Source organism: Rosa chinensis, chromosome 2, assembly GCF_002994745.2.
Source record: "Rosa chinensis cultivar Old Blush chromosome 2, RchiOBHm-V2, whole genome shotgun sequence".
Classification (NCBI taxonomy): Eukaryota; Viridiplantae; Streptophyta; class Magnoliopsida; order Rosales; family Rosaceae; genus Rosa; species Rosa chinensis.
The window spans coordinates 46,727,710-46,799,798 of record NC_037089.1 but is presented as its reverse complement, the minus strand read 5'-3'; the positions used below and the strand labels follow the sequence as shown (position 1 = coordinate 46,799,798).

At 36.4% G+C, this 72,089-nt stretch overlaps 1 protein-coding gene and 4 long non-coding RNA genes across 8 annotated transcripts; 3 read left to right on the top strand and 2 right to left on the bottom strand.

Annotated features, from left to right (window-relative positions):
* The first annotated feature begins 23,779 nt into the window (after positions 1 to 23,779).
* Positions 23,780 to 30,586, top strand: LOC112188904 (T-complex protein 1 subunit theta). Its single transcript, XM_024328133.2, has 13 exons — positions 23,780 to 24,024; positions 24,112 to 24,374; positions 24,464 to 24,610; positions 24,851 to 25,012; positions 25,347 to 25,424; positions 27,135 to 27,268; positions 27,457 to 27,529; positions 27,604 to 27,681; positions 27,773 to 27,895; positions 28,051 to 28,145; positions 28,767 to 28,976; positions 29,571 to 29,628; positions 30,136 to 30,586. The coding sequence occupies exons 1-13, from the start codon at positions 23,889 to 23,891 to the stop codon at positions 30,202 to 30,204; spliced, it is 1,626 nt and encodes a 541-aa protein (XP_024183901.1). The 5' UTR covers positions 23,780 to 23,888; the 3' UTR covers positions 30,205 to 30,586.
* Positions 30,587 to 31,035: 449 nt separating this feature from the next.
* LOC112184145 lies at positions 31,036 to 32,761 on the bottom strand. Its single transcript, XR_002930019.1, has 3 exons — positions 32,569 to 32,761; positions 31,203 to 31,282; positions 31,036 to 31,110 (listed from the first exon to the last, which is right to left on the bottom strand). It is a non-coding gene; the product is annotated as an uncharacterized LOC112184145 (long non-coding RNA).
* Positions 32,762 to 42,605: 9,844 nt separating this feature from the next.
* On the top strand, positions 42,606 to 54,014 carry LOC112190285. 3 transcript variants are annotated; one of them, XR_005807475.1, is made up of 12 exons: positions 42,606 to 42,706; positions 43,362 to 43,461; positions 44,187 to 44,396; positions 45,067 to 45,124; positions 45,579 to 45,825; positions 45,931 to 45,994; positions 46,073 to 46,228; positions 49,407 to 49,533; positions 51,820 to 51,882; positions 52,535 to 52,698; positions 52,863 to 52,962; positions 53,691 to 54,014. It is a non-coding gene; the product is annotated as an uncharacterized LOC112190285 (long non-coding RNA). The 3 variants fall into 3 exon arrangements; XR_005807474.1 differs by having other exon boundaries at positions 45,579 to 45,803; positions 52,863 to 54,014; XR_002932336.2 differs by having other exon boundaries at positions 52,863 to 54,014.
* Positions 54,015 to 54,179: 165 nt separating this feature from the next.
* Positions 54,180 to 56,620, top strand: LOC121051715. The gene is made up of 2 exons (XR_005806612.1): positions 54,180 to 55,375; positions 55,870 to 56,620. It is a non-coding gene; the product is annotated as an uncharacterized LOC121051715 (long non-coding RNA).
* Positions 56,393 to 58,654, bottom strand: LOC112185381. Of its 2 annotated transcripts, XR_005806611.1 has the most exons (5): positions 58,005 to 58,654; positions 57,857 to 57,930; positions 57,445 to 57,518; positions 57,307 to 57,335; positions 56,393 to 56,759 (listed from the first exon to the last, which is right to left on the bottom strand). It is a non-coding gene; the product is annotated as an uncharacterized LOC112185381 (long non-coding RNA). The 2 variants fall into 2 exon arrangements; XR_002930230.2 differs by having other exon boundaries at positions 56,412 to 56,759; positions 57,445 to 57,930.
* Positions 58,655 to 72,089: the final 13,435 nt, after the last annotated feature.

Genomic DNA, 72,089 nt, shown 5'->3' with positions numbered 1-72,089 from the left:
TCAACTTCATTCTTAATCTCGACGACATCCTTTTTCTGCCTAAGCTTTGTGAACTTATTCATGCTTGCAGCATAGCTGTCCTCTTCAATCAAACTTGCATTTGCAGCATCAAACTTTGGTTGAGTTGCAGAAAAAGATGCTTGTGCTGCCTCCGAATCATTTTCTGCATACTCAATGAAGAGATGCAAAAACATGCTCTTCACTTTAGTCACCATCACATCCACCATGAACTTGTCTTGTTGCAATTTTGGAAAAAAATATTCCAAGTACAGCAGCTTGTACCTACATAACAGAAAATAATGTAAAACAATACTGCAAACTAATACTTGTCAAGCAAAATAGAAAATAAATTTGTGATCCTCAAAGCAGCAGTATTTTAATATGAAATAGTCAGTTCAAGTGTAGCAATACCAAAAGTCCAACACAGCAATAAAAAAGGAAAAAGAAAAAAGAAAAAACAGAACCTTGGATCCAATACAACAGCTATCAAAAGGATCTTGTTCAGCTCCTCAAGCCTCCCCCAATATTTGTCGAACTTCTTCTTCATTGAATTCCCAATGCTCATAGGCAATGGATCATCCCCTTGTAAAAACAAAAATCATGCAATTAGTTACATAGTTTTATAAAACTGAAATTTGACAACTATAAAAACAGAAAATTTGACAACAAAACATAAAACAAGGAAGTATTTCACCTTTAATACACTTGTCCAACTCTCCTATGATGGTGCACATCCAAAGCAAAGGCTGGTTTGCGGTAACAACTTGTGTCCCACTAAACTTGAGTGTTGCATAGTAAAATATTTTCAAAAACCTGACCAACCTTGCAGCCTTATCCCAATCAAGACCAATTGGAGGTCCATCTCTTTTCTTCCCACCAACCCTCTCATTGAAATAGGATTCAAACTGTGAATCCTCATCCTCCAACCTTAGAAAAGCTTTCCGGTACTTTATAGCTATGTCTAGCATGAAATAAGTCGAGTTCCATCTACTGCACACATCTAAAGGCACTATCCCACCCTTGTGGTCAACTTTTTCTTAAGCTGCACACTTTCGGAACTTTTCTAATCTAGCTGGACTTGACCTAATGTACTTCACGCAGTTCCGAATCGCATCAATTGAGGAATCTTGCTCCTCCATTCCATCCTTAACAATTAAGTTAAGTATGTGGCAACAACACCTCATATGTAAAAACTACCCCCTCAAGACTAGCTCTTTCCAATTTCCTATCTTGTCTTTCATGTAATCTAAAGCCACTTGATTAGGTGAAGCAATATCGATGACAATACAGAAAACTTTCTCTATTCCCCACCAAATTAAACAAGTCTCAAAGAGCTGCCCTATTGTCTTGCCCCTATGGTTTGGTATCACACAAAAATTAAGGATTCTTTTGTGCAGAACCCATTCATCATCAATAAAGTGAGATGTGAGAACCATATAGTTGATATTTTGGACCGAAGTCCAAGTATCAGTGGTTAGGGACACTCTCTGACCATAAGTGGCTAAAATATTTTTAATCCTAGTCTTCTCCGATTGATAAAGATCCCAGATATCTCTAGCAATTGACCTACGGGACAACAGCTTAAACTGTGGCTGACAACTCTTCATGAAATCAATGAATCCCTGCCTTTCAACAAAGCTAAAGGGCAGTTCATCCCTAATTACCATCCTAGCACAAGCTAGCATTGCCACATCATTATCAAAACATCTTGCAACTAACTTCCCCCCATTATCTACCGAATCAAACACTAAATTTTTCTATTTTTTAGCGGGAATGTAAATGGGACACTTCTTACACTGATATAGCATATGATTTTTCATCGAACTCGTGCCATTGAACTTTGTGTGGCATAAGTAAGTCTGCGGACAGTAGTTGCATTTGGCATTTGGCTTTGCCATCTTCGAATCATCAGGATTCATCAGCTGCGTGAAGTGCTCCCATACCACGATTTTGTTCTTCCTTTTCGTAGTAGACTGAACCTGAGCCACATCTGAAGAAGGGGTTGCAGCTCCAGCAGGAGGTGGAAGTGCAAAGGGAGGTCGAACCGTGGCACTAGATGCGGGGGTATCAGCAGCAGTAGTGCCAATGCTGCTCCCAGTGACCTCAGTCCCGATGACTGGCTCATCCATTATCTGCATCAACAGTTTTAAAAAAAAAAAAAAACACTTAGAATGTCAATTCCAAATCAAAGTCACAAAACAAAGAAGGCTAAACAGAGAAGCACACATATATGTGTGTTTTTACTCATAACTCGTCATAAGAATACAAGGATGTCAAGCTGCATACTTTTACCTATACATTCAAACTTTTATTTTTCCCACAAATCCCATCTCCGAAGTAGATCTGACCCACCCCGAACAACCAAAGAAACCTAACAAATCACAACCTGATCCATCCCATTCCCAAAAATAACCAAAAAAAATTCCAGAAAAAGAAACAAAAGGCCAAGAACACAAACAAATCAATAGAAAATGATGAACGGAAAGTGAGCGAGGCGAAACACACAGATATGATCAAATCTTCTATATCGCAGGTTTTGTAGTAGTAATAGAATCCATATACAAGAAAACACACAGATAAGTGTTCGAAAATCAAAACACAAAATTAAAGTGAAAACTGAAAAGAGAGCCAACCCGATCTGCTGATCTGGAAGAAAGGGAGAGTAGAAGGCGAGAGCAGACGAGAGAGAGGGAGAGTTGAGGGCAAGTCGGCAATAGACAGAGGCGGTCGAGGTTGATCGATCTGCAGATCTGCTGAGTGTGGCGGACGAAGTAGGAGTAAGAGTGAGAGAGAGGCGCTGAGGGCGTTGAAAAGAGTCAATGACTCAAATGAGGCTGAATAAGTCGATACATGGTCTTAGGGTTTTCTAAAGGTGTGATCGGGTGTGAGTTGGTCTATACAAGTGCTGTGTTCCACCAATAATCTTAATACATATATAAAAAAATATTTAAAAAAAAAATAATTATTTAAAATTTGGTTCGGTCCGGTTTTAACCGGTCGGTTCAAGAAATAAAACCGAATCCGACCCGGTTCACATCCAGTTTGGTCCGGTTCTGCAGATTTTCGGTCACAATGTAATCGATTCAGTTACCGACCAGGAAAAACAGGTCCGGTTCAGCCGATTTTCTGCCTCAATTCGGTTTTTTGTCCACCCATAGGCATGGTTGCAAATAAACATATATAAAAATAAGGGCAAACTCGTAATTTCAACACCAATATTAGGGACATTTGGCTGCAAATAAACAGAAAAATAGGCATAAAATCATAATTTCCAGCACCAGCAGCGGGGGCAAAAAAGTCAAAATACTGTTCCTACAAACAGTAACCTTTAGGGCTTTTATATAGAAAATTTATCGTACATGCTCTTCTTATTGTACAACTTTGTACATAAAAAATTACTTAGTTATTTACACTACCCAAAATGTCATTATTATTGTATGCAGTAGAGTGACTGAACTCTTTTTATCTTTCATCTTTTTTGACAAATCATCTCTTAATTAAGTTTTTTTCTTCTTTTTTTTTTCCGATAAGGAAAGAAAATTACAAAGAAAGCCCCTGAAAACAACCACCCCCAAAAAGATCAAACTAGAAGGTGGCGCTAGAGGACAGAGGCAACTGAGAATCCCAAACAAAATTATAAGAGTTGTCCGAGTATTAAATTATCATATTCCATGAGGCCTTGTTTGAAAGCAAGGAGTACTTCACTTTCGCTCAGTAGGCACCTAATTGATGAGTTGAATCCAAGAGATGAGCATTTGTAGTAGCAGCCAAAACAACACACTTGATATTGCATCAACAAATCGGAGCAATCTTAAGCCTTCTTCAATCGATCTTTGGTAATATTGTGCAATATGGAGCTCGAACTATGATTGTTAGTATTATCGATGTGAATTAGCTACCCAAGCTATGCCTTTATACACCAACCATACATCATACTTTATAGTGTTACTGTGTTGTAGCTACACCAAGTATATATTAGAACATGGATGAGAAATTTCCTGGAAATTTCGTATTTGTAGACAACTTAATTCAATGGAGTTTTTATCAATTCAATACACTCTACTACAAAACTAGCTATCAGACTCCATTCAGAATAGTGTGTTTTGACTTTAAGGCCACTTATAATTGGTGAGTAAATGCAATTAGTTACTAATTCTTTGATAGTGTCTTTTGCTAGCATAACACTTACCCAAGAAGGCTCCAATGTAATTTTGGTGAGTGCAAAACAGGTTCCACCAATTGGGAAGCAATTGTATAAGCATTATGGCCACATTTGTTTGGGGGGATTGTGTTACCCCGGCTTAATTTCTTTAGAGTCCTCCACTCTTCAAGCCAGGTTATGCTATAGAGTGCCTTGACCCATGTTTGGTGCCAGCGGGATTAAATATAGAACCAACCTTCAAAACCTTCAACACCAGCAAAGCTCCAAAACCAGCAAAGCTTCAACACCACTAACTTGCAAAACCAGCAAAGCTCTGAACGGTGACCTGATCAGAACTCCGCCATCAGGCCACCTTCGGCCGGTGCACCCCTGTTGGGTTCGATCCGTCTTCTGGCCGCTGACGTGACTCTAGCCTCAGCTGGTTTGATTGGTGGGTGTGGAGAGAGAATCGCACTGCTGAGGGCTCAATTTTGGGATCCTTTCTAAGGTTTTCCATCACCCAGTCTGTGCGGGGGCTGTGTTTGGTTGGGTGGCTAGTAACAGCGCCGCCATGGGGGTGTGGGAATGAAGTAATAGATGGGTTGAGGTTGAATTGCAGGTTGAGAATGATGAGAGATCTACGAACGGAAGGGAAGAGTAGATCGAGTGAGAGTGGCTTCCACAATCCCATGGTTTTTGGTGGGTTTGTGGTAGACGGTGTCAGGTGGTTTTTGGGACTGTGAAGTCTCATTAAAAAGAGTCATCTTGCTGCCAAACATGGAATAATTGGGATTGGACTAGATAAGAATGTCAAATCCAGTCCAATCCCGTGTAACAAACACCACCTATAAGTATTATTGGTTACTGCAAAAATGGGTCCCACTTCCAAAACACAAAATTGCTAAAATTATGAGTCATTGGACCGCAATTAACAAAAAAAAATATGTGTAGATTATATCTAATGTCGGACATCAATTTTCGAGTGTTGGCAGATTAGACTAGGTGATTGATTTTACCTTAGAAAGCGACATTATTCTTACTTAGTTAGTTGGCTTACTGTTTCAACGAGCGACCATTTGGACTTTAATGAGTTTAGGTGTGACTTAGATAGGTTATCCAGTCTATTTCTGAATTTTCTTATATAGGTTCTATTAGACTCTAGTCTGTATTCATGACTTTGATTTCTAATAATATCAAATCCTATTAAAAAAAATAGGACATCAATTTTGGATTGGAAAGGAATTAACTCAAAAATTAATAATTGACAATTATTCTAATCAAGAAAGAATCCATCATTACTGAGGCACTTGACTCCAGTAGTTCCAGGAAACATTTACGTAATTCATTACAGTGATGATAGGAGCATTTTAATGCGACGTTTTACTTGCTTTTCCCTGCATTTCTTGCGTTATTTCCTTATTAAAACCCTGTTTAGGAAAGTTTTCATTCTTTGATTGGGAAAGTTCCTATTTGTAGAAAGTTTCTATTTTTATAGTTTCTATTTATCATTTTTAGTAAGTTTCCATTTTCGGTAGTTTCTATTTTTCAGTTTAGGAAAGTTTCTATTTTTCTTATTAGTTTCTATTTTCAGGACCTCCGAGCTAAATATGGAAATGAACTCATAAATAGAAAGAGGAGCTTGCGAACACCAAGGGGAGCAAAGATGAAGGTACATTGGAGTAGAAAAATGGAAATGTACTAAAAGATCAATTTTACACATATTCCTACTCCGGCTAGGAGAAACCAAGCCAAGCAAAGAAGAAGGAGCGGCCGCCTGACCAAATGAACTTCAAATGAGCTGAAACCTTCCAGATCCATTCTAGACACCCAAAGGATCATTTCTTATGAAGAGTGCCAGAGAAAAATATGAGTGGAAGGCCTTCAAACAATCAGCCCAATTCTCTACAGAAGCAAAACCGGAAAACTGGACCTGTAAGAGGTCCAGCAGCATTTCCGGCCCAACCACATGGCAAGAAATTCTGAAATTTTACCACAGTAATCTACACTCATGGTGGATAATTTCATATGAAGAAGTCGAAGGCATATAATGAAGTCTTGTTGGAGAAATAATTGAAGGAATAAAGGGGCAGAAACTGACTTGAAAACAGCTCAACACCACATATTCATGTTTCCCACCCACATGAAGAAAGCATTTCTTTTTCCTTGGATACATTTTTTCTACTCTAAAAGATCATCATCACTTCCACATTTCTTCACCTTCATGCTTTGCTTTCATCATTACCTCATCTTTTACATATTTTACAAACCACTCTCATACTCCACTTTCATTATTTTTCTTCATCTCATCATTTCACTCTTCTTTTTCCTCCCTATTTAAACACCTTCTCCTCTCACTCTCAATCACCAATTCCTTCACCCATTCCATCTTCTTTGTCTCTCCATTTCCTTTCCATTTTCCCAGACATTCCTTCATCCATTTCATCTTCTTGTCTCACCATTTCCTCTCCATTTTCCTTAGTCACACATTCCTTCATCCATTCCATCTTCTTTGTCTCTCCATTTCCTTTCCATTTTTCTCTTCATTCTCTAGTTCTTAGTTTTGCATTTTCAAGTAAAGAGAAGAAGAAGAAGCCGTGAGGACATAGCCTCCATCGTCCACCTTGAAGACTTGCTTCCAAGATTCAAGATTCCAACGTTCAAGCTCTCCATCTCCATCTCCCCTCACGGTGTAATTCTATCTTTTTCCTTGTAATTTCTTTTGGTTTTCTTTGTTTGGATTTGTAGAACTATGAATTCTAGTTAACAAATAATGTTAAGGGCAAAGTTTAAAGCCCGTTTATATGTTTTGAGATAAAGTTGTGATTTCTATATGTTGATTTTTATGTTGCTTATGTGGGTTTGTTTAATTAAATTTGCATGATAGAAAACTTTTGTATTTTAATCTTATGTGGTTGCAAACACTTAGGGTTTTGATATAATTGGTGCTAGGTTTAAGAACATGAAATCGACTTTTCGTTTTGTGTAAACTTGAATCAAAGTAGTAAAGGTTTTGTGCAAAGACCGAATTTAATTAAAGAGGATTGCAATTAGGTGGACTTTTCCATACTAAGTTGTACACTTGAGTTGATAGCCTTTCTCTATGTCTAATGCGTTGAACATGTCATGATTGACTAGCTTTCTAGGGCTTGATTGCATGTTTGATAGGATTAATCTAGGTGCTTTCGCTTAGGTTAATTAGCATTGAAAAGTAAAAAATGGGAATTCATTTGCTTTCGAATGTTTCACATGATCAACTCCTCTCTCATGACATTTAAAATCAACTATAGGAATTGTAATTGGATTTCTTGCATATGGATGTGGTTTTGATCTTTGTTCTCTCACTCCATTTGTATTTTTATGTTTTTGCATTTTAATTATTTTGTTAACTTAGTTTTATTTTCGAAAAAACCAAAAACAAAATCCCCCATTTTTCGTAAATAATGTTTATACTTGTGAATATCTTTGTGAATATTATACTTTGTTTTAATTTTAATTGTTTAATTGTTTGACAATGACAGGTGTACCCTCAATCCCCGGAATAGAACGATCCCTACTTACTTATACTACTAACGATATTTCAGGGTTAAATTATGCGCTTGCTTTGAGCGCATCAAGTGACAATTGCAACAACACCAGCAAGAACATCCAAAAAGAAGAGCCTAGATATCCATAAAGTTGAACTTAGATTAAGTACTATAAATCGATTCATATTTAGTATACAAATCAGATATAAGTTAAACTTGGACTAAGTACTACTAATCTTGTACTTCTCAGCCAGCTGATCCCAAAGCATAATAGTTCTATCAAGAGAACCAAAGATATAGTATTCCTTGTGAGAACACAAGCTAAGTGAGACATCCCTAGAAACAATATAAAAGGATATTTCATCAGTTACATAGATACATTAAATAGCACAAGCCCATTTGAGTAAAACATGCCAAATCATTTTAGAAACCAAATCATGGTCATTGAAATAGCGCAAGTCCTTCTTGTCATGCAATGAGAGAAGCCTTAGTGATTCTATACATTGGCCATCATATATTGAATTCTAAATTCTTTAGAAACCCACACATGACAAAGACAGCAATTGGAAATTGAAGTGAACAAAAAAGTAGAGTTTTTATCACCACTAGGGTCAAAATGATACCTAACTTTCAAAAGTGATCAAAATGATACCTAAATTTTTAAAAACAAATCAACTTGATACCTAACTTTTAAAAGTGATCAAAATGATACTTAAAGTTTTAAAAACAAATCAACTTGATACCTCATTTTATTTTTTGAAACTTTCTTGTTAAAATTGATCACGTATTGTGTGATGTTTTGTGGGGTTATAATAATATTTTACATAAAAACTGTTTTTCAATTATTTTTTATTTTCCTTTGTTAATTCTGTTCTTCTTCTATCTCTACCTCTCTCTTTCTCTCTCTTCCCATTTTTCTTTGTTTCAATAGAAGTTGAGAAACATCCCAACTTTATTTGTTTCTATGATCGATGGTAGAACTAAACTTGAATGGAAGGTTTTTTAAATTCTATATAAGAAGAAGATTGGGTTATAGATGGTTGATGGCCCTCTGACCACAAATCACTCCAATTTTTTGGCTTTATTTTGGATTTAATTTAACAAAGAAGTTACAAAAAATAAACTAGGTATCAAGTTAATTTGTTTTTAAAATTTTAGGTATCATTTTGATCACTTTTGAAAGTTGGGTATCAAGTTGATTTGTTTTTAACAATTTAGGTATCATTTTGATCACTTTTGAAAGTTTTGTATCATTTTGTCCGGTGCAAGAAAGTTTTGACTCTAGTGGTGATAAAAACTCAAAAAAATATAACAAAGTTTTTAATTTAGTCATCAAATCAAGAATAGATAACGCTATGAAGAATGACATAGATAAGTGGAAAATACCATCCCAACACAATATCAAGCTGTAAAAAATGAACAAACAATAAAACTAGAGTAGTCTTATATTGTCTTGAACCAAATCCTGCCCACCATAGACAAGCACCCAAACCAACAATTAGTAAAAGCACTATTAAGGACTGCTTGAGGAAAAAAAATTCAATTTCATTGGAAACATAAAGCAAATGATAATATTACAAGCAAATAGAAACACAATTGGATAAGAGAGTACCCAAATGAAAACAATTTCATCCAAAAGAATGTTGGATCATAATTCATATACATATTTGTGCCATAAACCATGGAAATTACTTGTTCTAAAGTCCAATTTAATGTTGACTAATCCAATTCCATTATTCCCCTAATCTTATACTTTTGCTTAACCTTTTTGTTTATTTATATATATTTATTTTCCTTATCATGCTAGGAAATGATGGAGAAAAGTGGAAATGAACTAAAAAGTCAACCTTAGCACATTTTTCTACTCCGACTAGGAGAAAGCGAGCTAGACAAGAAAGGATGGGTAGCAGCCTGATCAAACGAACTCTAAATGAGTTGAAACTTTCTAGATCCATTCTAGACATCCGAAGGATAATTTCTTATGAAGAGTTCAAGAGCTATTTCAGAGTGTAAGGTCTTCAAAATATCGGTCCAAATTTCTGACTAAAAGACGAAAACCCGGTAACACCTGACCTGTACGGATTCCGATAGCATTTATGCCAAACCACGGTGAACTAAGCTCTGAAATTTTACCAGGATTATCTACACTTATCAAGGAACATTTGGTATGAAGAAGTTGAAGGATAATTCTGATGTCTCAATGGATATTAAATTGATGAAAGCTTCAGGAGCAGAAAATAAAGTCAAAACATGACAGTTTGGCTTAGAATCTTCTTTTGACAGATTTTTTGTGCATTTTTGGAAGGTCTATGATGCTGAAACTATCAAGGAGAGCCCTAGAAGAATCCTACAAGATTATTACAAGATTAGTCCATCATATTATCCTTTGGATAATAGGCATCCCTATGCACCTTCTCTCTTTTGGTTGCCAAATTGACTTTGGTGACCCAAAACCATCCTAACACTCTTCATTTTTATGTTTCCCATGCAAAATAAAAAGAGCAACTGCTCCTCTCTTCTTCTAAGTCATATTTTTATACTCTACACTCTCATAACTCATCATTACTTACCTCTTTTTACTTCATCTCTTCCATACCTCTTTTCCCTTGTTTTTAGGATCTATTACCACTCTCATACTCTACCTCCATGCTTCTTATAATGCTTGAGATGCTCTCTTTTGCTTTCATTCATCATTTTACTCCTCTCTCTCTTCTCTATATAAGCATCCCTTCATTACACTTTTAAGGCACCACCCATACCACTCCATAACATCTTTTTCTCTATATATTTGCTACACAATCTACTATCATCTCCTTCACAAAACCTCCATCAATTCATAACCTCCATTACCACCACCACAACCTTCATCATCTTTTCAATCTACTCATTCCATTTCATAGACAAAAAGCTTCACCACTCCACTATTTCACTACTTGATCATCTCTACGTCTCATATTCTATCATCAACATTTGAAGAAGAAGGAGATGAGTCTAGTATTACTTGAGGAATCATCATCACCATTACCATTTTCACCATGTCAATGCTTTTATGAGTTCATCTACACCATCCTCAAGTTGATTATCACTAGTCCTATCTTTATCCCTACTTTTTAGTTTGATATTCATAAACATGTTGAAGCTTATGTATTTGATTATGAGTGAGTAGTTAATTTGTTGGGGCTAGGGTTGAAAGCCCTAGCCAAACTTGTAATGAATTGATGTTTGAGTTTTATTTGATGCATTTTCCATGATCATCTTCATCACATGCTAATTCAAGAAGTGAATGCTTGTATTTGAATCTAGCTAATTTGAATACTTTGCATTTGTCATTACATGAACAATGTTTAGAGAGTAGTTAGCTTTGAACATTAATAGCATGATAGCACACTAGGTGTGTATGTGAGGGTAATGAGTTAAAATCACCTCGACCTAGGATTGGTTTGTTTGCTTGATTATCTAAACTCAAACCTTTATGCATCTAGGAGTAAGGAATTGATACTTATCCGGTAATATAACTTGTTCTTGGGTAGTTAGTTTCACACTTATCTTGTGGAAATTGATAAAATCAAAGAAGTTTAGGCCCTAGTAGTTTTATCCAGATGCAAAGAGGGTACTTGAGATTGTTTGACATATAATTTAAACATCAATGCATGCAAGGGAGGCTATGGTGAACAACCTAAAGCTCTAACTTCCATCCAATCTATCATATCTCGTTTAACATAGCCTAGTTTACATTTCAAGTTTTTATTGTGTGTTAATTTGATTCAAAACCATTTCCAAAGCGAAAAAAATCAAACCACAAACCATCCTGCATATATTCACCATGAACTTTGGTTCATTTGTGAGCCCTTGTGTATGACTTGTACATTTGCATATTCATCTAGCATCCTTTAGGTTTTCCTTAGCTAGAGTGGGTTTTCCAATCCCTTGGGTGTGATATCCCCTGCTCATAATTTCCTACACTATAACTTGGCCCTTATACTTGAGGGTGGCTATTTAGCTAACAAATAACCACCTGCCTAGTGAATGAAAGAAAAAAAATAGCAAACTAAATTACCCAGAACACTACAGTGACTCTAATCACCTTTCCCACCACAATCAAACTCAAACCATGGATAATTTACAAACCATGGATAATTACAAAATAAAGAAACCCCTAGAAAACTCACTAGCTCTATTAACACGAAACTTGAAGCTTGATTGATTGAGTTCTCCAAACCCTCATCAAGTCTAAACAAATATCAAAATTGAAACCCTAAATTCTAATAAGGTTGGAAATTTAAGAAGAATATCTTCAATAATTAAGACTAAAAGAAAATCAACAATAACCAGGAAATTGCCTTCAGTGAAAAGAGAACTGTTGTTTGGTCGGAGGTGAAGGATTGCCAAAGACAGAGGGGAGGGAGGGAAAGCATATATTATTCATTTCTTCACTCTTTGCAATTGCTATATCACTCTTCATCAACATTGAACAACCATGTGTAACTTCTGCAACTATCCTCCTAATTAACCCATAGATATTTTTGAAAAACAACAATATCGCTTAAGTTCGATTTGAATGAATTGATTTAAAAGAACTTAACTTTCGATTTGAATGAATTGATTTAAAACAACTTAACTTTGACAATGTAGTGAGACTTTAATTAAAACTCACAAGCGCACGAATCGTCATTAGTATAGTGTGCAAGTACTGCGGATTGAGGCCCAAGACAAGGCGGCGGAGTTCCGGAGTTGCTTTGGTCGATTTTGGTGGTGATTTGGCTCGAAACCACCCGAGTTTTGAAGCTCTCCTCTTGCTAATTCCAACCATACCAGCCTTGCAATTCAATTCAAAATGTGGTGATCATAATCTCGATTTGAAGTTTCTAGTTTTCAGTTGCGATCTAGGCAGATCTAGGCCAAATTTGCCCTAGTCTCGGGTATAAAAGTTGTTCCTCTTGACTTGATCTTCATTCATGATGGTTGGATCTTGCTGGAATTGAAGTTGATATGGCGAACGTAGGGCTCACGTGCATCCGCTTGTGGGTGCGCGTGGCGGTGGGTCTAGCTTCTGTTGGAGCTACTTCTTTTTCTGTTATCATCTACTCATCAGTACGAGAATTTTTGATATATGGGTTGTAGCATATTTCTATCATTCAAGACATGTTAGGTTTATTGTTATTTCAGTTCATTCGATTTTCGATCAGTGAGGATTTGAACTTTTAATCATCTTATCATTTTGACAAATTGACCGTAGGAGTGTTCCGGAGACTTTGGTTAGTCTCATTGACATAGTCTTCGATTTTTCATTTGGGTGTTTCGAACTTTAAACGTTTTCGTGTTTTGTTGTACTAATTTGTGATCTTGTTGCTTAGGTGCGTGACAAGATCATTTTTAGTGGAGTTTTTTGGTATTGTGCTTAGTCTCGTTTGGTGTAAGACGACGCAGCGGGATTAAGATGTGAGTAAATCTCATGATGTTCATTTACGAAATGAGTTATTTGGTACGTGCAAAAGCAATCGCCAATTTAAACCCTGAAAATGTCGAGCGTTAGTATAGGATAAGCAGGGATCGTTCAAAACCGGGGATTGAGGGTGCTAACATGTGAGAAACAAATTAAAATAAAGAATATACAAGTATACGAAAATTATAAGTATAAATAAACGTGTCGAAATTTACAAGAAAATACAAATACAAGTTAGAATCAGATTAGAAATCCTACTTCTACTAGAATACATTTTACAAGTCATAGTCAAATTAGAAATCCATATACAATAAGAATTACTAGTTATATAAGGATTAGGAAGTCAAATACAAGTAGGAAACAAATTAGAAGCAAAGTCAAACTATGACTCCTAAGTCAAAACTAACTCTAACTACTTTCCCTAAAAATTAGGAACCTATCCCTAAAAAATAGGAGCATATAACAAATACATAACAAACTCCTAAAAAACACTAAAACTAAAACAAACACATATTTACTATTCATGGAGACACTATTCACGAATTTAAAACATTTTTTTATATTTATTTTATTATTTAACTAGGTTAACATGCTACCTAAAAATCTAAGTTAATTTTATTTATTTACACAAACAAGAAAACATAAAGATGGGGGGTTTTTAAAGATTGAAAACATAAATTTTCAGAAAATAATAAAGAACAAAATCGTTTTTATTTACATAGGTGGGAAAAGAAAACTTTTGGAAAACAATTTATCAAGAACAATTCAAGAACAACATATTCATGCATCCCTTAATCTTGTTAATTACCATGGAAAGATATCAACCCAAGAAACAAAGTTACAAGCGCCCAATGTCCCTTATATGACTTCCCTTTACACAATTGATCGACGAAGCGCCAAATCAACATATTCCAAACGCAAGTATCACACAATCGAAGCGACTCATAATCTCATGCGTTCAAATCATTAAGAGCAAGTGAAAGTTTAGTCAATAAACATGCAAATTCAAGTACTCAAAGCAAGTCTTTTCATTACATGCATAATCTGATCTCGACCTTTGTCCAAAGCCTTTACTACCATATTGAATTAGGGTCACGAAGCGTTAACCTAATTACTAGCTCCAATTACATGCAATCATTCTATGTTTGCAACCAAATAACAAGAACATATAAAAGTTCTCCATAAAACAAAACCAGATTATCATTCCATATTTCGGCAATTAATCAAGATCAAACACACATAAACACATCAATCATTGAACAAATCATCCAAATCGCATCCAAAAATCAGAAAGTTAACTCATGGTTTCGGTTTTACACAAAGAAAAACAAAAACAGAATTTATATTGAACAAGTTACAAAACCGTAAGGAATTCATGATGAGGATGGTAAGAACAACCCTTAGACACGTCCCAAGGTTCCAAAGCAGCTCCAAGGTGGTGGCACAAGGTGAAGATCACGGCAAAGATGGAGGATGGCACGGCAAGAACTTGCAATATGCGAAAACCTGAAACTCAAGAGCAACCGGTGAGAAACGAAATTGTGGAGAATAAAGTTGTTTTCCCCTGGACGTCTAATACACAAGGTATATATAGGAGGACGTCCCAAGGCTCTCCCAATCCGTTTCTACTTGGTTTCTCTTAGTTCGTGTTGATTTAGGACTTCTTTGGCTCAAAACAGATTTCCGGCAGGATTGACCTCATCCCACTAAAACGGCCATACCTTCCTCTAGAAAATATATATTGATGAACCGTAAAAATCTATGGAAACTAGACATCCGTAGCTTTCCAACCATATAAAGAACATAATTTTCTGAGCTCTGAGTGAGTTTTGACAATTCGTTGAAGTTGACTGATCTGCACAGGCAGATTTCCGAATCTGTAATGGATTTGACTTTTGAGGCACAAGTTGAGTCCAATTCGGTTTTCCTTCACATCACATGCCTCTCACATGTCTTCCACGCCTATTCTGAAGTAGAAATACCAAGAACTCCCTAGAACCTTCAAGAATCTCACCGCAATTCCAATCCTTACTTAACAAGAAGTCCAAATTCCATATTGCTTTGTAATTCGAATCTCTTGTTGCTTCCTCTTCCATGTGCACGGCATATGACCTTCTTGAGACTTCTAGATACTTCTTGCACGTTCCATGGTCTTCTCCTAGCTTCCATAGGTCTCCTAGTACGAGTAGAACTCCATATGCAAGTAGGTTTCCTAGTTGAATACGAACTTCGTTTCTGCGATTCTTCTACACTCTTCCGGAACCTTCTTGAGTAATCCTTATCCAACAGGGACTCCTTGTCACACTAGGATTCCTTATCTGAGTAGGATTGGGTTTCGTTGTCCAAGTAGAACTTCTAATTTCCGCGACTTAAGAGTTTAAATCCAAGTCAGCTTCTGATTCCTACTCCAACTAGGATTCCTTTTCCTAGTCAAACTGGGAGAACTTCCATTTCTTCATTTCTTTTCATTTCTGCGCCACTTATGCCTCCTTAGCCATTTTTGGACCTTGAGACTCCATTTTCACCTGAAAAACACTAACTAAGTTAAATTGATCAAGATAAAGGCAATAACTTAGCAAAATATAGGGTTTAATCATTATAAACGTCGCATTTTCTGCTCCTATCATTATTTTATCGTCTTAGAGTTATTTATTTAACTGCGAACTATAGTGGGTATTAGTGGCATTCCTGAGTGAATGACTACGTGTGTGTGTGTGTGTGTCTATATATATTACATGAAATATATATATTGGTGGAATTATTGTGATGCAAGCTATATCAGTGAAGTTGTTCATTTAATTTTTTTAAGATGTTTCAAACCAAGATTTAAAAGATTAAACTAAAGATGTTTTTAAAATTAAAACTATAAAACATAAGCTAAGAACATCTTCAATAGCGTAGCTAAAGCAAAGATAAATATAATTTTTGGTAAAATAGGTAGCTATATATAGCTATGAATTTTGAATAGTTATATTTCTATCTCCTATTTTCTTTTCCTTTTATCCAGATGACAATTTGTGATTTGATAAAATCAAATAATTAGTATTACTGGAGCAAAATTGTTAAACTTATAGCTTAACTTAAAATATAACTTACGTTGTGAAGATGCTCAAAAGAAATTTTACACCATAAGTTGAATTAGTAAAAAATACATTGCAGGCAACTATCACAACTCTTAACTTCTAGAAATATCGACATATCCAATGATCAAGTTGGACATTAGAATGGACGTGGGCAAAAAAAGAATTTATATTGTCTATATTAGGAGGGAAAACTACTGACCAAGGGGACTCCTCAAGGTTCATAGGCCTAATTCCACATTGTTGCAAAAAGGATCCATAAGTTGTGGACTTACTTCCTGAAGTTTCTTATGACAAGTAGAGGAGTTCTCCACCTAGTATTATACCACATTCTTAGACCTTGAAAATGTGGAATTGGATACATAAGATTTATCATAAAGTGAAACTGAAAGCTAAATTAGAGTAGACATTGAACTTAAACAATTATTCACTTGCCACTCTCAACCCAGCACTAACTAGCATCTATTTTTTACCCTAAATTTAATGTCATTGGACATCACAGTGACTTGATCTTTTCCTTTGAGCACATCTTGATTAGTAAATTGAGCACATTTTGAGCATAAAATGTCCAACATTAGGCTTTGAAACACCCTCAAGCTCTTCCATTTTTACGATTTATATAATGTCCCCAAAAACACCTATTATGGAGTCCTTAAACTCTTCCTTCGAGACCGTCTTGAAACTTGGCCATGCTTATCTTTTCTCTCTTTTAGGGGAAAAAAAATCATCTTTATGCTAAAACAGATCCATATATTTATCTCAATTTTAGAGAAAGGGAATGGAGAGAAAACAAAAATCTCTATATTTACAACAAATTGTAAAAGTATAGAGACATCTTTTAGGAAGCTATATTTGACCTTTTTAGTTACTTTAACTTAAAACAAACGTTGTTGAAGATGCTCATAAAATGTTCTATGCTAAAAGTTAAATTAAAAAGCTGGAATTGTAGACAAAAATGAGAGATTTACTTTTTTTTTTTATCTTGGGGTAAATGTTTTGTTGGATATAATGTATATGTGCTTTTTTTATCCTATAAATATAATAAACTTTTTACTCTTAAAGGTGAATGGTGATTGGGTAAATCTTTTACACACATTAAATGAAAGCCCAATTTTCATCGTTAGCCGCTCTCCATTAGCCCAATTTTCATCAATGCATTCACCATTAGCCCATCTCTCTCTCTCTCTGCTTTCATATACATTGTCTCTGCTGTCATATTCATAGTTGGTTCACGAATGTGATACGATATGATCAAAATCCTACTTGTTTTTAGCTTCATCACTTCAACAGGCACAGTCATTTCTGCTTCACAACTATACACACAACTATGTTTATGAATGCATAGTTGTGAAGCAAAATTGTTAAACTTATAGCTATATTTCGCCTTTTTAGTTAGTTTAACTTAAAATATAACTTACGTTGTGAAGATGCTCAAAAGAAATTTTACACCATAAGTTGAATTAGTAAAAAATATGTTGCAGATAACCATCACAATTCTTAACTTCTAGAAATATCGGCATATCCAATGACCAAGTTGGACATTAGAATGGACGTGGGCAAAAAAAGAATTTGTATTGTCTATATTAGGAGGGGAAACTCCTCAAGGTTCACAGGCCCAATTCCACATTGTTGCAAGAAGGATCCATAAGTTGTGGACTTGTTTCCTAAAGTTCCTTATGACAAGCAGATGAACTTCTCCAACTAGTATTATATCACATTCTTAGACCTCGAAAATGTGGAATTGGATACATAAGATTTATCATAAAGTTAAATTGAAAGCTAAATTAGAGTAGACATTGAACTTCAACAATTATTCACTTGCCACACTCAACCCGGCACTAACTAATAGCTATTTTTTTTACCCTAAATTCAATGTTGTTGGACATCACAGTGACTTGATCGTTTCCTTTGAGCAAGTCTTGGTTAGTAAATTGAGTTTTGAGCATAACATACCCAACATTAGGCTTTGAAACACCCTCAAGCTCTTTCATTTTTACAATTTACATAATGTCCTCAAAAACACCTATTATGGAGTTCTTAAACTCTTCCTTTGAGACCGTCTTGAAACTTGGCCATGCTTATCTTTTCTCTCTTTTAGGGGAAAAAAAATCATCTTTATGCTAAAACATATTCCTATATTTATCTCAATTTTAGAGAAAGGGAATAGAGAGAAAACAAAACATCTCTATATTTACAGCAAATTGTAAAAGTATAGGGACATCTTTTAGGAAGCTATATTTGACGTTTTTAGTTATTTTAACTTAAAACAAACATTGTTAAAGATGCTCATAAAATATTATACACTAAAAGTTAAATTAAAAAGATGGACTGGTCGACAAAAATGAGAGATTTACTTTTTTTTACCATGGGGTAAATGTATTGTTGGATATAATGTATATATGCTTTTCTTTATCCTATAAATATAATAAATCTTTTACTCTTAAGGGTGAATGGTGATTGGGTAAATCTTTTACACGCATATATTAAATGAAAGCCCAATTTTCATCGTTATATATTTTTTCTGCTAAAAGCCTAGAAGTTTATGGGTATATATAACATCCTAACAAGGTTTAAAAAAAATTGGGCTTGACGCAGCCATCTCTTAGGCCTTGCCTCAAGTCTCACTGTCTCACCAGGTCCTTCCCCCATTAATTCTTTTCAATTCTCATTCGCATACAAAAACTTTCCACCTCATTTTTTTTCAATGTCACACAAGTTGCCGCTAATATGACAAAATCATCTTTGCTAATCTCTTGATTTTGTATAAATCTCGAATTATATTGGGTTGAGTTTTTAGCAATAAGAAGTTTCAATCTACTAATTTGATACAAAATTTAGTTTTATTCCTTCAAAACAAAATCGTTATTTCTAATTACATGATACTTAGATTACTTTAATATATCATACCTATGATTTAGACGTCTGTTTTTGTAGTTTTAAATTACTTGTGTGACTCTATATCATAGGTTGTTTCTTTCCATAACCTATAATATTGACTATTATATACCTATAATTTAGATAATATATTTTGGATAATATATATATATATATATATATATATATATATATAGAGTTTTACCTTTGAAATAGATCTATGAATGTACTTTGCAATTGTTTGCAATGAAGGAACCAAAACATGTAGGGCACTAGCGGTGGGGAGATTTTTGAAGACTACATAGCAAAGTGCAAGTCGAGATGATGAATGAAGTGTTATCATATTCTTTATAATAGGTTCGAAAATGTAAAGTTTATATTTTTATCGTAAACAAATTTGAAATTGTGTAATTTAATACTAGATGAACGTCATTTAGTGTTGTACTCATTATCCCAATATAGGAAGACCGGTACTATAAAGTGTAGAGTATTGTGAAAAGCTGCAAAGGCCCACCCAAAATTTTAGAGTGTTTGAACATGGTAGACATTGAAAGAGTTTCCATTTTTGTAGAAACGAAGCTTTTTTCAGAATTTGAGAATCTAGTTTCAGTTCATCCACCGGTCCATCCTTAATAAAAAGCTCCCAAAGAAAAGAAAAGAAAATGCATTGAACTAAAATCCAAGCACAATGAAAGTTTGAGCTCTTAATTCTGTTCCCATAACCCTGCAAACCAACACATATATTTCTCTTGGTTAGATACACAAGTAAATCCATAAGCAATAGGATATTCAGAGCAGAAATGTTGAAAGAAATTGTAAAAATTGTTACCAAAGAGTCGTACATTATTCCCATGTGCCCAAGTAATATTTTGCCGATGTGTTGCTCTACTTTGTCAAATATATAAGCTCTCCATCAAATTTCATGTTCACCACAATCAAGAAATTGCCTTAGACCTGCGAGGAAGAAACAACACAAGAGCAAGTATTTAGCTAACATACTCTAGTTAAAGAAATAGCCAATATTGGTACACCAGAAACTAGTGAACTCAAGGCCTGTATTTTGAGGGGGAAAAAAGCATCAATGAAATTCAATTCACTAGATATATCAGGGTTACATAGAGGCAGAACATGTAAGAAATAAATTGGATGTAGGCCATAAATATTTGTCAAAAGCCCAGAGGAACCAGAATCACATAAGATTACACTAGTTAATGTAGTCAAACACCGGCGCTAAAACACAAAATTCAAAGTCTTTAATGTGGTATGAGAAAGAACATAATATGACAAACAAAGAAGACATATCATGGAACAAAAAATTGAATTCGAACACAATATCATGGATAATAAGAACCTAAAATTCAAAATTAGATTTTCTCAACATTTTTCCAAGATCTAAACAGATTGACTAACACACCAACACTTTTTCGGGAATCAAATAGAAACAAATTGAAATTAAGTAAATAAATTGAACTTGGTGTGAGGAGGAAGGACCAAGAAAGAGCTGACATCGCATGCAACTTCATCACTCTGAATCAGCGAGTTATAGAGTTAAGGACAATTCAATGTGAAACGGCACTTGAAGGCATTCGATTCATGAGGACTGATCATCTCATCGATCAGAAGAACCAAATGATGGAGATCGAGTGGCGGTGAATTGAACCAGATCTAGAAAGCGAAGAAACCTTAAGAGTGTTTTCGTTTTCTTTTCTCTTTTTCTTTTTGAGTAACACTATATATATATATATATATATATATATATATTAATATATATTATTAGAGATGATTTTCTTCTTTGGCTGTCACCAAAAGAAATATAGTGCTTAATTAGGACTGGGCCAAATAGGTTACGTGTCTAGTTTCTCTTCACAAGGGATAAGTCCATAAGTATATAAAATTAGATATTTACCATTAGGAGTACTGGTGGGAGATATTCACACCAATCAAGTGGAGCATCACTTTACTAAAATGTAGAATGAGATTAATAGGTAATAAAAAAAAATTATGTTGACACCATTAGGCTAAACGTACGTAGGGATACATTAGTATCCTTAGCCCACATTTGTTGTAGTGTTTTAGCAAAAGGAGTTTTAACCTATGATTTGGTACAAAAATTAGTTTCATTGAAGATGCTTTAGCATTTTCACAGTAATAAAGAATGTAAAACTTCGTTTAATTCCACTCTTTGATCTCCTTCAAACACCAAAAAATTGTTATTTTGGGGTTGGGAGGATAACAAAAGCAAAGTAATTTGAATATTTCTCGGCTTTATATCAAGTCCTTCCATCATAACACAAATCATATTCATGAAACTTGCTCAATCGACTTGAATTATTACCTGAATCGGAATTTTGGATTAGTAACCAATCACATAGATCACATGAGTTTGTTCCGCATGTTAAGTAGATATTGACAAAAATGCAATTGCATCTAAACATCTACTATAATTAATTAAAAAACTATTGTCGATGAACAAAAGAACAATTACCAAAGAACAAAAAATATATTGTTGAAGAATTAAAAAGCTACTATCATTAGTTAGAAAAGTCACTACAATTTTTCATAAGGGTAAATTTCGCAAACAGTACACCAAATAAAAGCCACTAATAATTCTTATACACAAAGTTTCAAACCAAACATTTCGGTACACGAAATCTGAAACTCGACCCACTATCAGTACACGACGTCAATTTTTGACACCAAAATGTCCATTATGTCCTCAGTTTTTTTTTTAATAATTTTTTTCTGTTATTTTTTTTTTCCTTCGTTTTATCTCTTTCTTCTTCCTTCTTCCGGGCTCACTCCCTCGCTTCCAACGCCGCCTTCCTCACCTCGCATAACAGAAAAAAAAAATGACTTGAGTCATTTATAAACGAAGGAAAAAAAAATAACAAAAAAAAAATTATTAAAAAAAAAAGAACTGAGGGCATAATGGACATTTTGGTGTCAAAAATTGACGTCGTGTACTGATAGTGGGTCGAGTTTCAGATTTCATGTACCGAAATGTTTGGTTTGAAACTTTGTGTATAAGAATTATTAGTGACATTTACTTGGTGTACTGTTTGTGAAATTTTCTATTTTCATAAAGCGACTACTCCAAATGAAAAAGTTATTGTCGGCTAACTGAAAAGTTAATTATTCTCTAAGCAAGCTACATTCATTCACGTTAAATCTTTTGAAAAAGTATTGGTATCATCCAAAAAGCTATTATCAACGAACCAAAAAGCTATTATTGGATAACCGAAAAGCTACTAACCCGTTTTCAGGTCAAACCTGACTGGGCTAGGTATCTGACCCTCTTTCGACATCGGACTGGTGCAAATGTGTTCGTCACTTGCTCAAAATTCTTTCTTATTAACATAAGTGATCTTATAAGGAAGGGAACCCTTTTAATGAGGACTTTCTAATTAACGGTTTGGGAGACCCACTTTTCTATTACATTATGGCAAATAAACCGTTAGATGTTTATATATGCATGAGTAGATCAATTCTAAAAATTTATTTCCAAATTGCTAATTGTTAAGGTACCAAACTATATCAAATCAATGAACGATTACATTATGACAAATAAGTTGTTACATGTTCATGTATTCATGAGTAGATCACTTCAGAAAATGTATTTCCAAATTGCTAATTGTTAAGGTATCAAACTATATCAAATCAATAAAAGAACCAAATATGTCAAACAAAAATCATTCGTGGTCATAATTGATAAATCAAGATTATGAATGCTTTAAAAATTTTCAATTTGGTTGAAAAATTGCAAAAATGAACTATACATAAGTACATATTTGCTCACCTAAGGGACTATGAGGGACAAATGCATCTCAACCATATGTATTAAATATAAAAGCAGAAGCTATAACAAATTAAAACCGTGCATTTATTTTCAGCATTTAGATTCATTTGTCCCTCACAGTCCCTTAAAAATTGTCCCTTAGGTAAGCAGACCTTCACATAAGTATCTAAATATCTAATGGTTGATTTGTGGAAATGTGATTGAAAAGTAGGTCTAGTTTGCAGCTTTAGTTGGTAATAATTATAGAAGAAATAATCATGTTAAGGGCAAGTATCCAGTGTCCTTACCTCAAGTCATTCAATGGTCTCCTCCTCCTATCGGATTTGTCAAGCTTAATTTTGATGGCTTAGTGATCAATAATAAGAAAGCTGCTACTGGTTTTGGCATAAGAGATCCTGAAGGTTCCCCCATGTTTGATGGTGCTTGAGTTGTTGGTTACTATTTTGTTTCTATTGCTGAAGGCAGTGCAATCCCAGATGGTCTCTACCATGCCCTTATTTTTAATTGTCGAGTATTATTGTTGAAGGCAACTCGAAGCTAATTATTGACGCTATTAACAAGAAATGCCTCCTTCCTTGGCATCTTCCTACTCTTATCAAGGACATCTTCAATCTTGCAAGCAAGTTTAATGAAGTATCTTTCTCGTATATTTTCCGTGAAGCCAATTATGTAGTTGACGCTATTGTTAATTTGGGCCACAGTTCGGATACTCCTATTTCTTTTGTTAGTTTTAGATTGCTGTATTAGAAGCGGTTTTGGCCTAGTCCCCCTTCTTTGTATCTTATTTTTATTATCAATAAAATTTCGAATAAGGATAATGAGTTAGTTCTTATTTCGCTTCCTTAAAAAAAAAAAAAAAAAAATTTTTTTTACTGTTTTGCTTTTAGAAACGTGGCCTAGTATAAAAGCCTCACTCCGAGCTGTCTGGGGTTGAAACAGATCAACTTCTTCAGTCACAGAGGTTTAGGGCAGCCATTTCTAGGGTTAGGGTTTTGCCGAGAAAAGCAAGAAGAAGAAGAAGGATCTCATAATGTCGCAGTACGGAATACAATCAATGCTGAAGGAGGGGCACAAACACCTCTCCGGTTTGGACGAAGCGGTGGTCAAGAACATCGAGGCCTGCAAGCAACTCTCCACCATCATTCGCACTTCTCTCGGTCCCAACGGTACTACTCTCTCAAACTTCACACTCTCTTATAGCTCAAGCGCGAATACTAGTCTTATCGCTTTCTCTCTGGTTTCTATGTCCTCAGGCATGAATAAGATGGTAATCAATCACTTAGATAAGCTCTTTGTCACAAATGATGGTGCCACCATTGTTAATGAACTCGAGGTTCAGCACCCTGCCGCCAAGCTTTTGGTTTTGGCAGGCAAGGCTCAACAGGAGGAGATTGGCGATGGTGCTAATCTCACCATTTCGTTCGCCGGAGAACTGCTTTCGCATGCCGAGGAGCTTATCAGGATGGGCTTGCACCCCAGTGAGATCATTAGTGGATACACGAAAGCAATTAAGAAGGTCTGTGGATGCCTCTGTGACTAGTTTGATTGATTAGAGTTATTGTGGACTGATTTTTGATTTGTGGTGTTTTTTTTGGAACATTTCAGACAATTGAAATCTTGGAAGAACTGGTTGAGGAAGGTTCTGAGACTATGGACGTGCGTAATAAAGAACAAGTGGTTAAAAGAATGAAAGCACCGGTAGCCAGCAAGCAGTTTGGACAAGAAGAGATATTGTCCTCACTTGTTGCCGATGTAAATATATCTTGCTACCTTTAGTTATTTATGGTACCAATTGTTCATATGGGAGTTGTTTGTTCGTTCGTTTGTTTAAAAAGAAAGAAAATTGAAGAGCGTGTAACTTGCTACCTTTAGTTATTTTTCGTACCAATTGTCATATGGGAGTCATTCGTTTGTTTAAAAGAAAGAAACTTGAAGAGCTTGTTACTTTTTGTGAGCGGTTCTAAATGCAGCTTTTTATTTCTCCATGTGCAGGCATGTATACAAGTATGCCCCAAGAACCCAGCAAACTTTAATGTGGATAATGTACGTGTGGCAAAGTTCTTGGGAGGGGGTTTGCATAATTGTACTGTAGTTCGAGGTATGGCATTAAAGACTGATGCTGTTGGCAGCATCAAGAAAATGCAGAAGGCCAAGGTTGGAACTCTTCTCTCTGTGTCTGTGTGTGTGTACAGTTCATCATTTTATTTGTTGCTTTGTATGTGACCGATACCATTGGATCAAGTTTTGTATGATTGTCTATCATACTCTTTGGCAGATTTTCTCTTTATCTGATTTCTATGAGCTTTCCTTTTAGCACCATTTTATTAGTGTTTTACAGTTTTGTATTGACTTTCATTTAAAGGCACAATTTTTTGGTTCTTGTGAGCCTAATAACTAAAGCTTGTTGGGCATCTTTTATCAAACTGAAACCTGTAAGTGATAGAAGCAACAACAATTTCTCGGCTTATCTCTTCTGTTAACCTTTCAGGTTGCTGTGTTTGCTGGTGGTGTTGATACCTCTGCAACTGAGACCAAGGGAACTGTCTTAATTCATACTGCTGATCAGGTACTTTTCAAACAGGAAGGTTTCTTCTGGATTGTAGTTATTTCTTAGGGAAGTCCTATGTTGTATATATTGCAGTTATTCCTTCTGGATTGCTGTTGCTTCTGGGTATATAATTTACTTGGTAGCATTTTCTGAAGTACTTATTTCTATGTTTAACCAGTTAAACTTTGCCTCATATTCATGATTTTATTCAGGCTGTATTTATTTATAGTTTAGTTGAATGCAACTTTCTATATGCTTCAAGAACTGTTTTGTGATCTTTCTAACGAACCTTGTTTGTCATTTGGTAGAGGATTGTACAATGAAGTATTGCTGATTTGTTTAGATATTATACATTCTATAGTGTTGTCGATTTTTGGTTGCATGCCTTGTGGTGCAAAAACTTTGACTTTCAAACTCTGAATTTTAACTTTTACTACTCTCAATTCCTATTCATTTCTCATTTTGGGCAAAGTTTCATAAAGTATAGTTTTCATTCAATTTGTACCCCTTTTACGCATGTCTTTGTGCTGTACTTTGCTTGTCTTCAGGTCTATAGCACTTGAGCTGGTTCCAAGTGCCTTGTAGTCCTGAAACAATGATTTTTTTTTTTAATTCAACTTTTTTTTCCCCAAATTTGTCAAAGCAAGAGTTATCTTTGATGCTGTTTATTGTGCAAGTCTTGTTATGGACCCTAACCATAGTTTTAACATTTAAGCTCAACCCTGATACACAATTAAGTGTACATAGAAATCAGGATGCCCACCACCTTTACCAGATCAATTGGGACCTCCTGGTTTACAATTAAGTTAGAGCATGAATAAGGGTGTGGTGAACTGATGAGCCATATGGTTTGCTCTTTTGTGGTCTGGGGTTTTAAGCGGGTCTGGTGGATTTCTGGGTCCTTAAGTAGCTTTCCTGGTTATGGTAGGGTTTATACTTTTGGTCATTGCTCTAGTTTTTAGGCTTCAGCTCCCATGTTTTGCACGTTTAAGCCCTAAACTCGTGCAGTTAGATCATTCTCGTGCAGTTAGATCATTATTCCAAAACCAGTGTACAGAAAATTTTTGAACCCAATGGTCTTGTTTAAGAAATGAACTCTCTAGTTTCTTTATGCAAATATACATATGGATCTACACCTATGTATCAGAGCCTGCCTTTTTTTTTCTTTTTTTTTTTTACTTTCAGAAATGGTTCTGGGTTTTCATGGGTCTCAAGTTGTGATTAGAATCATGACCGTAGGAACTAACCAGCCTCCGTAGGTAAAGGTAATGTTCAGCTGTATATCACTACCTACAGATCACACCTCTGGAAATCATGGGCACGCAAGCTATTGTAAATTCATTTTGAGTCTTGATTATTATTTTCTTTATTTTCCTATCTCAGGAAATTGATTCTTGGTGAATGTGTTTGAATTTCATAATGCTTGAATTCTAAAATTTTTGTGTCCATGATATAACATGTGTTGTTTTTAGGGGTTGGCCTTTTCTTTTTCTAGGTATTAGCAGAATCATATCTAATGTCCGTTTCTACAGTCTTGGTCTGTCAAAGTTATGTTTATAGCAGTATCTATTAATGTTTTAATATTCTCTTTGTGCTTGGCTTGTTTGTAGAAAACTAGAAATTGCAAATTGCCTTTGCAGATCTAGTTCAACTATTTGCAAAGTTTTTATATGTGGTTCTGTAATTAAAAAAGGTTTAGTAACAAGTGTTTTCTTGGTCAATTTATAGCTAGAAAATTATGCAAAAACTGAAGAAGCTAAAGTTGAGGAGCTCATCAAAGCAGTTGCAGATTCAGGAGCCAAAGTAATTGTCAGTGGAGCAGCAGTTGGAGAAATGGCATTACATTTCTGTGAGCGATACAAGTAAGTGTCCATGTCAAGTTAAGTTTTTTTTTTTTTTTAATATATATATATATATATATATATATATTTATAACTTTGGTTCTATTCATAAAGTCATATTTTTCTTGTACCGCCCATTTCACGTCTTCAGACTTCTTTAGAAATTTGTGAGCAATTAGTGTTCTGATTTTTTGAGTTCTTGATTCCAGGCTCATGGTGCTGAAAATCAGTTCAAAATTTGAATTGAGACGATTTTGCCGTACAGTTGGTGCTGTTGCTATGGTAATTTACAAGAATCTTTTCCTGTATCACAGCCTTGGAGAATGCTTTGTAATTGACGTTATATTTTGCAACAGTTGAAGCTTTGCCAGCCTAACCCAGATGATCTTGGATATGTTGACTCTGTCGCAGTTGAGGAAATTGCTGGTGTTAGGGTATGTTAAAAAGATGTTTCTTTAGACATAGTGTTTTGGTCAACAAATTTTCATTAATCTTTGCTTATTTGTTATTCATGTCATTATGTAGGTTACTATTGTGAAGAATGAAGAAGGTGGTAACTCTGTATCCACTGTGCTTCTAAGGGCAAGTACTGATAGTATATTAGATGACCTTGAAAGAGCAGTTGATGATGGGGTGAACACTTACAAGGTTGGTTGATGTGGAATTATCTTTTGTATATTCTTGTGGGCTGGTTTTGTATATTGGGAGCACATTGTTCTTTGCAATTCTTGAAAATAATAGTTTATTCAGATGTCCAAACCATTGAAACTGGTACGTGCTTTGTTAATGCATTTCATTGGCAGGCTATGTGCAGGGATAGCCGTATTGTTCCTGGAGCTGCAGCTACTGAAATTGAGTTAGCCAGGAGGGTCAAGGAGTTCTCTTTCAAAGAAACAGGGTGAATTGTCTCTTATTTCTTTTTATTTTATATTAGTGATTAACACCTATGCAATTTGGCTAGTGTTAAATGTGAGCCATTTTTCGTTTCTATAGGTTTCTGGTTGATCCTAGGAAAAGTATCATTTCAGTTGGGCAGAAATAATCAAAATGTGTACATACTGTACATATATACTGTTACAGAAATAGCCATGTATTTGTGTAATAGAATGAAATCATACTCATACTAGAAATTTTATTGAATGTGCAGTGGTGGTACATTCCAATCAACTTGCTAGAACTTCAGTAATGTCCTAAAGAAGCAAGATGAGAATTACAACCTAGAAAGAACACCAACTATAGTTTTGACTATGTAAAGGAAGAATTTCATAGCGCTAAAACAAGAAGATAAGATAGACATATGACGGGGCTTCTTGTTCAAAAATAGTGTAGCTGAGATATATAATGCTAAATGGAATCATTTGTTCTTCTAGATTTTACTACCTCCAGCATTCTCTTGGTAGAGACCTTCAAAGCATATAGTAGAATCTGGAGGTGTACTTATCTTGAATTCTTTTGTCGTCTCATAAGTCTTGATTCAGTGGTAGTGAAATAACCTACTAAAGCAACAATGAATTTGCAGATTGGATCAGTATGCTATAGCAAAATTTGCCCAAAGTTTTGAGATGGTGCCGAAAACTCTTGCTGAAAATGCGGGGCTTAATTCAATGGAGATAATATCTTCCCTATATGCTGAACATGCAGCCGGGAAAACCAAAGTTGGCATTGACTTGGAGGGAGGCCTTTGCAAAGATGTATCAACTTTACAAGTTTGGGACCTTCATGTTACTAAGTAAGCTTTTCTGTCTTGTAAAAAGTGTCAGTGTCAGAAATAATTTAATACTATTTTGTTGATTATATGCTTGATGGTGCTAAAGAGTAAATTTCCTAGACAATGTATGCCCTTTTTTGTTGTTGCTTTAACCTATTAGTCCTGCTGCTTTTGTTGCATAACATGTTTAATATTTAGTCTATGATTTGGTGGAGTAGTGTAATATGACTGAGTTGAGTCACTAGTACATTTTGATAGATGTCTAAAGCCACCTACCTATCCACTAAATTTTTATGCATCTTTTGTTTAATAACCGGTCAGTTTTTTTAGGATAATAGAATGACATTGCCAACTCACAGAGTAAATAATGTGGATGGTTTCTCAATTAAGGGTTGTTGACATGAGTGGTGATATGAAAGGAAGTACTACTTTTGAATAAGAAAGATTCACTGTGGGAACTGATGAATAGTCACCTTGAAATATCTCCAATCTTACCCATTAGGTCTTGCTTTATAATTTATTGGTCTCTTTTGGGAAGAAAAGTACAGAAATCCATCTTCTTTCTCAGTTATTTATGTTTTATTTTGGGTTTGATTCTTGGGCTGTTTGTTACAGGTTCTTTGCTCTCAAGTATGCTGCAGATGCTGCCTGCACTGTACTACGAGTAGATCAAGTAAGTAACAAGTAGTCACTGGTCAATGCCTTCCTAATTTGGAGACTTTGATGTGAAATTGCTTGGAATCTGTAACTGAATCATTCAGGCCTGAGGGAAAAATTTGAAATACTAACTGCATCTGGTTTGAAAATACATAGTTAAGGGGAAATAATTTTTGTTATGCAAGGAAATAAGGAGCAATGGAAGTTCTCTGACTTTCAGAATGGGAGCAAGTATTTCGTATAAGTTAGTTTTAGGAATTTATAATTGATAAAAAGGCTTGAAAGGAACACCATTTTATATGCTTTGATAAGTGTAAGTTCTATTTTGTTGATATCAATGTAGGGCTTAGCACTTCCGCTTCTCTTTTTTATAAATGAAAGAACAGCAATTTAAATGTATCCACTCTTGATAGAAATTTGGTTAGAAAAAAGGAGTTTAAGAATTGTGTTAGAGTGCTGTAGATTATAATTTTCTACTTGTGTTATTGACTATCAATTTTTGTCACAATTTTCTGGATTGCAGATTATAATGGCAAAACCAGCAGGTGGCCCGAGGAGGGGGGATCAGCCTGCAGGCATGGATGAGGACTAATACATTTTTTGACAATTTACAATCTCGCTTGTATTGCCCTAGTATTCTGCGGATATGAGAGAAGCATGTTTTAGAATTTAGTTTTGAAATTACTAGTTGCAAATCCTGGTCGTCAGTTGAAGATCTGCATATACAGATAAATTGTAACCTGTACTGTAACGGGATTTTTTAGGATGACGACAGTTCTAAGGGGATGCAAAAAGTGTTTGGGACAAGATTTCATTCAACTTTTCTCCGTCTCCCTAGGATGGCAGTGAGCTTGAGTTCTTATGGCTGGTAGTTCTTTTCAAGCCTTTTTCATGTGCTTTTGTTTGACAATACTTGAATTTGTTAAAGGTTTATTGAATGAATATCTATTCTATTTGGATGAGTTGAATGAATAGACCATGAGAAATGAGTTTTCTTTCTGATCTCATAATGTCGCACGCTTATCCATTTGTAAGACAGAAAATTATAACTAGATAGCTTATCCATTGGTAATACAGAAGATTACAGCTAGATAATACAGAAGATTACAGCTAGATGGTGCAGTAACAAAGCACAAGTAGCTCGTTGTTACTTCCGGCACCACCCACAGTAATCTGGAATCTGCTGACAGCCTTGCTCGTGTCCTGAATCAACGAGCTCATGACTCCTCCCCTACAACAACTTCCGACCTGCTCGTCAATAGGAACATCAGGAAGTAAGTCAACAACTAGGAACATCAGGAAGTAAGTCAACAACTTTTGGATTCATCTTGCAACAGTGTGGAGTGGGTCCTGTGAAACTTGAGCAGTCCCCTCGGTCTATTGTTTTCCCTCCTAGCATAGACCATATGAATTCTTTTTTTGCCCAGGTCCATCCTAATGTCCAACCTGGCTGTTCGATATGCCAATATTTCTGGAAGTTAAACATTGTGATGGTTGCCTGCAACACTGCAAGTGAAATAATCAAGTACATATTATAAATTCAAGGAAAAAAAAATGTAAATAAAAGAGTTAACATGCGTCAACTCTTACCTCGTATCCATCTGGCGCCCAATTCATTATATCCCAACGAATAGTAATTTTTCCATTGGGATCCAATGGATCATAGGCCTCTGCAAAAGCAGTCATCAAAAAATTAGAGGGAAAGAGTATTCTTACATTGTTTTTAATGATGGAAGATACATTCTTCAACTTCTATAATTTTTTAAGCATACTCACAAATGAGATTAAATAATCTAACTGAATATCAAATTACCACATTTTGCAATACACAGATGACCATTCAAAGTACCAAACAAACCTAACAATAGCACCAATCAGATCTACCGAGCCAAGTATCAACAACCAACCAAAAAAAAAAAACCACCAATCTAATCCTCAAGCATTCAAGCAATGGCAGAGTAAGCATCACATCATGTCAACATTGGGTCATCAATGACCCTCAACTCATATAGAATACCTAGCAATAGCATTCAATTTGTTCTCATCAATATTTCCCCTCAGCTTCATTAATTAAGAGGCATGAGTAAAGAAAATGAAAAATGAAACAGAAGGGGACAGAAACTGGACCTGCAAATGCGATTATAGAGTCCCATCCACGTAACCAATCTATTCACACAGAGCTATTCCAAAACTACCGTAATTTGTAGCAAAAATTACCATTTCGTAAGAAAGACCACCAAGGAAGCAAGCAATACACCAACCAATCAAAAGCAAGCAGAAATAACGCAGTGCATTAAGTGTTGTGAACTTACTTTTTCCATAATGAACCCGGAACTTGCTAATTGCTTCTAACGATCAAATTAATAATAAATATGTATTATAATGATTGAAAACAATCATACTTGCTCTCGGTTATTGATAAATCATAACTATTACTAGTGTCCTGTCTTCACTTTTAATTTTTCATGGCTCCCCTAATAATCCAAGATTATTCTGAACATATTGGCATAAATAATATGTAACAAATCTGGACAAGCAACAAAAGAAGCAAAGTCGGTCTTTCTTTCATCTGTCCCTCAGGCCATCTGTCCCACAATATTCCTATCCTAACTAATTTACCAACTACACTAACACAAGCTTGCACACACAGTCACTACATGAATCAAATAGACCTCATGCTCTGCAGATTCTCTAATCTAACTCTAATGTATAAACATGTCAGCAATTCAAAGCAGAACATAAATCCCTTGATCAAAGAAGAAATGATCGTGCCTGTTGAAGTGACGAAGCTGAGCACAAGTAGGATTTTGACATTGAATGAAAGCAGAGACATATCGAATGAAAGCACAGACAATGAAAGCACAGACAAGAATGAAAGCAGAGAGAGAGAGAGAGGGGGGGGGGGGGGGGGGGGTTTATATATAGGTGCGGATATATTGAGTTCAAAGGGATGAACCTGTAGTTGAATGTGGAGAGCTGAGAGCTCAAACTCTTCAGTGCTTGGTTTCGTTCGGTGCATTTGCTTTTCTTTCCGAAAACTGAAGCCAGAATCTCAAATTCCGAAAAGCTTCGTTTCTCCAGAAATGGAAACTCTTCCAACCTCCGCCACTTTCAAACACTCGGAATTTTGGGTGGGCCTTCGCCACTTTTCACGTAGGCCTCATCAAAAAGCCCGCGGATCAAGTGGGCCGATGGAGGCCCGCCGGCCCTGAGGACTAAAAGCCCGGCCCGGCCAGTTAAAAAGCCTGCCTCTATGGATAGTGGGCCGGCCCGCCAAAAGCCAGCAAAAATCCAGCCCGGCCCGTAAAAGCTCGTAAAATATTATATATATATATATATATATGTAGATATTTGTGTGTGTGTGTACACACGTACACACACACACACACACACACACACACATATATATATATATATATATATATACATATACGGAGCCGTTCGAGAGCGCACGTCCGCAACCCAGAAAAAGTGCGGACGTCGCTCCTCCGGCCTCGAGACAGCAGCGACGGCGCTGCGCGGCTTGCCGGAGGGACGCTGGGGGTCGTGCGGAGGGGTCTGCGGTCCGGTGGAGTCGCCGGCGACGGTTCTGCGGTGCTGCACAGAACCTGCAACTGCAAGTGAGGTGGCTGCCCAGAAACCGGCAAGCCCGACCTCCTCCGACCTCGAACGCCACCCATAAGAGGTATGGGACGCCTCCGGCCTCCCTCCGGCTAGCCCCACGCTGCCGCCTGGAAGCCACCTGCTGCATCGACGTCTGCACTTTAGCGAAAGTGAGGACGTCCGCTCCTGATCGGGCCTCTATATATATATATTATATATGTGTGTGTGTGTTTATATATATACAGGGCCCTTCAAGTGAGGGATCCCTTTTTTTGATCTTTTATAGAGATAGACATTATACCAACTTTTCGATCATATTTTCACATCTTAACCGTTCAGTTTTTAGGTCCTAATGTATAGATCACTTCTGCAAATTTTTATCCAATTTGGTGATCGTTAAGGCATACAAAACTGCAATTTACCATTATAAACATGAACGGTTCCGGTTCGAACAGATTCGGTCCGTTCGTGTTTATAATGGTAAATTGCAGTTTTTGATACCTTAACGATCACCAATTTTGGCTGAAAATTTGCAGAAGTGATCTATACATTAGGACCTAAAAACTGAAAGGTTAAGATGTGAAAATATGATCTAAAAGTTGGTCTAATGCCTATCCCTATAAAAGACCAAAAAAAGGGATCATGTAGTGGAAGCCCTCTATATATATATATATATAGAGAGAGAGAGAGAGAGAGAGAGAGAGTCTATATATATATATATATATATGTGTGTGTGTGTGTGTGTGTGTGTGTGTTTATATATATATATATATATATATAGATCTATATAGATATATATATATATATATATAGAGAGAGAGAGAGAGATATATATATATATGTGTGTGTGTGTGTTTATATATATAGAGAGAGATATATAGAGATAGATATAGATATATATAGAGATATATATATATATATATATGTATCTATATATGTGTGTGTGTGTGTGGAAGTTCTTATACTTCTATATAGAATATGTGCATTAGTGTATATATATATTCTACATATCAGTTGACCAATTCGATCGGATTCTAAAATATGATGAAATTGGCTAAATTTTTTACCACACTCATAATTTATTGTAATTAACTCATCCGATAGTCGGTTTTTCTATTTTCTTTGAATTGATAGGGGTTGCTCTTTGGAGTGTATGATATATAAATATAAGTTTATAAGAGTAACTAAGTTTGACCTAGTGGATCGAATTCGAAACAAGAACCAAATTGACTGAATTTTCTACAACCACCATAAAACATTACAATCTCTCCATCGAGCGGTTGGTTTCTCCGAATTCATTTTCCACTTCATGGTTGCTTTAGAATGAACCTCAATAATTTACATGTAATGTATAAGTCATACAACTTTAGGAAGAAAATTGGTATAGGCCAATGTGTTTGTAATTAAAATTAAATTTTTTTTAATCTCATGTCCACACACATCCATCGATGGAATATTTACAAACGGGATGTGAAAAAATAAACATGTTTCGCGGTCGTCATGTCATCGGTCAACCAAGAAAACATACAAGTGACGACGGTTGACCAATTCGATCAGATTTGAAAATATGGTGAAATTGGCTAAATTTTTTACCACACTCGTAATTTATTGTAATAATGTCATCCAACGGTCCATTTTTCCATTTTCTTTGAATTGATAGGGGTTGCTCTTTGGAGTGTATGATATATAGATATAGATTTATCAGAGTAACTAAATTTGACCGAGTTGATCGAATTTGAAACGAGAATCAAATTAGCTGAAATTTTTACAATCACTATAAAACATTACAATCTCTCAATCGAGCGGTTGATTTCTCTAAATTCATTTTCCACTTCATGGTTGCTTTAAAATGAACCTCAACAATTTAAATGCAATATACAAGTTATACAACTTTAGGAGGCAAATTAATATAGGCCAACATCTTTGTAATTAAAATTGAAATTTTATCTTATGTCCACGCACATCCATCAATGAAATATTTACAAACGTGATGTGAAAAAATAAGCACGTTTCGCTGTCGTCATGCCATCGGTCAACAAGAAAACATACAAGTGACAACGGTTGACCAATTCGATCGGATTCGAAAATATGGTGAAATTGGCTAAATTTTTAACCACACTCATATTTTATTGTAATAATCTCATCTAACGGTCCATTTTTCCATTTTGTTTGAATTGATAGGGGTTGCTCTTTAGAGTGTATGATATATAGATATAGGTTTATAAGAGTAACTAAATTTGACCTAATTGATCGAATTTGAAACGAGAATCAAATTAGCTGAATTTTCTACAATCACCATAAAACATTACAATCTTTCAATCAAGCGGTTGATTTCTCTAAATTCATTTTCCACTTCATGGTTGCTTTAGAATGAACCTCAACAATTTAAATGCAATATACAAGTCATACGACTTTAGGAGGCAAATTGATATAGGTCAACATCTTTGCAATTAAAATTGAAATTTTTATCTTATGTCCACACACATCCAACGATGAAATATTTACAGACATGATGTGAAAAAATAAGCACGTTTCGTGGTCGTCATGCCATCGGTCAATCAAGAAAACATACAAGTAACGACGGTTGACCAATTCGATCAGATTTGAAAATATAGTGAAATTGGCTAAATTTTTTACCACACTCATAATTTATTATAATAATCTCATCCAACGGTCGGTTTTTCCATTTTATTTAAGTTGATAGAGGTTTCTCTTTGGAGTGTATGATATATAAATATAAGTTTATAAAAAATATTATCTTTAAAGATTTATTTGTAAATAAATCCCGCAAGGCCCGCAAGGCTCAGCCTGGCGCCGCCCGAAAAAGCCCGCGAGGCCCGCATTAAATGGATGTGCTTGGATCCTTCAATTTACAATAAAGCCCGGCCCGGCCCGCTACTATTTAAAAATGGAGTAAGGCCTGGCCCGACCCTGCCCAAGCCCGTTACCAATGGGCTGGGCTCGGCCCGGCCTGTTGATGAGGCCTATTTTCACGTTCTTCTACACAGTACCGGTCTTCCTGTCTGTCGGCTCCTTCTTGCTCAGAAACTTCAAATCCCAGTAACCCTAGTTGAACCCAACCGACCTCGAAAACCCCAGAAACTCCCCCAATCGATTTTCCAAGGCAACCCATTTCGAAAGATTTAATCTTTCTCTTTTGGTTTTCTATTATTTTGGCTCAAGTTTCAGTCTTTGGTTTTGGGTTTAAGCGTATATAGGACAACGAGTCGAGTTAATCTTTTTTATATAATTAATACATAAAAAATTAAAAATGACATATTCAACTTACTGTTTCAACTCTGGTCTTGGTGGTCAACCTCATTTTTTGGCAAGTGACCCATGTTGGAAAACTATTTGGACCCATTCAAGTGTTTTTAGATGATAGTTTTGATTTAACATAAAATGATTAATTAACAGAAATACAAATTATCCGTTGAAGTTCATGTCATTTAATAAAAGTAGGACACTGATTTTGTTAACTCACCTGGTTAACCTAAATCATATACGATAAACATTAAGTTAGCTGATAAGGACCAAGTGAAATCTTGGACTCTTTATGGAATGAGTTCAAGATCAATCTTAGGCGCCTATGTAGTCCCTATGTTAATTAATCATTTATGTTAAATCAAAACTATTATCCAAATATTGAGTCTAAATTGTTTTCCAACAACCTTATCACCAAAACGGCCATAACCTTTCTGTTAAATATTTAGTTTGTAAGGATTACGCGTCTGGACTCTCGTATAATCGAACTCTATTTATGCATGTTAGGACAAGAAATTTTTCTTCTAGTAGTCGGACAATATATATGTGCACTTAATTTAGATATGACTAGCACATCCAAACAAAGTCTCTGGAATATTAATTTTATGAAAGGCACAAGGGATATGAGGTTACTACCTGAAACACCACAGTCAATGTTGGAAGATCCATCCGCTGGGTCAAAAACAACAATATACCAGGAAAACGAAATTCATATTACTGCTCAAGTGAATTAGCGACATAGGTAGTCCACTCATTTTTATTTGATTAGCCACTAATGATATATAAAAAGTAAAAGACATAAAAAGATGCATCAGTTGACAAAGGACATCCAATGGTCAAGATCGGGAGTTGTAGGTACCATTCGGTAAATACCAGTCAAAAGAAGAATTAATTAAAAAAAAACACCTTTACATTCTTCTGTAAACGATTGGAAATGATATTAGTGCACTTACCATATACAAGTTTTCATTTAAAGGCATTCAACTAGTTATTTAAAAAAATAAAATAAGATGAGAATGCTAGAATAAATCTTAAAGACTACTACATTTTATATATATATGTGAATAAAAATGCAAAATTGAAAATTGTGCTCAATTTCACATGTGGCAATCCCATCAAAAATCTCTTCTTTTGTTAGGGAAAGAATCAGCACGAATCGAATTTTTCGAGGAACATATCGAAAGAGAATTGATTAGACAATGTGCGGTCGGTAAATAAGAACTGAAGTACGGAATGCCAACTCCGTACTTAACCAACACAATGTGGATTCCACATATCAATGAGATAGTTGCCTCTAAAGCTCTTGGACGCCACAGACAGTCAGACACACACCACACAATAATATGCACCTTTTTTGACTGAGGTTTCGGTGTATTTCTGTAGTTTTAAAAGTCTTACTGCATTCATGTCTTTTGGGATCTATTCGTGATGATGGAAAAATTTTGCTGAATTTTGGTTGTGCCCTAAGTTGTTACCTTTTTGGGAGGGAAAGAAGGGTGGTAGACATCCCTACAGTGTCCTGCAGCAAACAACATGCTGTTATACAATTCCGGTACGTACTTAATATAATTTGCCATTTTATTTTACTTTTGCTATTTATGTTCTGAGTCAGTACTTAATATAATTTTCCCATCCTGCCAGCTGGCACGTAGAAAAGGAGCAACCTGATGGTACATTGTCAAAGGAAGTAAAGTAAGAACTGTAAGATAAAGATAATTTGTTGTTAATTCCATTATTAATTGAGGACTTCATTTCCTGAATGCCATCAATTCTGTTCTGTTGTCTGTAGATGCAAGTACATGGAATTTTCAATACCAAAACTACCAATTTCAGTCAGAGAATAAAGTTCCCAAATCGACCAAGCAGTACTGCAAGGAGATGCGAGAGCATAAAGAAAAGGGAAATGCCTAACTTGTGGAGGCCCGGCCGGCCTCCATTTAATTTGGCCGCATGTTTCTGCATATTTGCAAAGAACCATACCAAACCAGAAAAAGCATAGATTAATTATGCAGATAACTAAAGCAGTACTTGGGTGTGTAGTTGTTGTGGGGTGCAAGCTAGCTACATGCAACCCAATTAATCTTAGTTTTAAAGATGAAAGATGGCATCTAACTTCTAGCATAAGAGGATTAAGAGCTAAGATTTTATTCACTACCAAATTTAAATGATGCAGATGTGCATTGTAATATTTTCCTTTTTCTTTTTCTTTTTGCCTTCAACTTTTCATCTCTTAGCCTTTTTTAGGACACACATGCAGCACATCACTACTCTCATTTAGTGCTCTGCTTGATTGGTAGGGAGGGGTCAAAGAGATGAAGGTGCCATTGGTGATTGGACCACCCTTATTGTTTGTTCAGTGTATTCTTATTTAAGAGTCTAATGACTTGCTATATTCTATTACTTAGATCATTGTTAGTTCTGTGTGTGCTTGAATTCTGGGGTAAATAATTTTAGATCATATAGACCGCACATCCCAGAAAAACTTTGATATCGATTAGCTGTACTCATCAATACACAAAGAACCTCCAATAGTGTAAAGCTATAAGTCTGCATCTTTGACATAACCCATATTGCCGAAGTGTTAAAAAAGTGAAAGGAGGCATGTTGAGGAATTAGTATATTAGGCTATAGCTACATGCATGCTTGCATGTTACAAATAATAAGAAAAAATGGATTGATGTGATTAGATATAACTGCACTGACTGCTCAAATAAAACTGAGGTTAAGCTAATCTGTCGGGGTAGTTATTGTGAATTAAGATCATTAAGACAGAAGTCACTAGAACACAGAATTCAGCCCCAAATTACCACCATGTTGATCCATCCCTTGGGGTTTCCAGTACAATATCCCGAAGATAATGTCAGATGAGTTCATGACCTTCTCAATGCATAAGGTATTGATCACATTAATATGAATACAATTATACATAATACTAACTCATCAAATTACAGAATGAACGGAAGAAAAAGTTAAAGATGATATTAGTGGTTACATCATAAAGTCATCTACATCGTTTATAGATTAATAACCACTCCATCTTCCCTAATCCGGACCTAGCTAGTAGCCCTAAAATATAGAAAGTAAAAATGTAAAATTTCTAAAGCATAGAGTTCATTTGTTTGAGGGGAAAAGAACATAAAATAAATGTATCTTTTAATTAGGTTTTTCACAAACACATAACCCTAGAGCGTAAGCCATTAGCATTATACTAAAGTGATATCAAACTGTGGAATCATTAAGTAAATGATCTAAGCACCAAAGATTACAGTCTAAAAGCATTGCTAAAGCCCTTTATATGCAGTACCTATTCCTACTAGACAACGTCATGAACACTTCTTCACATGAAGCAGCAACAAAAGGAGATTGAAGTGGGGATCGAATTAGAAAGTAAAGTTGTATTTTTCCCAGCTCGTCATGCTCAACATCCTTTCAAAAGTAAAGATGAGATGCATACTTTTGCATCATACACTAGCTAGGGTAGAATAAAATGCTTCTACAAATTAACGCAATCAAAAGTAAAGTTGAGATGAGTAATGAGCAATTAGGGAATTCTTTCTCTTAGACGTCATGAGTGAACATGTCTTTAACATGTCTACCTACCTTGCACGCAAAATTGAAAGTTACAATTTTAATTAAAAAAAAAAAATAGAAAGTAACAATCTTTTAGATACAAGTGGAATTTTACCTGACTACAGCTTTCAGAAATCAGAACCACTCCGTTTGATTCGAAGCATCAAACGAAAAGTAACTTTATTTCCGTGTACCTCAAACTCAGTAAGCCACACTCATACCGGACAAAAACTGTTTTGCTTGGTACCTAAATTCACTTCTTCTTTTTTATTTTAGGGTAAAGCAAGAGTATTCTATTGACATAAAGTCATACGATCATGTCAAGTTTGAGAGATCCAAAGAGCCTCTCAAATATATATCACCATACTCAATTATTCAACGATTAAAATAAATAAAAAGCTACTCCTACACTGTCATAAATCAAAGCAAATGACTTGACAAGTATTGATGCCTCAGACCCTCATGGTTTACATTTCCACACATCAAAACAACAACACAAATGACCTACGGCAGTATAAGACTAAATCTCCTAACCCACTTGGGAAAGGGACTTCTTCTCCAAACCTTGTACATTCTGAGACACAGAACCTCACTCCAACGAGCTAGTCATCATGGAATCCGAATGAGCTAACCTTGGAGCTGACTGCGAAGGCTTTGGATTGTTTCTCCGCCCATTGCGTCTGCCCTTTTTCTTCAACACCTTCTCAGCAAAAGTAATAGTGACCTCAAACAAGCCTTCAAAGGTCATCTCCAACCCTAAATTCTCAACCTGCAGAACTGTAGGCACAAGCGCCAAGCTGTGCTTAGGGGTGTGTTATTATTGGTTCTCTTTCCCTATAAATAGAAACTCAACCCACTCATTTTCCTGTATCATTTTTCGAGAGTCTCTCTCTACTCTCTCTAAAACTTCATTCGATTATAATTTTTGATTCATAACTCTGATTCACGATATGTGAAAGCTACATCAGTTATGTGAAGGCCATAAGAGTGCTCGTGCATGGATAACCATGTTATGAAGGAAAGATGCAATGTGATAAATTGCTATGAATTGATGTGTATACAATATACTACTTTCTAGTGTGTGTAAAATGACATTACTTTACTGGCAAATGACATTATCTACTAATTGAGCGACTGGTTTTGCTCACCTACCCATCTTAATTTAATTATCTTTTGTAGAGAATTATGAGAGTCGGAAAAGGATTAGACGAGTCCAAAAGGAGGAGCTTATTAACATTCTATTTTGTAACACTCGCACCACAGACTCGACTTTAGGTGCTTAAAATCCACACAATAAATTTAATGAAAATAAAAGTCATTAAATGAATTGGTCAATTCTTGAAGTTTGTAACCAATCAAGCTTAACTGGCACGTGGGTCCTACAAACGTTACATGTAACTCATGCAATACTAAATTTGAATACACTCTAAGAGTGACACAGTGAAATCGAGAAGATCTATTGACTTGTGGAAATGTCAATTTATTGCAAATTGATATTTACTCTTAATGTTTAGCTTAACGGATCAATCAAATTAAAGCGGTTAATCTGAATTCAAATCAAGCATTAAGTGTAAATATCAATATGGATAAAATCTGGATTGATATTGAGTATTAGATAAAGTTATAAACGATCAACATATTCCTCAAACAAATATAGTTATACCAATAGATTAAATCTGATTAATTTAATTACATACCTAATTAATATTTTGTCATCAATGCATTCTAAATTGAGGGAGACGCCGACACTCCAAATACTACCTCTTCTCAAGTCAAGAGAAGACACAACAAACAGATAGAAGAATTACAGAGCGTGAGGATAGGGAGAGAGAGAGTCGTGGTATTTTCTTAGCATATTCTTTCAATGTTTATTATTATATAAATTCATTTGTTTAGTAGTCATGTTGACGGCAAAAGTCAAAACTTTCACTTTCCTCTAAAACATTTAGGAAGTCCTAAAAATGACATTTTTCTTTAATCATTTGTTTAGAAAACTTCATTCTTGAAAGTCGTAGAATATGTTAAATTAAGTCTATTGACATGATTGATCATACTGGAGAGTATAAAGATAGATGTGACCAAATTAACAGTTCAGGGACACAAACTATTTTAGGCGTATAGTTCAAGGAGGTAAAATGAGTTTAACCCATTTATATCATATATAATTGGTGATACAGAGGGGACGGATACTCTCAAGTCTGATTGTTTTAGCAACAAAAGAGAACAAATGTATTGGTGGCCATAAATATTGTCGTGGCATGATTACATGCATTTCTATGATGCAATTACATTATAAACATGTGAATTAAGCTAATTCTCGAATCAATTAAAATATAATTACTTAACGGTGAAAATCAGAATTTTAGACAAAAGGACGAAAAGAGCCAACCCCAGTCTGTCTGTGAGTACAGGAACGAAATCCAAAAACATAATGTTGTTCGTTTGGCGGTTGGGATGGTTTGTAGAATTAGAGATATTTCAAAAATAAAAAAAATGACATCATCATTTATTACTAAATTGTGAAATGATGATGTCATGCTTTTTTAAAAACGGAGCCTCACAAAAAAAAAAACAAAAAAAACAAAGAGGCCCTCGCCGGCGATCCATGTCCTGTCATCGAAGCCTTCCTCGGCGATCATAAAGTCAGTGTTGGAGTTGTGAGTCACTCTTTCACTTTCTCTTTTCTTGCTTCTCTCAATTTCCTGATCCGAGAGACGCTCAATTTACTCCGATTATTCCATTCCGATTTCCTTCCCTAGTTCGCAATTTGCTTACTGCGGAGATATTCCGGTTTAGAATTTTTATTTTTCAATGTTACATTAGTTATGTTCATGTCAATTTATATAAACTTGCGTCCATGTTTCAAAAGTTGCATTTCAAGTGTTTTTGAAACTGGTACGAGCCAGGATAGATAATGGAGGTTTCACAAGCCTATCCTGTGTTTGGGATAAACTTCACTTTGTAGAGCATTCTACTATAATTTCTAGGTTACTTTTTCTGTTGGAAAATTTGAAGTCAACAGAATACACGCCACCACAGACAATATTTGTCTTAATGTAACAGTATTCCAACCAACAGATGATTAATATCTCCTGATAAAAACATATAATTGTGTTGGCTGGTCAACTATGGGGTAGTTTAATTATCTCTAGGATTTATTAATGTTTCTACTTGATCTTTTGTGTCCCCAGAATCCCAAGATACATTAGGTTATTCTTTTATTGGAAACAGATACTAGTAAAGCAGGGAGCCTAATTCAGTATGTCTTGATGATCATCTGATGCTTATTTCCTTTTCACCATTCTTCTCCAGGGAATGGCAGATCGCATTATTGGAATGTGAACTGCTCTACGAGAAAACCTTGAGAAATTGGGATCACCGGCCCTTATCTTGGGAGCACATAACAAATCAGGTGTGATTGATATATTGTTTATTCTCTCATAGGTGTTAGAGTTTCTGTGTCTATATATGGCTCATCTTATGTACAATGTTTCTGGTCTTGCAAACAGATTGGCATGTTTTGCTATAGTGGAATGACACCTGAACAGGTTGACTGTTTGACAAATGAGTTTCATATTTTAGTGATTAACACCTATGCAATTTGGCCATGCCACGATTAAGGTTTCTGGTTAATCCTTGGAAAAGTATCATTATAGTTGGGCAGACATAATTAAAACTAATACATCTATACTGGTACAGAAATAGCCATGTATTTGTGTAAGAAACCATATTCGTACAAGAAAATTTATTAAATGTAAAGTGGTACCACAGTCGAATTAACTTGCTGGAACTTCAGTAATGTCCTAAAGAAGTAACATACCAATTACAACCTAGAGAGAACATTAGCTTTAGTTCTGACTATTTAAAGGGACAATTTCATAGCACTAAAACAAGAAGATAAGATAGATATATCATGGGCTTCTTGTTCAAATAAGTGTAGTTGAGATATGTAATGCTAAATGGAATCATTTGTTCTTCTAGATTTTACTTCCTCCAGCATTGTCTTGGTACTTGGTAGACACCTTCAAAGCATATAGTAGAATCTGGAGGTGTACTTATCTTGAATTCTTTTGTCGTCTCATAAGTCTTGATTCAGTGGTAGTGAAATAACCTACTAAAGCAACAATAAATTTGCAGATTGGATCAGTATGCTATAGCAAAATTTTGCCAAAGTTTTGAGATGGTGCCGAAAACTCTTGCTGAAAATGTGGGGCTTAATTCGATGGAGATAATGTCTTACCTATATGCTGAACATGCAGCTGGGAAAACCAAAGTTGGCATTGACTTGGAGGGAAGTGTTTGCAAAGATGTATCAACCTTATAATTTTGGGACCTTCATGTTACTAAGTAAGCTTTTCTCTTAAAAATTCGTTACTGTATCTGAAAGAATTTACTACTATTATAATGATTATATCTGTGCTGCTTGATGGCTCTAAAGAGTATGCATTGTAGATAATATTGTCTAGAATTTGTTTATATTCCTTTTCTAGTCAATATATGCCCTTTTTTGGGGTTGCTTATTTGTTCCTGCTGCTAATTGAATAAAATGTTTTATTTTAGTCTATGATTTGGTGGAGTAGTGCAATACATCTTTGAGCCAAGTCATTTAGTCACCTATACATTTTGGTAGATGTCTATAGCAACATATCCATTTTGAAACCTCTATGTATCTTTTGTTTTCAATAACTGGTCAGTTTCTTGAGGATAATTGAATCACATAGCCAACCATTGTAAAATCACCGAGTTACTAAGGTGGATGGTTTCTCAATTAAGGATTGTCAACATTAGTGGCAATGTGGAAGGATTTGTACTACTTTTGAATGAGTAAAGATTCACTGTGGGAATCGATGAATAGTCACCTTGAAATATCTCAAATCATAGCCATCAGGTCTTACTGTTTATAATCTATTGGTTACTTTTGGGAAGAAAAATACTGAAACCCATCTTATTTCTCCCTTTTTTTATTTTTTTATTTATTTATTTTTTTTCGGTCTGATTCTTGGACTGTTTGTTACAGGTTCTCTGCTCTTAAGTATGCTGCAGATGCTGCCTGCACTGTACTATGAGTAGATCAAGTAAGTAATTAGTAACCATTGGTTAATGCTTTCCTAATTTGGAGACTTTGAACTTTGCTGGAGTCTGTAACTGAATCATTTAGGCCTGAGGGGAACTGAAATACTAACTGCATCTGGTTTGAATTATGTAGTTAAGGGAATAATTAACTTTATTATGTAAGGAAATAAGGAGTAGTGGAAATTCTCTTAACTTTCAGAATGGGAGCAAAAATTTCTTATTAGTTTTAGGAATGTACAATTGATAACAAGGCTTGAAAGGAAATACTATTTTTTATGCTTTGCTAAGTATAAGTTCTGATTTGTTGAAGTAGGGCTTAGCAATTCTGCACGTCTTTTATAAATGATAGAACAGTGATATGGCTTTTAAATATATCCGTTGATAGAAACTTGGTAAGAAAAAAGAAGTTCACCAATTACGTAAAAGAGTTGTTGATTTGGCCCTTTCATTTTTTAGGGGTTACTCTACTGCCATGGACAGGTGTTGGCAACCTGTGGCCCCGGGTGGTGTTGATTAACCTCTGTGTTTGCTCTGGAGGACAGCTGCTTCTTTGAGAAAGAGTGAGAGAGGGAGAGGATGAAAGGGAATCGGTTCTAGAAGCAGGTCTGGGTCAGCTGAGACTGTGAGAGCGAAGAAATTTTGGAGCTTTTGAAATATGACGGAGGAGGAATGCAGTTGGAGGTCAGCTTTTCAACTCATGCCTGTAATCGACCAACTTTCTTATTCAATTTCAATTCCATTGTTCGTCAAAACTTAGTTTTTGATTTAGAATTGTCTTTTAATTTGTTTAATCTCGATTTTCATGTAGATAGGGCTGATGTAGAGGATCAACCTCCTGCGATTCCATTCTTCTTTCGTCAGCTGTTGTCAAGGTGAAGCCCTTATGCACTTTATGAAATTGACATGGGGCACTGTTGAATGAATTGGATGACTAATATATGTTCCCTCAGTGAAGTATGGAGTAAATGATATGGTTACCTGATTTCACATACCGGTCCATTTGATTTGTTGTTTTGCGGGGACCTTTGGCCTTTTATAAGGGTTTCATCCCAAATTTTGGACGCCTAGGATCTTGGAATGTGATCATGTTTCTAACCTGTGAGCAGGTACATGTTTCAAAATCTTCCCTTTCTATATCTCTTTCAGCCTTTTGTGTTTTCTGGTCTGTGCCCTGGTTTTCTAATTTCACATCAGTAGCATTCCGAACTGCAGCTTAGAAATTATGAATTCAATGTTGGGAAATTAATCCCCTGTCACGCAAGTACTACTAGTAGAGATGGAAATAAGAAATAAGCAAGCCAAGAAGACAACAAGTTTTAACGAGGTTCGGCCAAAATCCATGCCTACGTCCTCAGAGAGTTTTCATCTTCACTATGAGAGAATCACACAAGTACAAGATACACCACTCAAGTTTATACACAACTAGAGCACTCAAGTTTATACCCAGCTCAAGCCTTGTATCCAATCGGATACCCCTTGTACACCCTTTCTCAATCCTAGAAGATTACTCTATCCCAAGAGCTATACACGCCCTTGAACACACTCCCCCTATCTTCTACATCTTGAAGACCCTTGGAGTTGCTACTGAAACTCTCTTTTTGTTTCAGCTCTCTCTCTCTCTGGAGTTTGGGCTATCTGCCCTCTCTCATCTTTTGCTGTTGCCGATATGGGGATATATATAGGCAGTGCACTTCATGCACATACCATGCAGTGAGTAGAAGCAAAGTCATAGGTGTGAACACATGAAAAGCAAAGCCATGCTTTTCCCTTTCTCACGTTCCATGTTTCCATGCATGTCTCCTTCTTTTTCTTTCCCTTGCATGCTTTCTCCTTTCACCTTTCCTTTTTGCTTTCACTTTCTGCTATTTTTCCTTTTGCATGTTTTCTGCAACTTTCTTTGTCTCCCACATGCTTTCTTCTTTATCCTGGAGACAACTCCGTTCTTTTAAGGAGGGACTTACCTAACAATCTCCCCCTCCCGACTTAAATGGAGAGCTCAGCAACACTACTTCAATCTTTGAAGTCATCTCAATCTGAGACACAGCTTGTTATACCCACAAGCATTCCATTGGCCTTCTAGTTGCGTAATTACACATAATCAGAGTCAATTGCTTTTGGTCCTAGCTCCCCCTGATTCAATCGGCCAATACCATGTGTAACTACCCCGAGACAACGATCACCTGTTGGCTCTGAAGAGGAACCTTGACTTGACCTCTTCCCTAGCAGGATTTACCTTCTCACCATCATCTGGACTCGGAAACTTGTCAACGACGTCTCTGCTGTACCCGCAAACGAGACTCGCCTATGCGCACTCATGTTTCCCATTATCCATCAAGGTCTGACATACCAGATGATACCTACCACACTGTTCTCCCTGTATGAGGACCGTACCGCCATGTGTGATTTTCATAACTCCCCCTGCTGACGAAACCCTGCAGCCTTTGGAGTCTAACTGGCTCAAGGATATTAAATTTCTCTGTAACTTTGGGACATCGTCACACCACCCAAAGTACGCCAATCCCAAATCTAATATCCAGTCAAAGAACATGTGTCACCTATGGAGATTGTGAGAGCATCTCCATATGAAAATCGGTTTCTGCTACAGCAATGCAATCCAAGCCTTTCGCTTCATATGACCCTAGTTACGACACTTGTAGCATCCCTGCCTCTGGATTTAGACCTGCTATGATCACTAAATCCCCGACAGTTTTCCTTGCATTATCCGCTGTCTTCTCCGGTTTCACATCCTTCCCCTTCAACACTTTACTAAGCCCTGTTGAACTATGATGTCTTTCACTCTCCTTTGCCATAGAGTGAAATTTCCTTTTTCCATCAAACTGCTCCACCTCAAACTATGAGGCAATACCTGAAGTCATGATGAGCAACCACGATCAACATGCAAACCTTCGACGAACGAAAACCATGAACGACGAACAAGCACGATCGCTGACACCACGAGCCACCTTAGTGAGATATACGCTCTCACCAACCATCATTCCCTTGAGTCATATCTTGGTCTCTTGCAACTCCACATTTAATTAGGATTTTTGAGTCTGGCTCGCACCACCTAGCCTCCGAGTCACTCCACCTATCAACTACCTTTGATTAGGACTTTCTTGAGTTTTTGACCCGCTCCACGTTGCTAGGAATTTTCCTCGAGCTGGCTCCACCTAATGCACTTTTGAGTTAACACCTTAACCATTTAATTGACTCCACCTTGAATGATGAGGTGCTAGAACTTGCCATGACAAACAACCTCACCAGCCATCATCCCCTTGAGTCATATCATGATCCCTTGCAGCTCCACTTTTGAATAGGATTTTCCTGAGTCCACCTTGCTCCCCTTAGCTCGCGAATCACTCCACCTATCGATACACCATCGATGAGGATTTCTTTGAGTCTCCGACCCGCTCTTCTTGCTAAGAACTTTTCCGAGCTGACTCCACCTATTGCACCTTCGGGCTGCCACCTTGACCATTTGCTTGACTACACCATGGATGCATGACTTGTCCCAGCCAAACCATCGGCTCTGATACCACTGTTGGGAAATTAATCCCCTGTCACGCAAGTACTACTAGTAGAGATGGAAATAAGAAATAAGCAAGCCAAGAAGACAACAAGTTTTAACGAGGTTCGGCCAAAATCCATGCCTACGTCCTCAGAGAGTTTTCATCTTCACTATGAGAGAATCACACAAGTACAAGATACACCACTCAAGTTTATACACAACTAGAGCACTCAAGTTTATACCCAGCTCAAGCCTTGTATCCAATCGGATACCCCTTGTACACCCTTTCTCAATCCTAGAAGATTACTCTATCCCAAGAGCTATACACGCCCTTGAACACACTCCCCCTATCTTCTACATCTTGAAGACCCTTGGAGTTGCTACTGAAACTCTCTTTTTGTTTCAGCTCTCTCTCTCTCTGGAGTTTGGGCTATCTGCCCTCTCTCATCTTTTGCTGTTGCCGATATGGGGATATATATAGGCAGTGCACTTCATGCACATACCATGCAGTGAGTAGAAGCAAAGTCATAGGTGTGAACACATGAAAAGCAAAGCCATGCTTTTCCCTTTCTCACGTTCCATGTTTCCATGCATGTCTCCTTCTTTTTCTTTCCCTTGCATGCTTTCTCCTTTCACCTTTCCTTTTTGCTTTCACTTTCTGCTATTTTTCCTTTTGCATGTTTTCTGCAACTTTCTTTGTCTCCCACATGCTTTCTTCTTTATCCTGGAGACAACTCCCTTCTTTTAAGGAGGGACTTACCTAACATTCAACGCAGGGATTGACTTCTTGGAATTTAAACCTTAAGAGGTTGCGGCAGCAGCGGCCTGGGAGGAGGAAGCAAAGCATTATATCACACTGAGAATGCAATCTCTGTGCTCATCCAACATGTAGACTTAGAAAAGGTGCATAAGTCATTAATGACTTTTGCTTTCGCTCTTATCATTTTGGTGTTGATTACAGATTTACACAATCACATACAAACATCAAACATGATTACTGCAGACATTGATTTTGTTTTTGGTTTTTAATTTGTGAGGCAACCCCTTTGTGTTTTGAATTGAGGGAAATTTAGTCTGCAATCATCCACTTTTCAGTTTCAGGGCATGCATCAACTGTCCTGATCATTTGCATATATATATATATATATATATATATATATATAGTTCACCAGGTACACTTGCAGATTGAGTTTTGAATCAAAAAATTGATTTTGAATTTTGATTTCTGCTGTTTCTGTGTTTGTGCAAGTTTGTAAGGATTAATTTCAATTTACCCCCCTGAGGTTTGGGGGTGTCATCATTTCACCCCATCTACTTTCAATTTTGAATTTTTACCCCCTAAACTTTCCAATTTCAATCAACCGTGTCCAATTTCTCTTATTCCGTCCAAAGTCAATGTTAACTTTGACTTTTGAGGGGTAAAATGGTCTTTTCAAGATAAAAAATATATAAAAAAATAAAAAAATAAAAAAATATATTTGTTTTCATTTTTTTTCTGTTTTTTTTTTTTTTTTTTTTTTTTTCTATTTCTTCATTTTTTTTGTCTTCAACCTATACACCAAAAGCTATAATAGGTTTATAAAAACAAAAAAATATTCTAGGTGGTTGAAAGCCGCTTGCTGGTCTACGATATTTGTGATATATCTTCGATAAAGTGAAGAATTTTAGGATATATCCTCAATAAAGTGAAGAAATATCTGTAAAAAATAATTTTACACTTTATCTAGAAATAAATATCTGTAAAATAATTTTACACACTCGCTGGTCTACGATATTTGTGATATATCTCTGATAAAGTGAAGAATTTTAGGATTCCCTAATAAAGTGAAGAAATATCTGTAAAAAATTATTTTACACTTTATCTGTAAATAAATATCAGTATATTCCCAATAAAGTGAAGAAATATATGTGTAAAATCATTTTTGGTCTACAATATTTGTGATATATCTCCAATAAAGTGAAAAAATTTAGGATATATCCCCAAAAAAGTGAACCAATATCTGTAAAAATGATTTTACAATTTATCTGTAAATATATGTATATCCCCAATAAAGTGAAGAAATATCTATGTAAAATCATTTTTTACAGATATTTATTTACAGATAGTGTAAAATTATTTTTTACAGATATTTCTTCACTTTATCAGAGATATATCACAAATATCGTAGACCAGCGAGTGTGTAAAATCATTTTTTACAGATATTTATTTCTAGATAAAGTGTAAAATTATTTTTTACAGATATTTCTTCACTTTATTGGGGATATATCCTAAAATTCTTCACTTTATCGGAGATATATCACAAATATCGTAGACCAGCAAGCGGCTTTCAACCACCTAGAGTATTTTTTTTTGTTTTTATAAACCTATTATAACTTTTGGTGTATAGGTTGAAGACAAAAAAAAAATGAAGAAATAGAAAGAAAAAAAAACGAAGAAACAGAAGAAAAAAAAAACAGAAAAAAAAATTATTTTTTTATTGTTTTATATATTTTTTTATCTTGAAAAGACCATTTTACCCCTCAAAAGTCAAAGTTAACGTTGATTTTGGACGGAATAGGAGAAATTGGACACGGTTGATTGAAATTGGAAAGTTTAGGGGGTAAAAATTCAAAATTAAAAGTAGAGGGGGTGAAATGATTATACCCCCAAACCTCAGGGGGGTAAACTGAAATTAATCCAATTTGTAATCACGAAGTAATATGCGCATATTACTTTTTAGGGACATTACTAAAAGTTTGTGTTGCAAAGGAGAGCAAATTCGTGCTCTGTAGCCTCTGCTTGATATAATGTTGTTTCCCTTGATATTTAGAAAAACCAATCTGGATGAACAATGACAGAGCACAATAAATCTGTTTGGCAACTTTTATTGAAATCGTATTGACTCACTGCGCACATGTGGAGTTCTTAGAAATACATAATTTCTGTAGAAATACCTTTATTACTGATCTGTTATTGTTTATTTTATGTATTCTTTTGCTCATGTTCTGAGAGACCTGTTTATCAATGAACTTATGACATCCTTGGCTTTTGTTGTTTTCCTATCTAAAAGAGGCTTTTAGGTTCTTCGACAGCAATCAAGTCAATTTAATATATACAAATGTGATTTCATCTGAGAAGCAATCTTCTATGTGTATATTGATTTTGTGAAATCAATTCATAAATTTAAGTTGTTTCTGTTTTATTTATAGGTTGAAGGTATGAGATTGATAATCCATAACTTGGGAAGGTTCTTCTCACACAGGGACGTTAAGGTGAGACTCTGTAAATTTGCTGATCCATTCTATTCTTGGCATCTTTGTTAATACTTCGGTTTATCTTTGTTCCTCTCACAGGTTAATATCTGCCTTCTAAACTTTCATTAGAAATTTTAAGTTCTCCAGAACATAAATTTAGATAATTTTGTATCCACTTAATAAATATGATTCTGTTGCATTAATCTTTTAGCTAATTCACACTCCTCCTGCACCTTTTCACTGAATATATTGAATTCACTTTCAGTATCAGTATCTTGCATTCCCTATTTTTCTTCACCATGACTTTGGTTTCTGTTTTGGTAGTAGTGCTCGACTTTGAGTTCCTTCTACTTTGGGTAATATATGTAAAGAATTATCCTATTGTATTCAGCAAATCGTTTCCTGCTAACAAGAATAAGTTCTTGGTTTGTTACATAATTGAATGCGTTTACTAGTTGATCCCAAAATACATTTGATATTGTGAATCCATATAACTTTCTTATGGAAACAATTACTCGAGTTTGAAGTATTATTCATGGTGATGTTTCATATCATTTCAATGATAAGTCTGGATGATTTCTAATTTTCTCCAACTTCATGCATGCTTTCATGGATAAATTAGTCATTATTATTTTACTCAAAACTTATGATTTATTTTTTTGTTGCATAGTTTGCTCAGTCTAAAAGAGCCTGCTGTTTTGTTGCATTGTCGCAAAGATGAACTGCATCAGGTGGAGTCTGTTCTGTAAGCAGCAGCACAGGAATATGCGGAGAAAAGAGAATTTTGTACCAAGTTGCGGGCCTTCTAGCTGCAATTATAATAGAATTAGGACTGTATGAGTTGCAACTTCTGTTTGTTTCCAATTATTTTTGAAGCAGCTTGCATTTAGGCCTGGATTTGATTTGGATTGCTAATATCTAGCTTCTCAAACAATTCCTGTTCTGATTGAAAGAACATAAATGATAGAACTCGCTGATGGTTATTTCTGATTTTTCAGTTCTGGAGGTGTAGTCTTGGCTTCTCAAGATGGAAAGATTGTGTGTGAGAACACTCTAGATGCACCGTTGGATATTGTATTCCTTAAAAAACTAACTCAGGTATTCCTCTTGCAAATATGATTGCAATCTTAACATTTCATCTTTTGCCCATATTGGGCTCTCATTTTTTTCTCTTTTTTGTAATTATGTGCTTATACTACTGCTTCTTTCCAATCAAGCATAATACAAGAGAAGCTATAGTTTTTATCCCCTGAAACGGAAGCTCAAAGAGCTCACCCTGTACATTAATAGGCTTCAAAGATCGTTCTATTTCTTTGCATCCAGTAATCCAGATCACCAAAATTACAGCCAATCACACTGCAACTCCGAAGCACTTTGGCCTCCTTCCTTTGCCAAAACCAAAGAGGTTTTGTCAAAACAGGGAAGGATTCCCTTCTTGCCCCAGCCTCCCTATACAACACCCATTTCTGATGCTTTCATCGTTAAAACTAAGACCATAGTTCCTAAGCTCACTTAAAAAGTACACTTTCTATTATGGACCCTTATTAATATGGTTATTCTTGGAAAGGCTTGATTCATAGGCTGGTTCCCAACTCAGAAATTTCCCTAAAATGGTATGCAGACTACATTCATGATATTCCATCTGTCTGAAATTATAAGTAGGAGCGAGTATTGTTTAATTGTTACTGTGACGGCCAAAGGACTTTGATTGGACATCTGATGATGCATTGAACTTATTTTGTTTCTTAATTGTTATTTTTTTCTTTGTAGTGTATAATTGTTACTAACCAACATTTTGTCTATTCCTCAATGCTTCAAAATGCGAGTGAACACAAGGATAGCAAAGGCACTACAAAATTGCATCAAGTGCATGCCAAGCAAGATTGAAAACTGAATGACCATCTTTAGAACAGTGTGGGTAGAAGATCAATGAAGCCAGGCAGATTTTTTTTGCTTTCTACATGGCAATGATTTGTGGTACACAATAACTATTTTTTATAAGACAATGGCTTATATGAAGTGATTTGTAATGAAATGAAATCAACCCATTTTTGATAATATAAATGGTTTATACAAAGGCCGCGTACAAAGTGCAACTCCTAGAACTAGATTCATACAATGTTAACTAATTTCTAAACAATTTTGTTTAACTTTATGATGCACGTTTTTCTTTTCATTTAAACACATCTTGATTTTATTTATCAACCAAAAACTTAAAATATATGGAACACAAGAGCTTAAAGTAAATCTTCCCCGCGTCATCACGCGGGTTCTCATCCGAGACATTAGTGTTGATGACTATCCATTTGCGGAAATTCTGCCATGCTCCGAGCATGGAGTGCTCGTCCACATCAGCACTATTTCTGTTCGTCCAATTAATTGCAGCAATCATGACCGCCCATTTGTGTCAACCGGTTACCTGCAAGAGTTTTCAAAGTTAAGGAAGAGATATGGGTAAAAAAGTGAATGGTGAATGGCGGGCAGGAGTGGTGGGGGTCGTTTTACCCCAGAGTGGTGCACGGACTGCTCCAGGGTGGTTCGAGTGGTTGTTGCCGGATTCGAGGTCACCGGGTGGTGATTACAGTGTGGCGGCGTGGCTGGGATTCACCATGCTCAGATCGGGTCGATTGAATCCGGTCTGGGTTGCGCGGTTCGCATCTGTTCTGGAGGTGGGCGGCGTTCCTCGCCGGCCCGACGGAGATGATGGGAGATTTGCGGGACGGCTAGCGCTTTGGAGTGAAGGAGGCGGCAGTGGTGTTGCCGGTGGAGGGAAGGCAGGGGTCCTGCTGTCGGGGTGGCAAATGTTCTTGTGTTAGTGATCGTAAGTTTGGAATTGAGTTTGGTATGGTTTGATTGTATTGGACAGCTCTCTGGTTATCGATTCTGTTAAGTTGTTGAATTATGGTGTTAAGATTAGGAAGTAAGTTGGAGCCGTGATAAATCTGTTTGGAGCATCAATCGTGTTTTGGTTGGTTTCGGATGCCGAAGCGGCTGTTGTCACCGGCGGCTTTTATCCGATGATGATCCTCGTCCTAGAACACTTATCAGTGCTCGGTCAAGTTAATTCCACGACTTGGGCAGTGGGATACAAACCTGGGCATTATCGAAGAGTAGCCGAGTTTGCTTTTCGGACAAAACAAGAATTAAACCGACTGTTTCTGCTTTGTTTGGAAATGCCAGATATCCACAGTTCCTCTCAGCTACCAGATTAACTTCTTATCATCCTTCTCATAGCGGAGGGTCTTCAGTGCACGGCCGTGCAACTGCACGTACCACGTGCTGGTCATCCTTTCTCATAAAATTTGATGAAAGTTGCGAGGTTCTGATGATTCGTTTATCTCTGCTTCAGGAGGCATCATCATTTGTGCCGGGGTTGGTGGTGGGGATAACAACGGAGGATCAGATAGCCCCAAAAAAGTGTTGATTTTGATGAGCGACACCGACGGTCATCGAGCTTCCGCAGAAGCCATTAAGGCAGCCTTTTAATAAAGGATTTGGAGATGAATATCAGGTCAGTTATTAGTCATTGTCTACTCTTACTACCTGATTAGCCAACATACTATCTGATTCCTTGGCTAATTTGGGAATGAATAGAATTGGCATCTGTTTTTTTTATTCCAGACATGTGAGAATATGTTAACTACTTTAACCTCCTCCCTATGAAATTTATATCATTCATTTTGTTTTTCTCTCATTTGACCCTTTGGGGATATCTCGAAGTCTTGCTCAGGTCGTCTATTGACTAATAATCTGATTAATCTCTCAGTATTAGATATTCAATGAATAATAGTTTCACTAATGATTATGAATTAGATTACGGGAAAATACTTGTTCCCTTAATCCTGTTATGAACTCAAAATTAATTGTGTCAGTTCTACTTCATATTAATATCCTAGTTTAAAGCACTATTTTTACTGGAACAATCCCTTTTTTAGTGGTTGACTCATATTAGGTATGCCTTCATGACCCCTCTGTTGTTTCTAAAGCTCCTTTTCTGATGTACAGGAATTATTTTTGCCTTCCATCAGTTTGCCTTCCATAGCCGAAGGAGTAGGTTCACTCTGGATCAGGCCATTAAGAAGAAACTCGATGGAGATTATGAATCAATATTTGGAGTAGGTACCATGAAATACTTGTGGTCTTTGTCATGTACTATGAGAATGCATTACAATTTGGGATTGGTATCTACAATTTGGTGTTAGAGCTTCTGTTAATTATGAGAGACTATCTTGTTTGCATGTTTCAAGAATATTGGAGCAGTTGCTGGGAAAATTTCTTCTTGTGAAGAAGATTCAATTCTTGTATTCAGTGAGGGTAATACGGGGATTCTGTTAATTTCTTCTGGTTACTCTCAATTGAAGCATAAGAAAATACCTCAAGTCATAGAGCAATTTGGTTGTTTGTGTTCCTCCTGTCTAATCATGCTGCGCCAAACATGGCTTAAACTAGCTCCTTTTTTTTTTAAGATGTGCATCAATAACTTCATAATATGTACAACAGTAAAACTTTTGGTCTCTAAGAGACTGAGATACATCAACACATTGTCATAGTTTTACTTCCCATATAAACATGGGTATAGTGTAAGAAACACTAATACACTACGGCCAGCTGATATTCATAGTTTTTTTTTTCTCCTTTTATACAAAAGTATATTCATCCACATACAAAGGATGAAAGGACAATCAAACAAGAGAAATTCAGCATGTGCCGTAACATCATTTTCATGGAATTGATGACAGAAACCAAGAGTTGGTAGCCTCAAAAAATGAAATCTCAGAAAACCTCATGATCGCTAAGATGGCATCTTGCAGCAATGTACTCTAGCTTGCTTGAGAATGCGGTCCTTTCATCTGGCACATATACTTGCTCTTCCCTTCCTTCTGTAGTAGCAGCAACTGAAATTGAATACAAAAGAACAAATGTTTCTTGAACTCAACTCTTTTAACTAACAACAATTTTCTACGTACAATATTCCAATTCTAAACCAAATATAAGAATAGTTCAAAGAAATTCAGCTTTCATACTAAAATGAATGAAGGAAAAATGCTCATATACGCCATCTTTCATATTAGGGTTTGCAACTTGTCAACTCTAGGGAAGGCCGCTTTCAGAGACTCAGGTTTATGGTTGTAAAACTTGAAAGCAAACACAAACAATTAGGCATGAACATATCTCAGCCTACCATTAATTTCCTCATGTTAACAATAATCACAGAACTTTCTATAAGCAAGATTAGCATGAAATAATTCATTGGAAGCCAATTAAAGTGATTCTTCCCTATCCCAACAAGAACAAACTGAAAAAAGAAAAGCTCAGAAAACCAGTTCCAACAAAAAAGATGCATGTTTTTAACATCTGCATATTCACAACTTGCTTTTCATACACTATTTTACCTATGGTGAAACAAATATACCCAAACTTGAAAGAGAAATGGGGTCTAACCTCAAATGTGTTCTTCAGCAGCTCATCAACTGTAAAGTTAAAAAACCAAAAAAGACGAACAAAAAACAGAGATAAAATTTCAGATCAAACAAAAGGATGATCCATTTACATATTTGAAATGGGATGTTCAAACTCTACCTTCCTCCATTGTCAATTGAAACTGCTTGATCGCTTCTGGATTAGGAATACCCATCTTCTTTTCTGTCAGTTCCCTTTGCAAATATATTTACATAAAGAAAGACTGCAAATTTTAGTTCAACTACCGTAAACCCGAAACAAATTGCAGAAGCATTTCAATTCCGTATTAATAAAATTCATAGACATCCCAAATTCAATCAATCTAATGCTTTCATACATCAATTCCATATATTCATCTCCACCACAAAATTACAGATTTAATTAATCTCAATATCCCAACAGAAACACATTCACAACTCAACTCGAAAATATATTTGAAACCATTCTAATTGCAAACCACTAACTCCATCAATTCAATAATTTGACCAAACCAATTATAGCAATTATAAGGTCACCGAACCCAATTCCTTACCAATTCTTCATCTCCAAATAGAGGGCCAATTCTAAATAAGTGTAGTCCTCCACCACCAACAACCATTCGAACTCCTAGCAATAACAACACAATTTAATAATAATCTTCAACCAAATTTATATCTCAAAATGGAGTTCCTGATTCTTACCTTCCTTCATTATACGTCAAACTGAACCAATGCCTATTCCTTTCTCCAGAAACTTCAAAACACATAATCAAAAACTAATAAAGGTGGCCTGGAAATCCGGTGGCGGAGCCACGGTGGTGGTCCACACGGCAGCGGCAGCGCGTGCAGCGGTTCTGGCCAAAGCAAAGGTCGGGACCAAAGGGTTTTGAAGAATGAGGAGGCCCTGATTCCAACTATGGTGGTTGTGCAGCTCGAGTGGCCGGAAACGACGAATCAATACTTGCAGAATCCCAGATTCCGGCGACTACTTGTACGGCCTCGTCCGGCATCGGTGGGTGACGGAACCTCTGGGTCTTCTTCTCCATTGCTCGCTGAGTGCAGTGGTGATGGTGGTGTGGTAAAGGGATGACTGGAAATCGGTGAGGGTCGTGGAACAGTGGCGTCGCAGGTTTGGAGGTCGAGTGCGGTGACCGGAACGTCTTGATCGACGGCGAAACAGTCGTTTGTTTTATGATTCAAATGGTGGTGGCGGTGTAGTGTGGTAGTGGCCGGGAAGTGGTGATTTCGGAGAGAGCAGAGAGATGAGGAAGGAAGAGAGGGAGAAGAGAAGAGAGGCCGTGCGGCCGAGGAGGAAGAGAAAGGGAAAAACGGAAAAATTGAAGGAAAAACCTAGGGTTTTTTCTTTATATACTTGACTTAGCGAAAAGTCAGTTTTGCCCTTTGCAAATTTCCGATAACTTCAACGTATAAATAAAATTCCATAGACTGTAACTAATTCATACAAATTCCGATTCTTGCATACCGCATGTCTACGAACTCGGTTTAACGTTCTCTACAACTTTTGTTAAGAAAATTTTCTCAAATTTTGACCTGATCAAAAAGTCAACTTTTAGAGCCACTAAAAGTATCGAAACAAAGTAAAAAGTGAAAGTAATTGTCGTTTACTGTCCAAATGACTAGTAAACTGATAAATTTAGGTTCGGGACGCAACAACATTGTTGCTCATGGAAGGTATACTTTTGATACAATTAATAAAGTTGGACTACATTAGTAGACATATAAGGATTTTGTGCAGTCCAAATAATCGAAATTGGAAATCAATAATCGAAATTAATAGCGACTTAATAGGTAATGTGTAAAAAAAATTAACCCGATCCGCCGTCATTTCGACATTAAATAAATCGGTCAACCTTTTAAAAGCTTTTACGTCCCTAAGGGTAGCCGATCCTTGAGGAGATAAAATTCCCAAATTTTTTACATTAGTTGATACAGCTCCTACCCACGAGATCGTGAGAACTGACAGATCGAAAAAATAAGTTACGAGTGAGCGATTATGAGCATATTAGTTTTATGTGGTATTTAAGGTTTATAGTTGACCTACTAGATCGAGACCCAAACGACGACGGAAATAGCTTAAATTTTTACCATAACCATTTCTTCTTATCATGATAACATCCTACGGTCAATTTTGAAAGGTTGGGTGCCTTATTCACTGCGGATTGGCCTAATTTTTTATTCAATACCTATCACAGTTCTATAAACATATGAGAATTTTTGATCTGATCGATTTCCATTGCAAAATTTTTGGATCGCACATAATCTTTATATGTCTAGTAATGTTGTATAACTTGTTTATTAGACTTGTTACCCTCCGTAATCAAAATGGGCGACGAAATTGAATTTTTTAAAATGCACCGCTGGATGTTGTTTGCATATGAATATATGTTAGTGGTAGAAATTTCAGTTATTTCCGCCTTCGGTTGGACCTCGATCTACACAGTCAACTCGATACCCTAAATAGAACATAAAACAAATATGCTTGTAACCGGTGCTTGGAAAATCACTTTTTTCAATCTTTTAGCTCCTAAACTCTCGTGGGTAGGGGGTCTACTTATGGATGTCAAAATTCCGCAATGGTTGTCCGCGCATGGTGCCGCTCCCCTTAGGGAAGTTTGCTTGTGCAAAGCATTGACCGCTCCTTTGGGCGCCTTATTCACGGCAAATCGGCCTAATTTTTTTACACAATACCTATCAGTGTTTATAAACATATGAGAATTTTCAGATTGGTCTATTTCCATTTCATAATTTTTGGATCACATATAATCCTTATATGCCTAGTAATGTATTATAACTCGTTTATTAGGCTTGTTATCCTCCATGAGCAAAATGGGGGAAGAAATGAAATTTTTTAAAATGCACCGTTGGATGTCGTCCGTATACGAATATATGGTAGTGATAAAAATTTCAGCGACTTTTGCCTTCGGTTGGGTCTCTATCGACCCGGTCAACTCCATACCCTAAATAAAACCTAACACAAATATGCTCATAACCAATAATTCACAATTTATTTATTTTGATCTATCAGCTCCCACACTCTCATGGGGAGGGGTCTATCACCTGCTGTCAAAATACGGGGATGTTTGTTCGCAAAAGGTGCCGCTCCCCTTACGGAAGTTTGCTTATACAAAGCGTTGACCGCTTCGTTTGGTGCCTTATTCAATGCAGATCGGCCTAATTTTTTTACACAATATCTACTACTGTTGTATATGCGTATGAGCATTGTCAGATTGATTGATTTCCATTTCAAAATTTTTGGATCGCACATAATCCTTTTATGCCTATTAATGTAGTATAACTTGTTTATTAGGCTTGTTACCCTCCATGACCAAAATGGGGGACGAAATGAAATTTTTTAAAATTGCACAATTGGATGTTTTCCTCATACAAATATATGGTAGTGGTAGAAATTTCAGCGATTTCCGCCTTTGGTTGGATCTCGATCTACCCAGTCAATCGATACCCTAAATTGAACATAAAACAAATATGCTCGTAACCGGTCATTGGCAATTCACTTTTTTTTTTCAGCTCCCACACTCTCGTGGGTAGGGGGTCTACTTATGAATGTAAAAAGAAGTGGTGAGAGCTGACAGATCGAAAAAATAAGTTACGAGTGAGCAGTTATGAGTATATTAGTTTTATAGGGTATTTAGGGTTTAGGGTTGACCTAATGGATCGAGACCCAAACAATGACAAAAATAGCTGAAATTTTTACCATAACCATTTATTCTTATCATGATAACATCCAACGGTCAATCTTGATAAATTCTATTTCCTCCACATTGTTGCTCATAGAAGGTATATTTTTCCATGCACTAGTAAAGTTAAAACCACATTAGTGGGGCTATAAGGATTTCGTGCAATCCAAAAAATTAAAACTTAAAATTGATAAATTTGACATTACCCATCTACTTGTAGTATATTGATAGGTATTGTATAAAAAATTTAACCCGATCCACTGTTATTTAGATGTCCAATAAAGCGGTCAACCATTTATGAACTTATAGCTCCCTAAGGGGAGCTTAACCACGAGTAGATAAATTTTCTGAAATGTTTACATTAGTTGATGTAGCTCATAGCCACGAGAGTGTGAGAGCTGACAGGTAAAAAAAAAAGAAGTTGCGAGTGAGCGGTTATGAACATATTAATTTTATAGGGTATTTAGGGTTTAGGGTTGACCTAATAGATCGAGGCCCAAACGACGACAAAAATAGCTAAAATTTTGACCATAACCATTTATTCTTATCATGATAACATCAAACGGTCAATCTTGATAAATTCTATTTCCTCCACCTTGTTGCTCATAGAAGGTATATTTTTTTATACACTAATAAACAAGTTAAAACCACATTAATAGGGATATAATGATTTTGTGCAATCAATATATTCAAAATATGGAAATTGAAAAATTGAGACAACCCATGTATTTATAGTGTGTTAACATCCAACAGTCGATTTTGATAAAAGCTATTTCCGCTACCTTGTTGTTTATGGACAGTATATTTTCTTATACAACTAATAAACAAGTTGGACCACATTAGTAGACATATAAGGATTTTGTGTGATCTAAAAAATCGAAATTGAAAATTAATAAATCAATCCATATGGTCAAGCAATGACACCTTAGTAACACTATATTTGTTTATTACGTTCCTCTAAGGGCAACCCCATCAAGACATAAGACTTTGGGAAAACTGACTATTGGATGCATTGATTGAGATATTTTATGCCCATTTTCAAAATATTATTCTCTTTCGACTTCGATTCAATAGCGATCCACTCTGTCAACCATAATATTCAAAAATTCGAGGGACTTGATATTCGCGGTTAGTTTTTCTAAATACTTAAAATGTTAATTTATAAATAAAATTTAATCTAGTCAACGTCCTATTAGAAAATTTAAATTTTTAATCTTTCTTTCTATTTTATTTCTATGTCACTAATGTGGTCGAAACGAGAACAATAACTAATAAATCATAACAAATTCAGTTTATTATATGTTGAAAAAAAAAAGGAAAAGAGAATAAGGTGTAAAAAAAAATAAAAAATAAAAACCAAATTCGTTTAAGCACAAAGCTAACTCACCCTGCATGTATTTTTTTTATTTATTTCCCTTCTGCTTCTTCTTCTTCAATTAGAAGGATTGAGGTCTGCAAGGAGCGCACTACCAGCAGCTTGCCCGGAATTCTCCCGCCGTCGTCCCACCATCCTCAACCTAACCACCACCTTCCATCGACTGCGTCGATCTCTTCGGCCACCTAACATCGCCCTTATCGATCGGCCCTTAATCCCCTCATACCGGATCTCAACCCCATCAACCTGCCCGTCCAAGTCTCCCACACACGGATTGCCCGGAGAAGATGGCGTCCTAGAAACTAAAGAGCTGAAGGTGAGAAAAAGTTTTCAAGAAAGTAGCTAGAGAGAATGGGTTGTGGTGATGGGTGACAAGCACGGTGATGAGCACTTTCAGGCTACAGAACTTGATCCAAGATCCACCTTTTATCATCAGAGGTAATCACAGGTGTAGAGATTGGCTTATCATTTCACTCGGGTCTGCTCTGGGTAAAACCCAATTCACCCAAATCGATTCACCCTAGGTAAAACTCAATTGAGAAACTTGACCGGGAACAGGCTTGGCCTTTCCCATGGGAATTTCATCTTAATAAGGAGGCACGTGAAAGTCATGTGGGTGGACCCAAAAAGGCCGAGCATGTAATGCTCCGAGCATGGAAGACGTTCCCATCAATTTGTCACAATTTGTCTGTATGGCAGACCACCAGCGGGTGGCCCAAGGAGGGATGGATGAGGACCAAAAAAATTTGTGACCAGTAACAATCTCGCTTGTATTGCCCTAGTATTCTGCAGATATGAGAAACATGTTTTAGAATTCAGTTTTGAAATTACTAGTTACAAATCCTGGTCGGCAATTGAAGATCTACATATACTGATCAATTGTAACCTGTATTGCATGGAAGTTTTTTTTTTTTTTGAATAAGCATGGAGTTCTTTAGGACATGACAATCGGAAGGGGATGCAAAAAAGTGTCTGGGACAAATTTTTAATTAACTTTCCCGTCTCCCTAGAATGGTAGTGAGCTTGATTTCTTATGGCTCGTTTTTCAAGCCTTTTTTCATGTGAATTTGTTTGACAATACTTGAATTTGTGAAAGCTGTATTGAATGCATATCTCATCTCTTTCGATGAGTTGAATGAATGAACCTCCATGGTCATGGTCGTTCTTTGAATGAATTGAGTTTTTTTTTTCTTTCTGATATTTCCTTGCTCAATCGATGTCATACAAAAGTCTTTTAATCTCACACTCAACAAAGTACTTTGTAAGCTTGTCATAGCATGGCAGTGTCACATTATTGATTATTCAGATTTGGACGCAGCATCGACATTAACTGTTTTTCACAGCTGATTGGACTAAAGGGGAATATGCTATATACACGCTTACTGTGCGCGTGAGTCTAACACCACAGTGCCACGTGCTATGTGGCAACAGAGATGGAATAAGCTATTAATGCATTTTTTTTTCTTGTCACTTTTGCCCTTGTTGTTATTCTCTCTCTCTTCTCTTCTGTGCAACAAGACACCATGGTCTTCTGCAACCCAGACATCAAATTCATCAGTGAAAGAGAAAGAACAAATGAGAGAAAAAGCTCAGAGAGAGAGAGAGAGAAGATCTGGGATCCGCTTTCTCTGTTCTCAGTCAACCGGAGCTCCACCGGCAACACCTGCACCACCACCGCGCTCACAGGTCGTCGACGAGTCCAGCCCAGCATCCGTGACGTCCGACGACCAGTGTCGAGTTAGTATATGGATCATGGATACATGACATGCAAAATAGGACATGATTGTTTGCTTTATTTTGTCAGATCTGCTAAAGTTATGACATGAAGATGGAAACTTGAAGATTTTTCAGATCCAGGATTTGGGCATCTAGAAACAAGAACCTACTATTTTTGTGATTGTCTCCAAAATAAAATTTTACAAGTCTCTGGTGTTATGATGGGTTTGATGAGAGAGAAGAAGAAAGATATTGTTATCGCAGAAGAAGAGAGAATGGAGCATAAGGGTAAAGAGGTAAAAGTGACAAGAAAAAACTGCAATAATAGATTATTCCATTTCTGCTACCACATAACACGTGGCACTGTGGTGTCAGACCCAGACGCAGGTGTGAGTGTGTACCTAGCATTCCCCTTTTAGAAATGTCTTAAGTGTCAATTTTAATTAAAACTGAATGAGATTTTGTTCCGAAAATAATAATAGAGAAAGCCATTGGGCCATCTCAATCAAGAAACGCATTCCCACACAAGCGCGGTCAGTTTTTAAAGCCTGGCTTTACACGGCGTATTTCATGTAAAAAGCCCTGTGACCCACAAACCGCCCCCCATTTCATGTTTAAATCATGGACCCACAAACCGGCCCCCATTTGATGCCTAAATCCTGACGGCCCCTATAAAAAGTTAAAAACTCAGAAGCCACTTAGTGGCTCTAACTCAAAAATGGAAAGCAGTGGGACTAAAATACCCTCGCACCAATCAAGTCGTGATACCATATTCGGATTGCGACACGTGTCAGGTATGTAATATGGAGATGGACGATTGGCTGTGGTTTGTTCCCGCCAAGCGAGAAATACAAAGGGAAAGGGAAGAAGAAGGAGACTAGCAAGTACAGGGGAGTGCGGCAGAGACCAGGGGGCAAATGGGCGGCGGAGATTTGGGACCCGCGTCAAGCGGTTAGGGTAAACGGCGGAGGTGGCAGCCGGGGGTTATGACACGGCGGCGATCGAGTTCCGTGGAGAGAGAGCCAAGCTAACCTTCCCACCAAGCAGTGACGCTGGTACTACTACTACTAGCATTGACTAAGCAAAGCATGGAGACTAGTGAGGTCAATCAACGCGAGTTCTGTTGATTGACCTCGCGTTGAATCAGGAAGAGGGACAGAGTAGTGATGTTGATGAGGGCGACGAGGTGGATCGTTTCATCAAGGAATTGCTTTAAAGATGACGACGGCGATGACGATTTAATTTTAAGCACATGGCCGGGTCAACTCAAATTTGTTAAATTAAAACAAATTTGATTCATTAATAAAGAAATTGAGTAATTTCTTCTAGGTAGGGTCAACATCGTACTCGGAGTCAACAAGCCGTAGCGATTCATATTTATTAGTTAGAAGGATTTAGGAAAAGACTGCCGTTGGTTTTTCTCAGTTGAAAAAGAGGAAACACAAGCAAGCAGCAAGATCCAAGTAAGCTGAGAAATCTGGATATAAGTAAGAGATCGATATGAGTGTGTAGTCGATCTACTGTAAACAAAATTTAAGGAACATGCATGTTCTTCCACCTCTGGGTTTTTGGCAACATTATCAACCTACATACGTACACGTACCACACTTTAATTGATAAAACATAGAAGCACCAATTGTCCACAAGTATCAAAACAGAACCTTTTAAGACGAACGGGTAATTATTTGACCGAGGCTTATGACATTGCCAGGGGACTGCCCTGTAAACCTTCAATAAGCCTACTTGTGTCTCTGCTGGCATGGGTGCTTGTAGAATTCATGGGAATATTTGAACTTAAAAGAAAAAATTGATGGCTTGCTCTCTGAATTAATGGGCCCTGAAAATTCATGACCACACATGCAATGCTTCATAATATATATGTGCAGCACCTGGGAGATGGACTGATGCTAATTGGGTAACGTCTAGGATGGAGGAGAGACGTTTGAGAAAAGTAGTTGCACTTAGTCTTCTCTTGGGACATAAGGGACATAAAGGCTTTGCCTTGAAGAGTCTCACATGGAGATTATAGTATAAAGAACTTAACCCGAATTGCCTTAGGAGCGGGTTATTATTTCCTACTTATACAATGTGTCTATCTCTCTCATTACGGTACTTTCAGCGCTGTTGGAGTTTCTAGTGCAATTCCGACTTGGAGCATTGTTGGGTAAAGAACCCAGAAATTGTTTTGGCCCCTTTGGATCGGAGAGGCTGGAGTATAAAGGGAGAAGAAACTGCGTGGTGGGAGGCCGGGTCAATATGACATGTGCTCAAGTTTTAAACAGAGCTAGCTTTTCTATCGTAATGCTAGGTAGACCGTTAACGGGGCATGTGGGGGAGCAAATGACCAATATATTATATTAGGGGACCGCCAGATGACCAAATAAGAGGAGGTACAGTCTTTGACTCTTTTTATCTATCCATAACACGGGGGTGGGGGACCAAATGATCAATGGTTTTGTCAATTGACCACGATAACAGTATGAAAATAAATAAGCTCAAAATATCTGAGAAAATAAAAGGCCAAAGTGTATTCTTGCTAGACATGTTTGCTTCACGTGTATCTATCTACATGGGGACCAACTCTGTATTTAATTTGATTGCCCACCCTACAAAACCTGTTTCCATGTCAATTCTGCTGGTTGATGGTTTGACGAGGTCACGAGGGTGAAACGTCATGTGTTGACGAGGTCATGAGGGTGAAACGTCATGTTTGTTTTCTAGAATATGGGTATTGGAAAATGAAATTGTTTCCTTTCTTACGTTTGGGACAGCTAAGGAAGGGAAATTGGTTCCCAAAAGAAAGGAAAAAGTTTCCAAAGGAAAGGAAAAAGTGGATGAAATTGGCCCCCCCCTCAGGATTCACTTTCCCAATGGAAAGGAAAATGATTTCTTTCCTTTCCACCAACCAAACAGGGCCTATGAGTAGTCAAACGAGTTGTATAATATCTCAAATGCATTCAAACACTAGGTGTGCAACTCAATTTTTGATTCTCAGTTGGCTATGTATTAATATTTTTTTTCAAATTTTATATATTATTTCCGACGGCTATCGGCTTCATAATATCCCTAGTTGTACTATGAACAACATAATTAGATGGCTGGATAACATCAACAACATTTTGTTGTTATTAAAAAAAGTTGCTCATAAATATCAAGAGTTTAGATCTGTTGGAATTAATAGTTCATTTGGATTGCTGGTGCATGCTTTTCTTTTTTTTTTCTTTCTAATTTCATCATTCTTGTGACACAGTATACTCCTTGTTATTCAAGCGTACATCATAGTACTTTATTTTTCATTTATAACATGCTCAAACTAGATTTGTTTTTGTCAACAATTACAAGTACAGAATCCACCCCCGCCACTTGGGGCACCTAGACAGCACAGAATCCTACCCCCACATTGCATTGCGCTACATTGCTCATTTGATTCACAATTTAAATGATAGGCCAATGGAGATTGGGATGGCGTTTGAGAATATGCGTTGTTTTCAAGATTGAATTCCACATCTTCGAGTCCATCTTGAAACCCTGCATTCAAGATTAAATTTAATCCCATCAGTACATATTACAATACATTTATGGCACGTTTATTTACTTAGAATGAAAAATAATAATGAATCAGAGACATATGCAATAGGAGAAGAAAGGAATCGATATTGATTTCAGGGGATTTGATTTCTAAACTCATCTCCCCCCTTCGTAATAAAATTCATGAGTACTCAGAAATCGATTCCTGATAAGGAGTTGGGACCTACACTCATTCCAATTTCTTCATGTATTTGTAAACGCATGAATACTTTTACCAAAAATTATTCTGATTCATTTATGTGTTAATAAATGCAGGAATATATTTACCCTGTAATCATTCTCTCCCGTTCCAAGTAATTAAAGGTACCCTTAATGCATGTGTAGTATTCCCCTTCATTCCTTTAGGGGCATGTTTACTTACTTGGAATGGGAGGGAATGATTACAGGGTAAAAGTATTCATGCGTTTACTAACACATAAATGAATCGGAATGGATTCTGGATAAAAGTATTCATGTGTTTATTAACATATGAAGGAATCAGAATGAATGCAGGTCCCACCTCTTTATAAGGAATCGATTCCTGAATACTCAGGAAGTTGATTACGAAGAGGGGAGATGAGTTTAGGAATCAACTCATCCGGAATCAATACCGATTGCTTTCTTCTCTCATTCCAATTGTCTCCGATTCATGATTAGTTTCCATTCCAAGTAAGTAAACGTGCTATAGATTCATTCTTTCCAGAACTTGAGTTCAAAGTAAAGGAAACAATGTAGTCTCTTATATGTGTTGTTATTAAGACATCTAAAAAACAACTTGAGCTAGAGTAGCTAGGCTTACCTTGAACAACAACAAAAAGGAGATAGAAACAAATTGCAATGGAGGATGCCTTCACCATTTCTTGAATAACTTGATCAGTAGTGAAAATTTTAGTTTTGTATCTGTTGTTGTCGAGAGGGACATATATTTATATATGAAAATATCTTCAATCATGGTGATTTAGTTTGGACATATATTTATATATGAAAATATCTTCGATCATGGTGATTTAGTTATTACCATAAACACAAATATATGTTATTTATGCTTATATTGTGGATTCAATGTGATTTTTTTTTGGTATATTAAACGGGGCAGATTTGTGGCCACCTATTTTATAGGTAAGATTATACTCTAAATCTCGTTCATTAGATTAGATATCTACTAGTGACTGAGATTAAAGACAAATTATTTTATTTTTTTGTTAATAAAGGGGGTGGTACCATGACCACCTATTTTGTAGGTAAGATTATGCTCTTAATCTTGTCCATTAGATTAGATATCTAAGAGTAAAGACAATTTATTATATATTTTCTTTAACAAAAGGGGCGGATCCGATCCATGACACCTATTTTTTAGTAAAGATTATACTTAAATGTTGTCCATTAGATTGGATATCTATTAATGGCAGAGATTAAAGATAATTTATTAATTTCTTTTAAATATTAAATAGATAAATTGTTTCTATTGACAAAAGAAGAGAAGATATGATTCAAATAATTGTCGTAAAAAAAAAAGGTCCTTCACCCTAAGCACCAAAGTTGACAAAAAATATCCCACTTAACTCAGCAACAAATTTTTATTCCTACTTACCATTTTTAAACCAATATGACAATTTTGCCCTCAGCTAAATTAAATAATTACATCACTATTGATCTCTCTCTCTCTCTCTCTCTCTCTCTCTCCCCAACAAGACCAACATCTCTCCTCGAGGAGGTCTGCCGTCAGTGACCCGTGGAAGGAGGTTTGTGGTCGAGAATGAGGATAGCGACTGGAATTGGGCGGAGTTGGAGTTGACGACCGCCGGCGACATCACCCCTCACGCCGGTGTTATCTTCCTCGATTTGTCGCCGTGGACGTTGACTACACCTCCAATTTCGAGCACCGCTGCCACGTGAAGAATGCCTTCAAAGCTCCGCAGCCACGCCAGGGTCATCACCAGACCTCTTAAGCTCCACACAAGATAACGGGAGTTCGGTCCGGGTAAGGCTCCGACGTCGTCGTTCAGTCTTTTTTTTTTTTTTTTTGGTAAAATAGCTTTATGGGTGCACAAATCAGTAATGGGGCAGAAGGAAAGAAAAAAAAAATTTGAATGCCTATTGGGGGGCATAGACGTCTATTGGAGGGCAATAGACGTTTTTAACTTGTATAATCTCTTCTTCTTCTTTTTTATCAAAGTTTTATTTGTCTAAATTTAGAAAGATTAGTTCCAATTCCGGCTACCGAAAGTTATATTAGGGGGCAATAGACGTCTTTGGGGGGCAATTGGGGCAACAAACTTTTTCGGCAACCTATGAAATCTCCGACAACCTCTTTGAGGTTTTCGAAAAAGTCCAGTAGGCGGCGGTCGATGACCGGATTCTTGCGAAAGTTAGTCGGAATCAGACGGCTGGTGATTGGATTCCGGTGAAAGTTGACCGGAATCGGCGAAAGTTGGCAGAAATCCGGCAGCCGGTGACCGGATTCCCACGAAAGTTGAGCGAAATCAGGTGGCCGGTGACCGGTCTCCAGCAAAGTCTCCTATGATTTCTCTCTCTTCCATTCTCTCTCTCTCTAAGTTACAAAGAGGTAAGGGTAAAATAGTCTTAAAAAAATTAATGAGGTATTAGGGAAGACTTTCTTAGAGTGTCTTGGGTAAGGGGGAATTAAAAAAACTTAATGGGGCAAGTGAGAAAAAAATCCTTAGAAATGGGGTAAATGGACAACAACCAAAAAAAAAGAAGAAAAGTTTTCTTTGAAAACCTAGGGTAGAGGTCGGGAACCTAGGGTTTCGTCGATTTGAGGGTTATAGCATATGAGGCCTATGGTTCTTTTAGATCTGGGGTTTGATAACAAAAGAAATGGCAGCTCGTTTGGCCGAGGCACTTGCATTGACAGAAGATGTAGTGGTGGAGTTTGGAGAGCCTGGTGCAGTGACAATTGCAGCCTTGTTCTTTTATCTGGTGGGTAGGGTGATATCGCCTAGGGCAGATGATGATTTTGGGCTGCCTAAGGCTATTGCTGCTGTGGGGTTTGCGCGATCGTCTTCCAATAAAAAAACTCAACGACGATCATTTTCATTGTCGGTTCAAGGTGAAGAAGGAAGGTCAGAGGGTTTTGGTACGTCATCTGCCTTCGCGGCTGAGGATTGAGGAGTCCCTGATGTTGATTGGCAACAATGGGGAGGTTTCTCTAGGCAGAACAGTTTACGTTGTAACCCAGTTTTCAAAAGCAATGCTTCAGGGTCTTCTGATAGGAGCATTTTAATGTGATATTTTAATAGTTAATTCCTCACATTTTGCTTAGTTAATTCCTTAACGAATCGATTTTTAACTCAATTTCTATTTTCTTAGGTACATTGGAGTAAATGATGGTGAAATGAGCATTATGTCCACACTTACCTACAAATGGTGGAGATAAAATTGAAGTAAATGAGTAGGAAATCCATCATCATCATCACCCAAAAATATTCCATGTTTTAGGGTGTAATCATCATGTTTTCTCCATCATTTCTCACACTAATCCACCATCATCATCACCCAAAAACATTCCATGTTTTAGGGTGTAATCATCATGTTTTCTCCATCATTTCTCACACTAATCCACCATCATCATCACCCAAAAACATTCCATGTTTTAGGGTGTAATCATCATTTCTCTTTCTTTTCCATATTCTACAAATCACTTTCATACTCCACTTTCATTATTTTTCTTCCACTCATCATTTCACTCTTCTTTTTCTTCCCTATATAAACACCTTCTCCTCTCATTCTAAAACACATTCCTTCATCCATCTCATCTTCTTTGTCTCTCCATTTCCTTTCCATTTTTCTCTCCATTCTCTAGTTTTAAGTTTCTGCATTTTTAAGCAAAGAGAAGAAGAGAAGAAGAAGCCATGAAGCCTCCTAGCCGTCATCATCCACCTTGTGCCGTGATAGTGAAGTCTTGCTTTAAAGATTCAAGATCAATGTCTCAAGCTCTTCATCATCCACTCCCTTCATGGTGTAATTCTATCTTTTTCCTTGTAATTTCTTTTGGTTTTCTTTGTTTAGATTTGTAGAACTATGAATTCTAGTTAACAAATAATGTTAAGGGCAAAGTTTAAAGCCCGTTTATATGTTTTGAGATAAAGTTGTGATTTCTATATGTTGATTTTTATGTTGCTTATGTGGGTTTGTTTAATTAAATTTGCATGATAGAAAACTTTTGTATTTTAATCTTATGTGGTTGCAAACACTTAGGGTTTTGATATAATTGGTGCTAGGTTTAAGAACATGAAATCGACTTTTCGTTTTGTGTAAACTTGAATCAAAGTAGTAAAGGTTTTGTGCAAAGACCGAATTTAATTAAAGAGGATTGCAATTAGGTGGACTTTTCCATACTAAGTTGTACACTTGAGTTGATAGCCTTTCTCTATGTCTAATGCGTTGAACATG

Coding starts and splice junctions, on each gene's coding strand:
- LOC112188904 (XM_024328133.2), top strand. CDS start 23,889: ATGTCGCAGTACGGAATACAATCAATGCTGAAGGAGGGGCACAAACAC. Junction 24,375..24,463: donor ACACGAAAGCAATTAAGAAG/GTCTGTGGATGC, acceptor GGAACATTTCAG/ACAATTGAAATCTTGGAAGA. Junction 28,146..28,766: donor TTCTCTTTCAAAGAAACAGG/GTGAATTGTCTC, acceptor ATGAATTTGCAG/ATTGGATCAGTATGCTATAG.